Source organism: Myodes glareolus, chromosome 24 (genome assembly GCF_982192425.1).
Source record: "Myodes glareolus chromosome 24, mMyoGla1.1, whole genome shotgun sequence".
Lineage (NCBI taxonomy): Eukaryota > Metazoa > Chordata > Mammalia > Rodentia > Cricetidae > Myodes > Myodes glareolus.
In genome coordinates this window covers 41925562-41997057 of record NC_142049.1, presented here as the reverse complement: position 1 = coordinate 41997057, position 71496 = coordinate 41925562, and the positions used below count along the sequence as shown (strand labels likewise).

Sequence of the window (71496 nt, the reverse complement as noted above, 5' to 3'; positions counted from 1 at the left end):
GCAGAAGCCCATGTCTACCCTGTTTAGGATGCACAGCCCAGAGCAGTGTTTGGTGTGGGGCAGAGCACTTGAGGCAGGGTTTCTAGCAGCACCCCCACTCCCAGTTCTCAGGCAGCACCCCCTTACACTCCCAGCCAGCCCCTTGATTGCCAGCACTCCCCACTGTGTTGAACTCCAGGGAGCCTGGAACCTCTTCGGAAAGCAAATGGATGGATTCTCTCTCTGGTTCCCCTACTGCAGCCATCTCCACCACCCTGCAGTGCCCCCTTTCCACCCAGTACTCAGGAAAACGGATTCTGAACATAAACTCAAGTCACAGTAAGCAGGAGAACGTGTGGACAGTTGAGTCCCCCCCCCCCCCATTTCCCAGGCAGGCCATAAACACAGCTGCTAGTTCACCAGAAGTGTGTAGAAGTGCACTATGGTCCCTGCAGAAAGCCCCCGCTACTCAGAGACCTCAGGGAGACAGGAGGGAGAATGACGCGGGATCTGCGGACCCTCACGCAGTGTCAGCACTGTGCCTCCCAAGAGACGACTGCGGGAGACTGCTGGACCTGACTTACAGGTGAGGACCCAGCTGCAACCCTGGCTCGGGATTTCATGATTAGCATGTGGCAAACCGGAGCTCAGCCTCAGATAGTCCTGGTGCCGAGACCCTCGCTCTTTGTCCATTCCTGCTCTAACCCTTTGTCCTTAACTCAGCATAGAAACCTGTTCCGCGGGCTCAGAGGAACCAAGAACAGAAAACAAGGCCGATCAGGAGCCAGTCCCCACAGGGTGGTATTGACCCAGAGACCTCCCTGTACTTAGGCCAGAGGAGCCGTCCCGGGCCAGCACTGCCCAGGCATGAGCAGTCCGCACTTAGGTCCAGGGCCATGTGAGGACAGGTCTGTCCTTCCCATCACCGAGGACACTTGAGGTCAGCCTGGGTCCAGCTCTCTGGGTGCTGCCCAGGGAGCCTCCATCTGTTTACCTCCCAGATATCCCCTGCCCAGCTCACATTCTCTCCCAGGACCAAGTGTCCTCCAGGCAGAGCAAGGAAGAGTTTACAGGTATCTCTGCAACCTTGGTAGAGGGGTATGCTGGTGTCCAGGCATGCAAACATATTCAGCGTCCACAGAAAAGAGCGAGCCCTGGTTACTAGTAGGCAAGTAACTCATAGACATATACACACTCTCTCTCTCACACACACACTCTCTCACACACACATAGACACTTACAGATACACGCACGTATACTCACAGATACACATACACACACATATACTCTCACACACATACGCTTATACATATACAGACACACACACTCACACACATATACTTACACACAGACATGCACACAAACACAGACACATGCACACACACACACCACATGCATATACACACAATCATACAGCGAAAGTGGTTATCTTTGAGCAGTGATAAGAGGCGGGCCCACATTCAAATGAAAACATGAATTCGATACTAGGTACCCCAGGCTTCTGGACTCTGCTGGGACATTTGCCTAAGCGTGGAAATTCAATCCACAGGGCTGTATTTTGTGGAAAAAATGTAAAAAGAACAGAGTCAATATGCCAATTTTCTCACGCTGGGCTGCTTGTAAAAGTGCTTCAGGCTGAAGCGCTGAGGGAAACAGCACCCGGTCTCCAGGGTGAGGACTGGGGCAGAGGGCGAGGTCCTCAGTCGAGAGCAGAGACCGGTAGCTGGTTTGCGTGTCTGAGGGCCTTATAGCTTTCTCATGCAGAACACCTAAAGAGCCCATCCAATTGGCTGCCTCTGAACTAACTGTAGGGCCTGGCCAGCACACCACAGGCCCTCCATAAGCCAAAGGTAAAAATCAAGCTTCTAGCTCCACTCTTACCAAGAGGGCTCACACCACTGTCCTGCAACCCTAGCTGCCCCCTTTGAGGCTGATTCACTATGGCTCAGAAATGGTTTGCCAAGTACAGTCATGTGAAATGTGGGTAACAACAGCAGCCACAAACCAGAGCTCACCAGTACAGCTGTGCTATGCAGTGTGAGGGTTTGACACATCTGATTTCCACAATAACCATGTGTCCAGGGAGAGCATACCCATTATACAGGTGAGGACATAGAAGCCCAGTGGACCTACGCTTCCCTGAATCAGTTAGTGCATAATTAGTCAGTGGTGGAGTTTGAATATGAATGCAAAGCCACTTATTACATAATAATTATATACTTATTAAAGAAGTTATAGCAAACGCAACCAACATATAACATATTTATCACTTTTCCTTTTGCATGTGTTTGTGTGGTGTAGTGTATGTGTGTGTGTGTGTGTGTGTGTGTGTGTGTGTGATTGTATGCATCCATGTTCACATGCAGAAACTAGAAGAGGATGTGTCCTGCCTAGCTACTCTCCCGTTTATTCTTTTGAGACAGGGTCTCTCACCAAACCAGAAAAGGCTGGTAGCCAGCAAACCCCAGGGATCCTCCTGTCTCTTCCCCTACACTCGAGGCACTACAGCCATGCCTGGCTCATTATGTGGGTGCTGGGTCTAACTCAGATCCTCATGTTTGCAGAGAAAGCTCCCACCCACTGAGCCACCTCCCCAGCTGACATGTTTACAACTATCATGATGCTTGCGATTGAGTGAAGTCTGATGGGCTTGAGAGGGGCTGCTCCCTGGCAGTGTGTAGAAGGCCCCTGTGTTAGACAGTGTTTTCTCATTGCTCCGACAAAAAGCGAGCTAGGAGAGGAAGGGCTGATTTTAGCGCAAGGTGTGAAGGTGTGCTGTGGTCCATCTCAGCCAGAGGGCATGGCAGCAGGGCGTGAGGTGGCTTGTCGTGTTGCGTCTGTTGTCAGGAAGCAGGTAATGTTGGTGTGAAGCTTATTTTTCACTTTTCAGTTCAGTCCGTGACCTCGGTCTGTGGGACAGTGGTGCCCAGATTCAGGGTGCGTCTTCTGCGTGCAATTAAACCTCTTTGAAAATTCACAGACAAGCCTGGAGGTGTGTCTCCTAGATGACTCTAAATCCCTTCGAGTTGCCTCACCCTCATTTCGATCCTTCCTCATTCGACTTTCTTCTTCATACTCATCAGCATCTCATAGTAACTTCAACACTGTACGTTTCTTTAAATTGTTTTTGGAATAGAATCGTATTACAGGGGAAAAAAAGAGAAAATGTGAGTTGATCTAACGCATATAAAATAAGATTTATTTCAGGAACCCAGCCTAACCTCCAAACTCAAATATAACTCATCCTGGAGTTCTCACCCACAACCCTGTGGGCAGGACAGCCATCAGATGAAGGGCCGCCATGGTCTGCCATTCCTCGGCTCTCCAGGTGACAAAGCTTCAAGCAGCAGCTCTAGGGTCCAGGTTGGCTGCGCTGATGGGTACCCCCACCACCAGTCTTGGTACCCTCCCCCCTCTCTCTCACTGTGAAACAGACTTGGCTTATCCCTGACCTGCATCACTGTGGGGACAGTGGTGGGACTTCTGACTGCAGTAAGGGCTCATAATGGGCAAGCTGGTACCTCTGTTGACTTCATGCAGTCCTGGTTCAATGTTTACATCTCAGTGCTAGTGTTTTGTAGACAGACTCCCTTCCCTTGGATCATGGAGGGCAAGTCCCAGCAGACTCTTTGATAGCAGAGGTTCATGTGGCAGTGAAGAATCGGTTTTCTAAGAAATCGATTGTCCAACTGGCTCTAGACAATGAAAGCCAATGCCATCATGCTGAGGGCAGTGCTTAGATTCTGCAAAGCAGTGGAGTGCATGATATCAAGACATGCCTCTGCCCTCACAAACCAAGGATGTCAAGGAGGATGCCACCAGCAACCACCTATTGAGGCACCAGACAGATGACTGTAGGGTACCACCTCATTTATGTTGTGGGCTTATGATGACTGTAGGGAGGAGTAGGAGTGTTTTCTGTCTATATGTTACTTTCATTGGTCAAATAAAGAAACTGCCTTGGCCTTTAGATAGGACAGCAGCTTAGCTAGGCGGAGTAGATTGAACAGAATGCTGGGAGAAAGAAAGCAGAGTCAGGCAGACTCCATGGCTCTCCTTTCTGAGATTGATGCTGGTTAAATGCACACCAGTAAGCCACAGTCAAGTGGCGATACAGATTATTAGAAATGGGTTAAAAGAATATGTACGAGTTAGCCAATAAGAGGTTAGAACTAATGGGCCAGGCAGTGTTTAAATGAATACAATTTGTGTGTTGTTATTTCGGGGTATAAGCTAGCTAGCCAGGTGGCTGGGAGCCAGACTGCATGAAGTGGACTGCCGCTCCTTATCACAGTAAAGTACCACCTCATCCATGTTGTGGGCTAATGATGACTGTAGAGTACCACCTCATTCATGTTGCGGTCTTAGGATGACTGTAGGGTCCACCTCGTTCATGTTGCGGGCTAATGATGACCGTAGGGTACCATCTCATCCATGTTGTGGGCTAATGATGACCGTGGGGTACCACCTCATCCATGTTGCGGGCTTATGATGACTGTAGGTCCACCTCATTCATGTTGTAGGCTTGTGATGACCGTAGGGTACCACCTCATTCATGTTGCGGGCTTATGATGACCATAGGGTACTACCTCATTCATGTTGCAGGTTTATCCAATACTTCTCCAACAGCCCCCATCCCTTTCTTCACTCCCTCATTTCACCTGCTGTCTGCCTCTCTCCTTAATCTACAGATGCCTTCCCCTCTTGATCCTTTCTGAATTCACTCTCAAGTCTCAGCTTCAATCTTGTTTGAGTCTTTTTATTTAATTTTTTGGGTTACCTTTTAGAATTAAGGCAAAGAGCTAAAAGGTATGCCTGTGTCTACCTTCACTCAATGTGCCATGGTGTCCTCTTACTTTATAAAGGGCTTGGGATGATGTAATAGGAAAAATAATGCCATCCCTAGAAGTATATGTGACCTAATGGCCTAATCCCATCGAATAGGAGAATTTGCACGACAAAGGTAATCTTACTGATAAAATTAAGAACCTTCAGAGGAGAACAGGTTCTGAATCAACTGGTGGGCCCGATGTCATCACAATAGCCTTAAAGATGGAAGAGGGGAGCACACGAGTAAGAGAAAAAGAGGGGCTGAAGTCTCTGTGATGGGGCTGAGATCAGATCCCAGAGTTGGTAGGATGGACCGTGAGCCAAGGAATGCTAGAGGCCTGACATGTAGTGAAAGATGAGGAAACAGATCCTCCCAGAGCTTCTGGCTGGCTGCTCTGGGCTTTTAACTAGACGTTAGATGCCCAGAGCTACAGGACTGCACTTGTGTGTCTAGGGGGCATTTGTCCAGGCAGGACTGAAATGTGGGACAGTGACCAGGGAGGAATGATCTACCCTCTATATGCCCAGAGGCAACATCCAGAAAACAGGCTGCTGGCCTGAAGGAAGGATGGAAGGTGGAGGAAGGCATAGGAAGGTGGAACATCCTCATACCAGGGAGGAATGATCTACCCTCTATATGCACGGAGGCAACATCCAGAAAATAGGCTGCTGGCCTGAAGGAAGGATGGAAGACGGGGGAAGGCGTAGGAGGGTGGAACATCCTCATACACAGTGGCTGCTCTTCCCTAGTAGTTGTGGCATTGCAGTCATCATTGTCCCCTGACATTAGACTCCAGCTCCTTCCACCTTTTAATATGAACCCAACACCACTGAGTCTCCAGGGAAACCATTCTCCAGCATCACTCAGCTTTTCTAGAGTATGGATGGCCACTGTTGTGTAAGGTAGGCTAGAAAATGTCCTTCTGCAAGTGTGTGTGTATGTATGTGTGTGTGTGTGTGTGTGTGAGAGAGAGAGAGAGAGAGAGAGAGACAGAGACAGAGACAGAGACAGAGGACTGAGAAAGAGACGCAGTTTTCTTTTGGTTCTGTCCCTCTACCCAATACAAACCTTTAGGAGGAACATAGCCCTGCTAGCATCTTGACTTTGGACTCTGACCTCCAAAACATAATACATTTGCATGGTTCTCAGCCAGAGTTGGTGGCAATCTGTAACCATAGCAATAGGAAAATGGATACAGCAGGCTTTGGTGGGTGGGGAAGCAGGGGGAAAACCTTGGTTCTTACAGAGGACATTTTTCTAATGTGCATAAGGCTGGGCTTCCTGGGAGTGGATATGCATGCGAGGGCACGTGTGTTTATGAGTGTGTGTGTGTGGGTGGGGGGGGGACTTGCTTATATATGACATCTTAAGCATTTTTAAAGATTTATGTTATTTTATGTGTTTGAGTGTTTGACCTGCATGTATGTCTGTGTATCATATGCATGCTTGCTGCCAGTGAAGGTCAGAAGAGGCCATTGGATCCCTGGAACTGGAGTTAACGATGGTTGTGAGGCACTGCATAGATATCTGCTGGGAACTGAACCTGGGTCCTCTTCAAGAGCAACAAGTACTCTTTCTTAACTGACAAGTCAACTCGCCAGAATCAACACACATCTTTTGTCCTCCAGAGTAACGCTAACTCAGGATACATTTGCATGTGGACACTTGCATTTCTCTTGACCTCCTGCAGGGTGGGCTTGCTCTAAAAGGCCCTCCTTTGGGAGTATTGGGGCAGCACTGTGGCCATGTGCTTCTGAGCACCGCACTGCAGTGGGCTCTGCTTATCAAAGTGCCAGCTTTGTCAAGCATCTGGTACCCTGTGCAGGAGAGGGCATGCTGGGGAACGGAGAGGCAGAAGCAGTGGTCCCAAGGCATCCTCATACGGGGAACAGTTCAAGCATGAATTCTGTTCAAAGGACCCACGTTTTGATGAAACAGGGCTTTGAAGTATCCCAAACAGGTTGTTTGGGCATGGGGGTGGGAATGCATGTCCAGGGTTGACATACAGGATGGAACTTGCATGTCAGAGAAGAAAGACCTACCCTGAATGGGATGACAACATTCAACAAACGGGCTGGTGTCCAAGTGGAAGGAGGATGAAGGAAGGCACTGTCTATGGACTTAGGTTTAGCTTGAACTCTGACTCCTATTGACTGAGCAACTGTACTTGGGACTGCTTTCCTCTCCATCTGTCCAATGGGAGAATGCGCAGGTCTGGCTATAGGAGGGGTGTGTGTGTGTGTGTGTGTGTGTGTGTGTGTGTGTGTGTGTATACTTCTGGGATCAAAGGAAGCCAGTATCATGTGCTGGCTCCTGAGTTGGGTGAAAATGAGATTAACAGAGCTGGACTAGCGTGCTTGGTCAGTCTCCTGAAGGGTTTACAAAGGCGTGGAACATCTCCGTGGCTGTCACTGAATCTTTTCCAAGCCCTGATTAGACACCTGGAATAGAGCTTGCTTCTCGAATCCTGCTCCACGGTGCTGTTTTTCTTCTCTCCACAACAGCAGCTGTGAGACCAGCTCTAGCCATTTCACAGCCCCTTAGGCTGACAAGGAAGAGCTAAAGCTTAGAGTTCAGGCAGCCATCAAGAGGTACCTGAGGCACGCTTCTTCTGGGGCAGGAACACAGCCAGCAGATGGGTAGGGAGCCCCTACGCCCTGTTCAGCTTCTCACTGCCGCCTCAGATGACCCTGGGAACCAGGGTATCTCCCTACCATGGGCACAGTGTGGTACTGCCTCCCCAGAGCTCTGGATGGTGAGAGAACAGAATCGTCCCTAGGCCAGGCTGAGTAGGCTTAGGGAGGCTAGGGCCGGCCATGCTGTGTTTCTTCTGAGTCCGGAGGGCTCCTGAGTTAGGCAAAGAAGCCATCTGGGAAGTTAGGACTTGGCATTGCAGCCAGGCTCAGGTTCCAGACTTTGGAACTGAAAACACTTTGGGATTCCAGCGTTTGAGATAATGGCTACTCAACCTGCGTGACTCCCGGACCTCGGGGGTCAGAGGACGGTTAAAGGCAGCAGCACAAGTGATATTGTGGCAAGTTCCTGGCACACAGCCATATGTACTATCCAATATGTTTTCAAATGGAGAAAAAAATAACAAATAAGCTCCATCTACACAGGGGCTTGACAGCCAAACAAAGGAGTCTGGCTTGGGCTGCCAGGAAGCCCAGGCACAGATTGTTTCTAACTCTGCAATCAAGCAAGCTTCTCCCAGGGATCTCTGCTTTACTGCCTCCCGGCAACTCTGAGTTCCTCAATGGAACTCAGATAAAATTATAGTGTTCAAAATCAGCTCCGGATACAGACCTCTTGCTAGTTCACGTGAACCTTTTCCCTCAGTCCACACTGCTCTGCACCACAAGCCTCTGCACTTCCGGAACACGTGGCCCGCTCTGTCTACTGTTGGACCCCAAGAGGAGCTGCCCTGGACTGCACAGTAAGATCGCATTCAGGGTCCCCCTGAGTCAATAGGACCCCGCTTAAGTCTTGCCCGTGCCTCTGATACCCCAAATCTGAAGACACCAAGAAAGACACCTGTCTGAGGGGACCTTCACAGAAGCCTTAGAAAAGGCAGGTCCTCTTGAGAAGCAGCGGCAGAAGCAGGATGTCTGAGTTAACACCAGGACACCTTCTTTCCCCCATTCCCGCCCTCACATTCTCCCTCCCTCATTTAAGTAGAGCCTCAGCTAACTGCTCCGAGTCTTACGCAGCTATGCAGTACAAAGCGCATGATGGAGTTGCATAGGGCCGTAGTGCCCTGGGTTGACTAAGTATTTGCCTGAATTGCTGACAGGTGCATCTTGCCAGGTGACAGGGAGTGGGCCAGCATAATGCCTGAATGCTAACACACTCCCTCGAAGTGGTTGAGACAGGATCTTACACTGTAACCCAGGCTAGTTTTGAACTTGTAGCAATCCTCCTGCCGTAGCCTCCCAAGCACTGGGATTATACGCATGAGCTGCTGCATTCAGCAAATTGTTCTTTTTCTAAGATAATATTTTGAACAGATTTGGGGTCCAGAAATACAAATTTTCTTTCCCTGTCATATCCATGCTCTAAGGAGTTAGAAATAATGACTGAATCTCAGGCTCGCTGCAAGAATCTTCCTTGCCTGGCCTCGAGAGAGAGGCTTCCTTTGCTGGCCTTGATTTCTTAGCCTGTAAAACGGGTGCCTGCCTCAAAGGACTTCTAGGAATTGCAAAGAAGTTTCCCCTCAAAGCTCTTAGGACCACACTCCCACCCCAGATCCACAGCTCGTCTCTGGAAATCACAACCCACACTGTCTTCTCTAGGAGTCCCTTCTGATAGTCTCATAGTTAACACGCAAGCCATTCGCAAATCCTCTCAACTCAACATACAACACAATCTGAATCCAGCCACGTCTAACACCCCACACTACCCCAGCTAAAGTCACTGCCATTCTTTGTCCTAACCATGACAGTGGGCCCCTGCTACTTTCCCCTTGGGGACCCACATATCTTCAGTGCACAGGCAAGCGGAGTCCGATGAAGACAGTCAAGGCCTGTCAGGTTACCTTTCCTCTCTCCTTAAAATCCAGACGCTCTCCCCTCAACCTCCATCACTCTCAGAGTGAAACCAAGGTCTTACTCAGGCTTTCCAGAGCCCTGTTTGATGTGATCTGCCCTACTTCCCTTTTGACACGGCCTATTCAGGGCTTCTGCTCCTCAGTGTGTGTTCTCGGACCCTCACCTCCTGCAGCTACATGCTGGGGTAACATCTGTCCTGTGCTTATGCGTCTCCATTAGTGCAAGGTAACAGCATGGTGCTTGCTGAACTCCCAGCAGGTGCCAGCTACCGCCAGGTGCTGACCTGTTGAACATCAGAACCACCCCCCATAATAGTGTGCGCCGTTTGGCAGGAATGCAAGCTGAAACTCCGGGAGGCTAGGGAGTGTGGCCAGGTCACAAAGTTACCTGGGAATCCAGTGCTTCTGGCTACACACAGCTACAGTGTAGACGATGCCAGCAGCCTCCCTCGAAGACTTTGGGGGACAAGGAGGTTGCTCCCCATGGAGCTGGGGAGAGGGCTGAGTTAATACTGCTGCTGAGTATTTGGTCTTTTGCTGACATTGTTAGAGAAGTTGATCACCTTAGCAGATGATGTGACATGTGGTGTCTCCTACTGGCCTTACCCAGAGATCACACATTAGCAGTGACAGTGTCCTTTTGCCTGGGGACATAGTCACCAACATCCTCTTAGAGAGGGGATGCTCGTACAATCAAGCACACCACAACTGGGCCTTCTCCTGCCCAACCTCACTCTCCATTTCTTCTAAGTGTTTCCCATAGGTACTTCCCAACAAGCCACGCATACCCACATCCCTATGCTACAGTGTCACCATTAATTTTTACTGTGGATCTGGCAATTTAGGATCACCTAGGAAACCTCCATCTGGACTGGAGGAAAAGGGGGGCTAGCAGAGACCCAGTATTAGCCTCTCTGCTTTGGGACTGCAGACACAATGTAAACAGGCCATCGCTATGTCTCTCTACCAAGATGGACTTCTTAAACTTTGAGTCAAGATAAACCTTCCTCAACCGGCTTTTGTTGGGGGTGTTTTATTACAGCAATAGGGAAGGTAATTCCACTCAGAGTCTGAGTGGGAGAGCTCAAAACAGAGGTAGGAGACAGTCATTCTGGAGAATGTGGAAGGAAGGACAGAGCCTGGAGGCTTGAGGTGATGCTGGATAGACTGCCAGCGAGGAGCTGGGGGGAGACTGAGTGAACTAGCCTCGGGGGAGAGGACATGTCTGAGCAACTGGAGGGTCAGGTCAGATGTCCACACACTCTTCTCAGACAGCCCACATTTCACCTGACACTTCAAAAAGACTGGCCAGCAAGGGAGGCTAGCCAGTGCCCTGCAGCACATCCACGCAAGTGTCTGCAACTCTGGTCTTGAGTGCAGAAAAAACACAAAGACGATCCCCTTGTCTAACTCAGGGACAGTTCTACCAGACATGTTTCTGTTTATGCCCTGTTAGCTCCTCTCTCTCCTCAAAACCATGCTCATTTGCTAGTTTGTTTGTTTGCTTGCTTGTTTTTTTTAATCTCAAGCCCTTTGCTTCTTCAAAGGACCCTTCGTGTGGGGGATGAAGTCGGGCATTTTTGCATTGTGGATATGATTTTCCAAATGAACTTCCAAACACAGAGGAACTCGGCTTCAGAGGAGTAAGACGACATTGTGGTTTGGCCCATTGGAGGAAATGAACAGGAGGTAAAAAGGGAAACATGAGAAAGGATGGATTTTTGTCAGCAGGCTCCTCCAGCCAAGTGGTTTGTATTTCACTGGAAAGGATTCTCAGGGGAAAGAGACCAAAGACTATAGTGAGGGAAAAATAAAAGTCTTGGCTTAGCAGTAAGCAGTTCTTCCTTTAACAAGCTGTCATGAGGGGAGGGGGACGGGACACTGTGGAAGTACCAGGAGCTGGCTGGGAAGATGGAGAGGAACAGGGTGCTGTGGAGGACCAGGAGCTGCCTGGGATGATGGAGAGGAATAGGGCGCTGTGGAGGACCAGGAGCTGGCTGGGATGATGGAGGGAAACAGACACTGTGGAAGGAACAGGAGCTGTCTGGGATGATGGAGAGGAACAGACACTGTGGAGGACCAGAAGCTGGCAGGGATGATGGAGAGGAACAGGACACTGTGGGAGGACCAGGAGCTGGCTGGGATGATGGCAAAGAGGACTTTGTCCCCTCCAAATCAGGATACCCAGAATTAGAACCTCTAAACTAGACTCAAGTGCTTTCCTGCCACCCCATTCAATGCAGAATGGCTAATAACAGAAGCTGCCAGCTAGCGCCAACCAGCTGGCCCAAACAAGAGACGCTTTCTGAGAAGACAGTTGAGCAAAATAAAACTGACCAAAAAAAAATGTCATTCAGAACCACAGATCCACAGATGAAGTCAGGAGGCTGTGGTCAGACACGTCCCATGAGTGACAGGGTACCCCAGAGGACATGCCTAATTGTGGAGGGATGCTGGGAGTTGGGAGGGACATATTGAGCTCTTGACACCCACAGGCTAATTGGCCTTGATAAATTACTCGACTCTTCTGCATATTTGAATTTGTTTATATGCAAATAAGCATTTAAACAGTTGTAATAAATAAGAAAAAAAAGAGTAATAAGCCGGGTGGTGGTGGCACACACCTTTAATCCCAGAACTTGAGAGGTAGAGGTAGGTGGATCTCTGTGAGTTCGAGGCCAACTTGGTCTACAAAGCAAGTTCCAGGACAGCTAGGGCTACATAGAGAAACCCTGTCTCAAAATAACAGTGGCAGCAGCAGCAGCAGCAGCAATAATAATAAGTGTAAACTACCCTATAGTTGGTAATCAACACTTGTCAGCTCTAACGACTAATCAAATCAGTGGATAACTGGTCAAACCCACACCAGTCCCCACCAAGAACAGAATAGAGATCAAAAAAAGCAAACAAAGTTTCACAAAAGTGAGTCAAACTAAAGAGGTACTCCCTGGAGCTAGGACACCACTGCTACTTCCAACAAAAGCAGGCATCCGTCTTACCTGTGGGCAGCCTCTGAGTAACAAGGATGGTCTACAGGCTCAGCATGAACTCCAAGGCCCGAGCGTCATTCCAAAGCTACCTTTTCCTTAGAGAGAGTCCTCATGGAACCTTTAGTCAGAAGTGCAGCTGAGGCGGGGACTCTGTCCTGGCATGGGAGACTACACATGCTCTCCCCTCCCTCCAAAGCGGTTCTTGCATCCGGCTGTGCCTGGCATTGTCTGTGGGTGGTGACTCTGCCTTTTCATGGGTCAGTGACTGGGGCCTGGCCCAGTTTGTAGCTAGAGGCTGGCATCCTGTGACCTGCTGGTCAGTAGCATGCCTTCACTGCCAACTCAGGACAGAGACCAGGCTCTTTCCTGCAGAAATGTCTTCATGCATGAGAACAGCCACTGCCAGGCCTGCCTCATCTCAGGCTGACACACATGCCCCTGCTGAACCCACAGTCCCTGCAAACATTCCTCCTGGGCCCTGGAATTCCAGTTCTTTCCATTAAAGATGCCTGCTTGGGTAGACTTCTGGGGCTTGGGAATAAAACCGGAAAGAACACACACAAAGACAAAGGGCCACTATCAGTAATTATTTCTGAAGTAACAAGCGACTAATTGGGACTTACTGTTATTAAAAACCTCCACTGCAGGCAGTAATTAAACTGCAGTTAATGAGAAGTTCCACACAGGCTCTGCGGTCGACACAGGACTGTCCCCTCATCTCCTTCAGAGGGATCTGAGGCTGGAGGAAGGAGGCAGAAGGCGTCTTTGTGGCCTCAAAAGGTATCTGTCATGTTGGAGATTTCTGTGTGGAAGTCAGTGTGACTAGTGCTAGTTGGACAGCACAGTGCAAGAATCCCAGGGTAAGCGGGGCCTCTGCAGGAGAATCCCAGGGTACACGGGGTCTCTGCAGGAGAATCCCAGGGTAAGCGGGGCCTCTGCAGGAGAATCCCAGGGTACACGGGGTCTCTGCAGGAGAATCCCAGGGTACACAGGGGTCTCTGCATGAGAATCCCAGGGTACACAGGGTCTCTGCATGAGAATCCCAGGGTACACAGGGGTCTCTGCATGAGAATCCCAGGGTATACGGGGTCTCTGGATGAGAACCCCAGGGGTACACCAACCTCTGAACTGGTGGCCATTCCTCTTAGGATCCCGATATGACACCTGAGGGACACTGCCAGGTCCATGGGGAAAGAGCCCAACTGACTCTTAGGAATGGCTTCACTGCATACTCATTTAATCTTCTCTTCCTAGCTGCCCAGATGAGAAGGGTGTGACATCACCCACGGAGACTCACCTGAACTACTGAACCTAGCGAAGGAAGGCTTGGGGTCTTGCTCCTGCAAGCAGTAATAGCATGTGAGGTGAGCATTGGGTCCAGGAGCCACACTGGGGTGGCATTGCCTAGCTGCCTGAAGATCTTGTCCCAGAAACATTCCGTGCCTCCATGTCTGCATCCTGGAATGGAGTGCCCAGCAGCACCTAGTGAGTGTGCTGTCAGAGACTACATCCCCGGACAGCTCTCTTCATGATGTGTGGTGCGTAGTAAGTGCCTCTAAAGGTCACTTCTGGTTCTAGGTGCCATTCAGCTCAGCTCAGAGGTAGTCCTGAGGCCTGGACTTCACTGTATGATCATGGCCGAGATTTTACAATAGTAAAAACCACAGAGGTCTCAGCAAACAGTGTCTGTCAGCTTGTGTCCCTGGGGAAGGGGCAGACAAACCCAGCAGGCTGGCTCCATGCAGGGGCCGCTGCCCTGGTGTCCGGGGCAGTGGGAGACTGGCCAAGCTCCCAGACAGCCTGTCTCGGCTTGGAGCACAGAGCCATTGCCTCACCAGCTTGTAATGAGCCAAGTCTCCATCCTGATTAGGGGAACAATCCCCACACAGAAAGACTCTGAGGAAGGAAGTGACAGCATCGTGGGGACAGGGCATAACCTCACCTTCCAAAGAGGCACTGGCTTCTGAGGAGCTGGTGATGCGAAAGACATAGTTCAAGATGCTGCCTGTCCCCAGGGAGGAGGCAGAGTAGATCTCACTGGGGCAAATCTGGGTCACGATGGGAGACACAAGAGCCAGCCCAGGGCTCTGTGGGAGCCCAGGAGGCAGTGCCTGGGACCGCCAGTTTGCCAAGAAGTTCAAGCAAAGGAGATCAGCTTCTCTGGGCTCCTGCCAGGTCCCGGTCCCAATGCCAGCCCGGGACAACATCCCCACCATCAACATTGTCCTACGGGCAGTGCAAGAGCTTGCCTCTGCCCGCACCATGGCGTGTGTCCACGACTGGATCAGGGAAACAGCTGAGGGGGTGACTAATGCCACTTTAAAAATAGCATGGCTTCAAAATGAGGAAATGTCAGAGGGCATGGCACGTGGGGAGGGGGTGAGTATTGTTTTGTGGAAGTGTTAATTCCTTAATGTGTGTGCAACCGAGTTTAGGAGATGGATTTCAGTATCCAATGTATTTTTTTTTAACGGAGGATTATGGTTTAACAAAACTCTGGAAAGCCCTGAAGTAGAAGCCTAGACTCTCAAATGAGACTGACTGTGGAACCCTTTACCAGTGGTCAGGTTCTCTGAGCCTCAGTTTACTCGTCTGTAAGTTGGGGATAATGATGGTACCTGTTTGTGTATAGAGTAAACAACATTGTGACATGGAGATGCTGGCACCCATGTGTCCTGAGCCAGTTAAGCCCTGTGGACAGCTCAGGTTTTCTGTACCATCTTTCCTGAGTATGCAAATCCCCTCAGCTTACGTACAGGGTGAGGTCCAGGGGACAGTCAAATGCCATGTACCACTTCCTTCCTCAACTTCCTTATCTGCCAGACTGAGGTGATCCTAATTCAAATCCTCTGCATTTCTGGTTAGAAAAGAATATGCATAAATACTCGAACTGGGAAAGGACTCCTGTCTGGCACATAGAGAGGACTTCCGAACAGCTCATAAAAAGTATGACAAGCAATCCACTCGGAGGATAGGCAAAGACACAGAGACATTTCACCACAGACGATACATGGATGGCCACTAAGCAGAAAAATAGGTTCAGAAGCACAGCTACTAGGAAAATAAGACCACACTGTGGTGCCACTACACACGTATCAGAACGGCTAAGGTGAAAGCCAGTGACCACACCCAGTGCAGGCAAAGATTAGCTGAATGTTCCCGCACGGCTGACAAGAAGCACTACCCTCCCGCTGGGAGACAGGTTAACTTATTCTCCAGAAACTAAACCCACAGTCAGCATGTAAGCCGGCAATGCCCCCCCCCCAGGCATTCCTCCTCGTGAAACCAAGACTTATATTCTCATAAAGAATACGTACAAACGTTGATAGAAGCTTTACATATTATAGCTAAATGTAGAGACAAGCCAGATGACCGGCGGTGAAAGCATGTGGGTGGTCCAGAGTCCTTCCATGTCTGAAAGTCCCCACCTCCAGATTCAGCCAACTGTATGCTGAAAATGTTCAAGGGTGTGGGGGGAATGTTTATATTGTATGAGTTTTTCCTTGTCGTTATGCCTTAAATAGTACAGTATAACACTTCCTTGCTTAGCAATCATGTTATATTAATAAGGTATCATAAATCACGCAGAGATTATTTGAAGGATAAAGGAAATGGCAAGCAGTCTAGAGGCAGTTACTATACCGTTTTCTATAAGGGATTTGTTCTAATCTCATTTCTGTTGCTGTGGTACGATATTCTGACAGAAAGCACCTTAAAGGGGAAAGTGTTTATTCCTTTTATGATCCCAAGTTGCGGACCCTCATATATGGGTGTGAAGGGAGGGGACTCAAACCGTTAGTCACAGCACACCCTTGGTCAAAAGCAAAGAGAAATAAATGCATGCGAGCCTACTGAATTGCTTGATGGCACAATGCAGGATCCCTCTGCTTAGGGAATGGTGTCACACACGAGACATTCTCTCTCTCACACACATGCCCACGGGCCAGCCGGATCCACACAGTCCTTATTAAGGCTCTTTCTTGTGATTCTAAATTGTGTTAAGTTGACGGTAAACACTGATCAGCACAGAATTTGAACTTCTGCAGAGATTGATGTCTGAGAGTGATCCCGCTCCAATCCCTTGGGCTTTGATAGTGGGGGACGATAGTCTGTCTATGGATCAGTATTGAGCAGAAACAGAGGAGAACGGATTATTGATCGTCAACTTGAATGAATCTTGGGCATTCTGTTGAATGGGAAAGGTCAGTATTGAAAGGTCACACATTGACATTCTACTTAGTCAGGTGGAAAAGACCAGCGTTTTCAGATGGAAGGTATACTAGTGGTTGCCGGCAGCGGGAGAGGGGAAGGGAAGTGGGGTATGATACTAGACGGACGGCACAGGGCAGCCCTGTGGGGATGGAGGTGTTCTGTCACGTTGCTGTTGGCACAGTTCTAGTAGATGACAATATGACAGAGAAGTGTGCCCACATGCTAGACCACCATCAGTGTCCTGGTCTTACTATGGACTCCACTTCTGTGAGCTGTAACCAGTGGAGAACGCTGGGAGAAAGGCACATGAGATTTCTCTGAACTATTGTTTTCAGCCTCTTGCGCAATTAATCCCAACACTTCCAAAAGCATTCTGAATGAACTGTCTGGGAAGAGCTCAGAGCAGCGCTCATGTGAGCCCTGAGTCAATATCCTATTTCAGTTTCATTGCTACTTCATACAGGTCACAATACAGCTATAAGAAAGGGGGCTTGGTTTCCCTTTCTGGGGTGGGACACAGTCCTATTAGACAAACTACCAAGGTTCACATACCCAGGAAGGCTTAGGAATCAAAACACCATGTATTGTGCCGCAGAGACAAGAAACCTGGAAACCTTTGCCCTCTCTGAGCTTCCTGACACAAAATCTTTCTGACATAGCCTTATGAGCTTCGGGATAATATGAGATCCAGCTCAAATTCAAGGAGACTGTCACTTGTTCTGTGTGAGTTCCAAGAGAAGACAGGTCAAAACTTCTAACCCAGGAGATCAGGAAACTTCCCAGAAGAGAGAGGGTATTAACTGATCGGGAGAGCTTGTAGGAGTTTGGCAGCCCTGGACGGTGCCATTGCTGCAGGCACCAGGACCTTGACCAGGAAGGAGTGAAATGGAGACAGTGCCAAGGCCAAGGTGTCTGGGCAGGCAGCAGTGTGTGACGAGAGGAAGAAAGGCAGAGGTGGTTGGTGATGGGGGGTTGGCTATGCCAATGCTTCAATGTGTCTCCAAAGTTCATGTTCTAGAAACTTAGCTTTTGCGTGACAGTGTTGGGAGGTGGCACTGGAGGTGACTAGGTCAGAAGGACAGAGCCTGGGCTGAGAGTGTCTCAGGAGTGGGTTAGCTACTGTGAGAAGTCAGCCTGTTTCCCTCCCCACTCCTGTCTTCCCTTGCCCTTCAACCTCCTACCACACACAGCAGGACACTACTAGCTCTCACAGCTAGGCGCTTGAACTCCCCAGGATCATGTCTGTGTTTTTTAAAACTAAATCACTCAGCCTCCGGCACTGTGTTAAAGTAGTGGAACACAGGCCAGAACAGGCTTGCCCACTGTAGTCTCCGGTGCCTGCCTTGGGAGCTGAGCGGCCAGTATCTGAAATGTAGATGCAGTCAAGTTGCTGGGGTACAGCAAGAGGCTAGCTGTCTGTTGGGGTTGAAGAGCTAAGCAAAGCTCTGCGGTGGGTTCTGGGCCCTAGAAGCAAGAAGATCTTCCCTCTCAGGACCGTTAAGAACCTTTAAGCCATCTAAAGTTCCCCCAGCAGATTCTGAAGGCGAACATGGAGTTTTGTAGGTTTGAGAACATTGAACATCCATCTTTCAACCCTAGGTCCCAGTCTGTCAGACCTTATTTATTGATTGTGTAGATCAGGTCAAGGATCTGTCTGGGTCACTGTTGAATATAACTTGGAGTTGGCTACAGAGAGGAGCCAGATTCAACTCTGTCCCAGAGGCTGGGGGCAAAACAATAAGCACGGCCCCTCCTGCAGGGGAAGAGGTGAATTTGGTGGACAGCACACAGCACAATGGCAGAGTCCGCCCTTCTGGAGACAAGGGGAGAAGAAACCAGCCTGGGCTGTAGACAATCAATACATCTGCATGGCCTCTCTTGAAAACAGTCAAAGTGAAGCCTCATTCTGAAGGAGACCAGTCTCCAGTGGCCGTGTCCATTGGAACCCAGAGAACGCTTTGCCATAGCAAATGCACTGCAGTAGTGACTCTGAGACCCTTCATAGGTCTGTCTGGTCTATGAGTGAAAAATCCAACAATGGTACAACTTCATGACTTGGAATACATCGACAAAATAGCCAAATTTTCCTATAGTTCAACTTCTAGGGTCTTAAAGTGAATTATTTGAAGAAGCCAGAACCCAAGGACTCTAGGTGCATACTTCTGAAGTGCGGCACCGGTATCCCCAGGCAGAGGTGGAGAAGCCAGAGGGCAGCTAAGCCAAAGGGGAAATCTTGCAGGTGGCTATGAACACGGAATGGCTTCTTTGGGGAAGGGCAGCTATTCAGGTCAATCTCAATTCAGACTTTGGAGAAAGCATGTGGCTCCAATTGGCAGTGGAGGGAATCGCACCTCAGATAACTCCTTCAAGACTGGTGGACCCGAAAGAAGGCAGAGGTGGCACCTGATGGGTCCTGGCTCTCTGCTCTCTGGACTGCTCCGTGGGCAGTCCCTCACTGCAGCCACTTTGGATTGCTTCTGTCTGACTGTCCCCTCGGGCCTAGCTCAGCTGATGCTAGGAAAATGGATTTTGTCTTGAAAAGGAGCTTTTCCAGATATGCACTCAAGCTTTAGAGAGGAAGAATCGGATTAGAAAGAGCAACTGTCAGGGATATTGAAGACACTCTGAGATAACTGCTTGAAAGCCGAGCTTTCTGAATAAACTCTGAAGGTTCCCGCGTGCCCCCAGAGAAGGAATGCCCCCCTAAGCTTCTTCAACCCTACTCCCGTTTGGGCGTGAGATGTCCCCCACAGGTCACGTGTGTGAACACTTGGGCCACAGAGCTGGCGGCACTGTTTAGGGAGACTGTAGAGCCTTTGTGTGGCAGAGCCCAGCTGGAGGAAGAAGTTCGCTGGGGAGAAGCCTTGAGGTGTATAGCTGACTTGGTGTATGTATAGCTTGGTGTATAGCTGACTTGGGATCCTTTCTCTGTTTCGTGTTCTGCTGAGATGTGAGGAGTGGGGGGGGGGTCCTAGCCAGAAGTTCCCACTGCCAGAGAGTCCTGTGACAGGCGGTATGCCATCCTTCCTCAGCCTTGCCGGCAAGAAGAAAAGCAGCTAGCACCTCATCCAGCGCTACTTACAACAACAGAACACACTTTACCAGAAGCTTTGAGCCTTTGCTATGGGCCAGGTGGGTTAAAAGTGTTTCCCACAGTTTATCTTGTCTAATCCTCAAGCAGCTCCGAAAGGGAGGCACTGCGGTCCTCTCCATTCTACAGAGGAGGAAGCTGGACACAGGTGAAGGGAGCAGATCCTATGCACAATTGGATGGGTGGCGACGGAACCCAGCCTTGAACCCAGTCAGCCCCTAGCCTGTGGGATTTACTATACAGTACCAAGGAAACTTAGAGAACCACAGACTTGCCCAGCTCCCACAGTGGGGTCTGAGCCGGGTTCAGGCTGGCACCCAGCCTCTCTATTCTCCTACCCCCAGCTGCCTCTTCCTCATGATCTACCCCTCCCCTCACTCCTCCATCTTTCAATGTGCCTTCTGGAACCTAGTCACAGTGTCTTTAAATAGACAATCTGTGGTACCGAGCATCTGTGCTCCCACGCTGAGCGCAGCAGGAGACTGCTGTGAAGACTTCCCTGCTCAGGACTCTTGATCTCTATGGATCGGGGACACTCTTGGCCTGGAGCCGCATTTCCAAGTCCCAGCTATGGAAGTTGAGGCCCTCCAGTCTGTCCCTCCTGTCTCTCTAGCCCCACCTGTATGTACACTTGCTGATACAGATGAGGAAGATCATGCGCCTTTGTTTGTGCTATTCCCTGGACCGGGAATTCCTGCTTCATGGGCCTGGCACACTCCTCAGGGCCCCAACATCCCTAGCATCCCTTCTAAGGCAGAATCAGTCCCACCCTCCCTCCACAGCACAGCACAGCACAGATGGCTAACCACGGACTGACTCCAGTTCTCTGATTGGCATTCAGGTGCCCATCCCTTTTACTTTACAAAAATCAAGTATACTTTCTAAGTCAGGCTTCCGACTAATTTGGAAGTATTTCTCATTTCTGAAAATGCTGCTATTGAACTCATTGGGTATTTTAAATTCGTTTCCTCTCATGCCCAGGATGTATAGGCTCTTTCTCTCCCTCCCAACTGTGAGTCTGTGTGGATTGGAAGCCATGACCCCAAGCAAGCAGCACAGAGGAGGCCCAGAGATGGACCAGTTGAGAGGTGAGAGAGCCCTGGTACCTGAGGGTGGTACTCTTTGTGTCCAGGACTCCGTAGGAGGCACCGTAAAGGGATGGAGAGCCACCACCACCTATGGGTTCCCGCCTATCCCCATGACTGCAGGCCTCTCAGCCTGTCTTAGCTGACACAGCTGAACAGAAAGAAGACCAACCTGGGGGGATTCCAGCTCACATTCCCCTGTGCTCTGCCTCAACTGCTGGATTTCCCTCTCAGAAGTTGCTACAGCTGCTACAGTCTAGCTAGGTCTTTGTTCTCAGGAATCCTTTAACCCTAAGAGCATTTTCCAACACAGTTTGCCTTCCCCTGGCCTTTCTTATTCTGGCTCTGGCCAGACCCTTTGTCTACACTGGCTGTCACTTGCTAGGCTCCGTCCTTGGGCCTCATCCACAACTGCGGCCTATGAAGACACAAGATAACCTAGCATGTTCTGTGTGACTTTACTCAGCGTTTTCTGTCTCGTCCATGCAAACACTGCTAACCAAGCACAGCCTGCTTCCCTTTGGAAGCCAGCTCTGGGCTGCCATGATCAGGTGTCTTGGCTCATGGACTAGTTTCTTGTTTTGGTTTGATTTTTGCTACTGCAGATCTAGATGTTCTTTGAGGAGCTTCTCATAAGGAATCGTATGGAGGCTTGAATCCCAAACCCCTGTGTTACAAGGGCTTAGAGAGTCTCACATTTCATTCATTCTCTCACTCACTTATTCGTTCGTTCATCCATCCATTCGGTGTTTTAGGATCTCAGTAGCCTTAGGCTGTCCTCAGACTTGCCAAGAAGCTGACTCTGGTCTTCAACGCCTCAGCTTTCTGCTTCTACCTTCCAAGTGCCACCATATCCCACTTATAACATTTAAACTGCTTTTCAGTAAAAGCAACTTATTCAATGGACATGTAACTAAAAGGGCCTAGACAGAAGGTTGAGACTTGGACTCAGTTCAACAGGCACACTTTAGAACTGGCCTGGAATCTGAGGCAAGGGAATAGGACTGAGATGTTAGAGAGCCAGCCACTCAGTCTTTATATACATATTTACTGAACACCTACTGTGCGCTTAACATTATAGGCTGGAGGGGCACAGACAGAGGTATTGACAGCCTTTATATACAAGTACGTGCTAGGCCCGTTATCTGTCTACCACCCTGTTTAACCTCTATGGCATCTGTTTGGGTCCATTTGTTGTCCTACAGATAACAGTCCTTCAAGACCCCTGTTCTCCTTTCTTAGTATTGGAGTTTGGAACTGAAGGAGCCTGGATTTCTGAATCAGTGGGTGGTGGAGGCATCCCAACAAGAAAAGTCAGCCTTGGACTGCAGTGGGAATGAGAACTATGTTCCTTTGCACTGGAATCTGGATGGATTCTGGGCTTTCTGGGCTACAAGAGCTGCCCAATAACCTAACTAACACGCTATGTGACACCAGGCTTCTTGGCACACCTGTCTAGCACATCTTCGTGGCTCCATCGCCTGCCTTTAGAGAGAGCTCCTGCAGCCAGGGAGGTAGCTCTGTGAGTGAAGTACTTGCTGTGTGTTCTGTCCCCTCCCCCAACATTCATGTAGAAAGCTGGCTGTGCAGGTGTGTTCCTGAAGTCCCAGTGCTGGGGAGACAGAGACGGGTGGATTCGTGGAGCTCACTGGCTGGATGGTCTCGCCAAACCAATGAGGTCCAGGGTCAGTGAGACTGTCTCAAAAATATAGGTAGAGAGTGAGGGCAATTGAGCGAGAACCTTGTCATCAGCTCTGGTCTGTATATATGCATGCTCGTGTGTCCTTGCACCCACGTACCCACGCACTCTCATTCCCACTCTACGTCCTGGAACTTGAGTCCCCAAAGGAACTTTTTACCAACTGGGGGCAGCCCCACCTCTAAGTTAGAAGCTTCCAATTTCCTTTCTCAATTTTTGAGATAGGATCTCACATGCTTCTGGCTCATCTTGAACTCATTGTATAACTAAGAATGGCCATGAACCCTGCCCCTTCTGCTCCTACTTTCCACACGCATGGGCTCACAGGAGTGTACCATTATGCGCAGCTTCATGGAAACCTTTGCTAAGAAGAACCAAAACGGTGTAATAAAACCAATTTTCCAAGTCTGATAGAAAGCCAATATGTCTTCCAGATAAGCCCAAGCGTTGTCTCCTTCCCAGATCAGTCTAGGCATAGGACAATCCTCTAAGCAGCCAGAAGCCCTTCCCCGAGGGGTCAGTATGGAGCAGCCATAGATTTTTGTGCACGGTGGAGTAACATCCACTTCACAAGGAGAAATTAGCAAGTAGCAGAAACCCAGCTCCCAGTTGGGCCGACAGCACAAGTCGGTGTGACAAAGAAATGAACAAAGCCGGGTCCTAAATTCTCCAGCTCAAGAGCTTCCAAAGTCAGACCATCGCCATGATAACAGTAGACCACAGCTACCCAGTTAGAACCAGAGCCAGGAAAGCACAGGTGTCCGAAGACACGGGCACCCCCTCAAGCCAGGGCCTTTCTGGGCTTCATTAGGGCAGCAGAGCAGAAGTTCAGGGCTTCCTGTTCTCAAGGCAGAGACCACGGCCGGCCTGCAGTCAGCCAAAATGAACTATTCCCATGCAAACTTGGGAAACTGTACCCAAGGGAGGCCAGGTGGAGAGAACAACCTACACTGGCTGCCGTAGGTGCTCACCAAGATCTGCTCCTAAATACACAGTATTATATACACTGCTGCATTTAATCTTTGTCACTATCTATCAGGAAGCTCGGTCTCCCTCCCATCTTCCAGAGAAGGAAGTGAGGTGGGAACCCATACGCTCCAGGGTACATGGTTCAATGAGTAGCAGGGTCAAGGGTCAATTAAACTCAAGTCTTCTATTCTAACACCCCAACCTGTGTACAATGGGTCCAAGGATGCTCATCCTCACTCTGCAGCCATGCGAGCTGTTCTGGGATGGGCGAAGAGCTAGCGGTCCAACGGGATGGGTCACTGTCAGTAGGGACCAAAGAGGGGAGTCAGGTCTGGGAAAGAATCAGGTGTTTTCAAGGAGTCAAGGCCTGTTAGACACAACCGGGCTGGTGTACCTATGAACTCGGGGAGACTGAGGCAGCGGGTGCAGACTCGGCACAGGTCTGCACCAGATGGGGTCCTAGAACTGGGAGGGGAAGTGGACCCAGGCCTCATCTCTAACTTAAAGCTGTCTCCAACTGATTGTCACTTGCAAATGAGAAATTCATTTTCTCCCAGGGTATCTCACTGGGGAATCACACCAGCAGTAGCCGGCCAGCACAAAATGAACTCAGGCTTCTTTGGAGATTCTTTGTCTCATAATGTTAAGTTAGGGCATTTTTTCCCCCATAGACCTTTGGTGTATATATTATGACTTCCAGTTTTGTGTTCTTATGGGATTCCTATGTGTGTGCAAGTGTGTCCTTGTGTCCCTGTCTTTTGTTACTGTTGTTTGTTTGTTTGTTGTACTTTTTCCCTGGCTCTGTTTTCATTTGGCTGTTTATGATACGTTACTCTGAATTGCTTGGTTGAATTTCATCTTATTTTATTAATACTCTTTACATACCTGCCATTTTCTAAGGAGAGACAGAAAGGGTGTGGATCTGGATGAGAGGGGACGTGGGGAGGAGAAAGGGAAGGAAGAACCATAATCAGAATATATCGTATGAAAGAAATCTATCTTCAATAAAAGAACATGGTGTTTTAATTATGCTAAATCCTTGGACTTGGCACACTCAGTTATTATACCCATTTGACAGATGAGATGACTGTGGCTCACAGGTAGGAGGTGGTGGCTCTGCCTCCACAGTCCTTGGGCAGAAACTCACTGGACAGCTTGCACATCTACATAAACATCTGCTTTTCTTCTCAGGATAAATTTCTAATTTGCCAAAATCTTACTTTCTGGGTACACATCTTATTGTTTCTGAGGTTTAAGCCACGGGCTGAGTGATCTTGACAATGCCCCTGAGCCTCGCAGAGGGGCCTTGGTTTCTGTTCTCACTGGACTTGCTAGCCAGGATGGGGTTAGCAGTCTTGTTCCATAGAGGGCCAGTCAGTAGAGATTTCAGATTTGGCAGCCATTTAGACTCTGCTTGGTAACTACACCTGCCAAGGAACCAAAGCAGCCACAGACAGTGTGAGAAGCAACCCAATGGGCCAGATGTGACCCTATAGTCTCATGGCCCTGGCTCCAGTTCTACAGGGACCAAAATATTACATTCCATGTGAAAATGTTGCAAAGAGAGCAAGCAGGGTCATGGGACCGAGGCTGTAAACCCAGGGGTGAGATTCTAAGTTCAGGCTTCCCGATCTGTCTGGACTCAATCCCCAGCTCCACTCCTTGGGCAGTTCATGAGCTTCCTGGAAGCTCAGTGATGACCCGCCACACTCTGAGAGCAGCCCTGACTCTCTGCAGTGGCCTGGGGCAACCTCCAGGGCAGGGAGACTTCTAGCAGCATGGTGCTGGGTCCTTCTCTCAGTAAGGTTGGCATCAGCAGAGTCTTCTGAAACGGGGCTGTTAGGACAGCTGCAGCAGCCCTTGCAGCGTTCGCTGATGAAAATCCCAGCCCGTGAGCGCTAATTGCACTGCAGATTGGGAGCCTACACCGCGCGGAGATGAGACCGCTGCTGCGCTGCTGCGAGCATCTCTCGCAGCCACAAAAGGAAATGCTGGCGAGGAGTCGGGAGCAGAGCTGGCTGGCAGGGAAGGGCATGCGGCTGGATTTAACAGCAGGGGGAATGAAGCATTCGTTTTATTGTAAAATAGATGTGTATTTGGGAGCAGAAATGCCCTCCCCTGCGGGCATGAAAAGCCTCGAGCTAAACAAAATGCTGCTGATTTCGAGTCTATTTTGGACGCCTGTCGCTAATTGTGTGTTTCCGAGGCCCGTGCACACGCTGTGTGCTCAAAGAACAGCGCCAACAATGGAAATGGAACGAAGGAACATCCCCTGCTGCCATTATCAGAGTCCCCAAGGCCATTCAGGCCCAAGACTGCTCCACTCTTCCCTCCCTAGGTGCCCGCACCCTCCCTGTCCCCATGGTACTCGGTAGGACTGAGTAAGGCTGCCTACTCTGTGCCAGGAAGCTATTTACAAAGGAAATAACTCTGATAAAAGGGATAAAAATAGCTGGCGAGGATGGAAAACATTTTGTTGAGCGATCCGTTGACACGAGGGGAAACGGAGCTGTGAACAAGATAGGTGGTGACAGACACAGAGGGAGAAGGAGCCAGGCCACGGCAGGGCAGGAGTAACTGGGACAGGCAGGTAGCAAGAATGGCTCTCGTGGATGTTGAGCCCTAACCTCGGCTGCCTCTAGCTCCTTCTTTCTCTCTGGCCCCAGAAATGTGAAGGAGTGCAGCTGCGGCCCCCTTCCCCTCGGATCCACGTCTGCGGAAGGCAGCATGCGGCATGCAGGAGGAAACCAGGTAGAAGCTGGGCTTCGGGAATTCAAGGCTGCCAATGGACGAGCTATCACTCTGTAACCTCGTGACCTTGGACTAGCTGCTGGGGCTTCTCTGAGTCTCTGCTCCTGCAGGCAGTATAAGGGCAGTATCACAGCGGCATCATGGGGCTGTGGGGATGACAATACGAGCGCGCTGTTTGCCAGCACGATGTCAGGCAAGTCATCTGGTCTCTTACAAATCTGCACGGGGGCTTCCTGGGTGCAGGGCCCCTCTGTGATGAAGAACACAGTCTGTTCCAAGATACTGTCACTTTTCTTAGGGAGAAACAGAGAAGGGAGACACATGCTTAACTGTGTAAGTAGCAGCACACTCCAGTCTCAGCCTTGCTGCTCCGGAAGCAGCCTTGCTGCTCGGGAAGAGGTCTCGTTATGGAATCCACAGAAAACCTCCAAGGCTTGGCCAGAGCTGTTGGACACCACTCCCTGCAAGGTAAACACGGATTTGCAACCAATGCAGGATGGAGAAGGGGAGGGGCAGGGGTGCAGCCCTTACTAGGCTCTTGGCCTGTGGCCTCTGAGCAGAGCCTCTTAACAGTGAACAGTTTCAGCACACACGGGTGTTGATTTTGTACCCAGGCTAAGTGGTTTGCTTGATTCTCCTACCTCTCTGCAGGAGGTAAGTGGTTACTGCTGACATCCCAGCGTTCAGGAACATTCTCAATCTCACTCAATTAGTGGCCAGGCCAAGACTAGGACGAAAGACCTTCCAATCCTGTCCCACATTCCCCTCTGATGAAAGCTACCTCTCAGGCTGTCCCAAGGATAACCTGGTCTCGCCTCCGGCCCCGTCCCCAGGGAGTTGGTGGACTGAGCCCCGCTGCCTGCCCAAATTGTTCAGACGGTCTGGGCACATCCACCAGCGGCTTGGCCGTTAATTAGCCTGCCACCCCCGGGCGCTGAAAGCAGGGCAAGCGCCTGACTTGGGCCCTTGCCAAGAACCACCCCCACAGGAGGGCAAGTGAAGAGCGATGGGCCTTCCAGCCCCACATGAGACCTGCTCAGAAACCACCCAGGGAGGCTCCTTGACAGGCTGGGGGAGGGGAGGACAAAGGTGTGGCTTTCTGTCTTTAGGCTCTGCCACCTGTAGGCTGGTGACAGTGAGCCTCCTCACCCCTCCGAGCTAAAGCACGGGGCGGATAGAAATGATACAGCAAGCACCAACCAGCGCGGGCTGGAGGGACAGCTTTGTACAGGTCGGTGCGCCTACTGAGGTTACCCGCAGCAGGTAACTTCTAAAACCCAGGGCCATCAGCGAATCCTCTCTCTCACGTGTTACACAACCATTGAGACCTACTGTGTGCCTGGGGGGTGGAGGTCAGACGTGTCTACCATCATTAAGAAACCTTCTAGAAAGGGAGGGGTAGGCAACCAAAGAAATAAATGAAAATGTGAGCGTCCCCTGAGGAGCTAAGAAGATTCAAGAACTGGGGTCTTGAAGGGAGTGCGCTATGCCCTGAATTCGAAACAGCCCCTGCAAGTTAGAGTTCTAAATGCTTGGCCTCCCTTCAGGGGATGTCTGAGAAGACACCATTGCTCCTGGGGCACAGTGGGGTAGCACAGATGGCCAAAGGCAGCCTACCCACTGGACTGACCCCCATCAAGGTTAGCTCCCAGAACCAGCAAACCATGGAGCCGACAGAGAACAACTGCCCACAGATGCATCGGGCCAGGACGTCACCTCCTCATGGCCTTGTTTGTGGCATGCCTTGTCTCTGAGCTTTCTTGAGGATGCTGTCCTGCTCTAGGGTTCTGTGTGTGAACGTGTTCTTTCCTTTGCCTGGGAGGTAGCCCTCACCATTTGCTGGCATCTGGGCAGCAGCCTCCCTCACTTCTCTCTCGGGCATCACCTCTGTGAGTCCATCCCTGTGTACCCACATTAGTTGCTGTGGCGTTGTTGGGGTCAGGTTACCCATGGAAACAACTTAAAGCAGGAAGACTCCTTTAGGCTCAGAGTTTCAGAGGGCTCAGCCCCTGCTCCCTTAGCCTCATGTGTTTGGGTAACACAAGAGTATGGTGAAAGCTGTTCTTCTCATCAGGAGGTGGCCCCAGGATTTTGTACCCCAAGGATCCTTCAGCTAGGTCCTACCTCCTAAGGTTTCTAAGTCACACTGGGAGCCTCTCACACCATGAAAGGAGCAAGTCTTGGTACGAGAGGATGGCTCAACACAGCCCCTGTCCCATCTTCATCCCTTAGTACCTGTTATCACTCGCTCTCTGAGCATGCAAGGAAAATCCTTGCACCTGTGTGGCTACTCTCCCACAGGATGCTCCTGATGCAGTCAGGGAGACCAAACTGAAGCCGTGTCCCTTCTCCCCACAACTTTTACAGAAGGCCCATTTCCAGCGGGGAGGTCACACAACAGAACGGATGATGGGAAGCCACACTGTTGTGGTTTGGATGTGAAATGATGCCTGTGTTCGAGCACTTGGTTTGCAGCTCTTTGTGGAGCTGTTTAAGGGGCCTTGGGAGGTGGAACATCAGTGGAGGAAGGGGGCTTGAAGGAGAGACCCTGAAGGCTCTGGAACGAGGCCCTACTTTATGTCCATTCTCTGCCTCCTGAGTATGGATGCAATGTGACTGAGCCAGCCTCCTGTACCTGCCACCACATCTTCCTGGCCAGGATAGACTATCTCTCTGTGTTTGTAAGTCCCCGCAAAACCCCTTTCTCTTAAGTAGCTTTTTTTTTTTAAATTTATGATTTATTTATCTTTTTATTTTATGTGCATTGGTGTGAAGGTGGGTCCCCTGGAACTGGATTTTCAGACAGTTGTGAGCTGCCATGTGGGTGCTGGGAATTGAACCTGGGTCCTCTGGAAGAGCAATCAGTACTCTTAACCGCTGAGCCATTTCTCCAGCCCCTTAAGTAGCTTTTGTCAGGGTCCTTGGCTATAGAAATGATAAAAAAATCTATGGAATACACCTTTCCAGCTGCCGCCTCTGTACTATGCTGCTTTTATACATTGAGATAATGTTCATGCTGCAGAAAACTAGCCATTGTAGGATGTTGAGAACATCCACAACGTTGTCCACGAACCACTTTATCTAGTTCAGGGACTTGCACAAGCTAGGGAAGTGCTCTGTGGGGCCATATCGCCAGTCTCTTAAACATTTTTTACGTTCCAAAAGGAACCTTGCTACCTATGAAGGAATCAGTTCCCGTCTCTGCATCTTAACTTACTTGCCCATCCTGGACACGTCATAGAAACAGGCCCACATGGTATGCTATCCCCTATGTCTGGCTTCTCCCCCCCCCCCCCGCCCCAGCACAATGCTTCTGAGATTCACGCATGTTGCAGCATTTATCAGTACTTTGCCTCTGTTATGCTGGAGTACCATTCCATTGAATAGATAAATATACTACATTTTGCTCATCCCCTCATTTATTGAGGGACATTTGGGTAGTCTCCAGCTCTTAATTACTATGAGTAGTACTTACTTACATGCACATTCATGTTCAATTTTTAAAATATTCAGATATTTTTGGTGTATTGTTAAGATTAAGTTGCTGGACAATATTTTTTCTATATTTAATTATTTATTTATTATGTATGCAGTATTCTATGTGTGTGCACGCCTGCAGGCCAGAAGAGGGCACTAGACCTCATTGCAGATGGTTGTGAACCACCATGTGGTTGCTGGGAATTGAACCCAGGACCTTTGGAAGAGCAGGCAATGCTCTTAACTGTTGAGCCATCTCTCCAGCCCTGCTGGACAATATTATATGTAATTATGTATCATAGTTTTGAGGTACCCTAAGACTCTTCCACAGCAGCTGAACCCCTGTAAGTTCCCACCAGCATTGTATGAAGGCTTATGTTTCTCCAAATCCTCACCAACATTTGTAATTTTCAGTTTAGAAGCCACAACCATCCCATTGTACAGTGGCTTCTCATTATGGTCAGGCTTGTTTTTCTCAACTGACTGAGGGCATCATCCGCCACTGCACAGACTCCTTGGCGATCGGCATTTCTACTTCAGAAATACAATTTCTTCTGCGAGCAGGCTTCCCACTCTCTCCGTACCGGTGCCAGCATGCTGGCATTGCTGCCCCCTTCCTTCTTGATGATGCCCATCCTCACTGGGTCTAGACCATTTTTCCTGTGGTTTGGATTTGCATTTGATGAGTGATTTTGAACATTAGAAAGGTGTCTAGTACAAATTCTTGACTCACTTTCGGATTGGTTATTTATTATTTTAGCTTGGCCTTTTTGTCATTGAGATTTTTCATATACTGAGACTCTTTATATACTGTAGATACTAGACCCTTACCATAGATAGGATTTTCAAATACCTTCCTTGTTTGGTGAGTAGCCTTTTGGGGTTCAAAGGTGTTAATCATAGTCTTACTGCAACTTGACAGGCCATGTTTTGTTGATACTCATGGGAGACCTGCCATTTCCTGAACAGAGATGGAGGGGGAGTGGAGTTGGGGGATGGGAAAGGAGGGGAGAGATGGGAGGGAGGGACTGGGAGGAAAAACTGCAGCCAGGATGTAAAATACATGAATAAATAAGTTTGTTTTACAAAACAACAACGACAACAACAAAAGCCAAAGCATTGCCATCAGCCGGAAAAGTGCAAGCTGCACAAACCTGCCCGCCCACTCTCAATTTTATAACCTAAGATTTTTAACTTCCTTTTCTTTTTTCCCACATAGGGCAAGCTTTGTTTATCATAGCATGTTCTGTCAAATATTTCAAATAGTAGGAAATGTCTCATTTTTCTTCCTATGTATGTGGCACAAACTGGAGACACTCGAGAAGGAGGGAATCTGCCAGCTGGGCCATGGAGATGTCTGGAAGGCATTTTCATGATTAATGATTGATGTGGGAAGGCCCAGCCTACTGTGGGAAGTACCACGCCTGGGCAAGGTGGGCCTGAGGTATAGAAAAAAATGAGCAGACGAGCAGAGTCAGCCATGGGAAGTAAACCAATGTGTAGCTTTCTCTGTGGACTCTACTTCGATTCCTGCCTTCAGGTTCCTGCTTCTGGCTCCTGCCCTGACTCCCCTCAATGATGAATTGTCACCCAGAGGTTGCAGGGTAAAATAAATTCTTTCCCCACGAAGTGTTCATTGCTGATGAAATCCAATGTGTGTATTCTTTCTGTAAATTTTGCCACTCTTGCTTTTGATGTCACGTTTCACAATCCCCTATTGAATTCTGTGTTCCTGGAAATGATAGCATTTCAGGTAGCAATTCACTTTATGCCTGAATGCCATTTCACGCTTACAGAAACCACTTTCCTTATCTATCCAGTAGAAACTGAGGTTGCGTCTACAGGAGGCTAAGTAAGCCGTGCCATAGTCAGCTCTCAAGTTTAAAAATGTCTCCTTAACGCACAAATTCCATTTCTTGGCTATACCCAGCGGCAGGATGGCTCGGGTTTACATGTCTCCCACTCTTCCTGGACCTGTGCCACCATGGCAGCATTGCCGTTTTCTTCCTTTTCCACAATACCCATTTTTGCTGGGGCTAGACCATTTCTCCTGTGGTTTTCATTTGAATTTGATGAGTGATTTTGAGCATATCTGCTGTATATCCTCTTTTGAGAAATATCTATTTAGGTCATTCTCTCATTTTTAAATCAGATTAATTTTAGGCTGTTGAGTTCTTTAAGAACCTCATAAATCCTGGGTATTAACCCCTTACCAGACACACAGTTCACAAGTGCCTCCTCCTAGTTCCTCTCTGGCCTGTTGACTGGTTCCGTTGTTATGAAGCCTTCTGATTTGACAGAATCCATCCATCTGCTTTTGCTTTCGTTACCAGCAGTAAGAGCATCCTATCCCCAAATTACTGCCTAGATCCGTGTCCTAAAGTATCTTTCCTTTGTTTCTGCCTAGTAGTTAAGAGCTTGGGATCTTATATTTAAACCTTTGGAGTTGATTTGCATATGGCTAGAGACTGGGGTCTTGACTCCTTTTTTGCATACGGGTTGTCCATTTTCCTGACGCCACTTATTGAAATGGCTTCTTTGATGGTCTAAATAGAATTGGTCCCCATAAGCTCATAAAAAGGCACTACCAGGAGGTGCAGCCTTGTTGGAGGAACTGTGTTGCTGTGGGGGCAGGTTTTGAGGTCTCTTTTGGTTCAAGCTTCCCTCAGTGTGATTTTCAGAGCATTCCCTGTGGCCTGCAGGTTGCAGGAGTCTCAGCTGCTTCTCCAGCACCATGTCTGCCTGCACATGGCCATGTTCCCCACCACGATGATAATGGCTTGAACCTATGAACTGTAAACAAGCCACCCCAACTAAATGGTGTCTCTTCATAGTCACAGAAACCCTAAGACAGCTTCCCTTGAGAAGCAGGCACCCTTGCTATCTCTATAGAATGGTCAGGATTTGAAGAGAATACACAGTGTCAAACACCGGCAGGGCTTGCTCCTAGGCACTAACCTTGGGGCCAGAGATGTTTGTCCTCCTGCTGCCCAGGTCCAGCCTCCTTCTGTCCCCCAGTTCCCTCATTGTCCACAGCATGGCTATTTCTCAAAGGGCCAGCCTATTGCAGTGCATAGATTCCAGGTGACATTTGCAAGGGTAATCCTGGTGTGTGGGGGTGGGGTGGGGGGCAGACTGTTAGGTGACAACAGTAGCCTAGCCGGCAGGCTCATCCCAAGGGAAAACTGCCTTGGCCTTCTGCTCAACCTGCAGTCAACTTGCATTCTTGCCACTTTCTACCATAAATAAGCACGGCAGCGGGGTAAGCTCTGGAAGCCTCTTTATTATTTCCCAGATTTCCAGTGGAACTTGGGAGACACCCCCCTACACCCCCCCCCCCCCCCCCCCCCCCCCGCCGCACGAGGCCTGGCGGGCATTAAAATCAGCAGTCCCTGTCCTCCCAGCTCTCACCTCAGAGAAGCAGTGAGCTGCTAGCTGTGCGCTCTGAGCTAAAGGGAATCTGAGCCTTTGCCCTCAGGCTTGTAAACAAAGGCTCACAGCCTGAAGCCTGTTGTGGGCTGTGGGCTGTAGAAATAAGCCCTGGGAACAGCTCCCAAGCCATTAGAGACCAAAGGGAGAGACAGTTGCCGAAAGGGACCAAAAGGGACACTAAGATGCCAAAGAGGAATGCACCTGGAATTACTAAAAAAGTATCTAGAGTAGCTGGCCCGTATGGTAATTTGGAGAGAAAATGTCCCCTGCATGCTTATGTATTTGGATACTTGGTCCCTAGTTGGTGGTGGTGTGTGGGGAGGTTATAAACCTTTCGGACGTGGAGTCTTCCAGAGGAAGTACATCACTAGAGGTGGACTTTACAGCCTCTTCCTACTTCCTGTTCTCGCTCTCTGCTTCCTGCACATAGATAGAAATGTGATCAGCTCGCTTGCTGATCCTGAGAGGGTGTCATACCGTTTCCACCCAGAAAACTCTATCCCTCTGGAACCATAGCCCAAATACCTCCTTCATTAAGTTGCCTTTTGGTCATGGCATTTTGTCACAGCAAGGGAACAATGCACCCAGTCAGAACAGTACTTGCCTTGCAAGTCTGAGACTCTTTCTAGTCCCTAGAACCTATGTCAAAAAAAGCCAGGTATGGCCCATGCACCTGTAATCCAGGGCTCAGGAGACTGAGACAGGAGGATCCATGGGGCTCAGGAGCCAATTCAACTGGACAGCAGCTCCAAGTTCCTCAAGAAACCCTATCTCAAAAATCAGGTAGAGAGCAGCCGAGGAAGCTATCTCTGGCCCCCACTCCAAGCCGTGCACTCCACCCCAGGCGCTCCCTCCACCCCCAGCCAAGACCCTCCTACCCCCAATCGCGCCCCCACCCCCAGCCATGCCCCCCCACTGCAAGTCACAGCCCTCACCCCCAGGTGCGCCCTCCACCCCCCAGCTGTGCACCCCACCCCAAGCCACAGCCCCCACTCTGAGCCATGCCCCCACCCCCAGTCGCGTGTCCCACTTGCACGGGTCTTAAAGTGAAGGTAGTGAGCAGGTAGCAAGTCCCTCGCCCTCCTTGGGTTCTCATTCAGGGACACGATGGACCAGGAATGTGCTTAGAATCAGAGTTGGCACCAGAGCTACAACTGCAAAGTAGGGAAGATGTCAGTGCGCAGAGAAGGAAGAGAAGAACATTCCAGAACAAGAGCCAGGAAAAGGACCGATCATCTCTAGGTGCCTTACAGGCTACTTCCTTCCTTACTCCCATTAAAACAAACAAAACAAACATATACTTCATTCTTGAAGATTTTTTAAGGTGCAGAAACAAAAGAAATCACCTCTAATTTCATGAGTAGGTAGAAGCTGAGTCATTTGACTTTCCTGAGCTGCAGCTCCACCAAACCTCACTCAGCATGTGGAAGGCAGAGGTTCGTTCTCCTCCACCAAGGCCGCTGAGAGGGTGTCCAGAGGACCCACGGCTGTTCAAAGTGAAAATCAATGACTCTGGCTCAGCTCCCCACTCCCGTGTAGACAAAGAAAGGACTTCGGTTTGAGCAGGACTGGGGTCAGGGAAACCATGTCTCCCCACAGACTTGGGTTCGGAGCCCTAGGCTGGCCTGACAAAACCTGGGACTTCGGGATTTTGGGGAAACGGCCCTTCCTGCTTGACCTCTCGTACCATCACTGGGTGACTTAGGAACAGTGACCGGGCTCTACAAAGAGGTGTTTCCATGAGAAGTCAGTGCGGCCAAGCTTGTGGCATGCTCAGCTCACAGACACACAGGCAGCATTTGATGACAGGTCCTACTGTGTGCTGAACCTCTGCCCAAGCTCACCACTGTCTGGCCCTTGCCTGTGACCTGGCAGCCAAGATTCAAACCCTCCTCAGCCCGACCTTCCTGCTCCCTACCCAGCTCCACTCTAGACCCTTCCCTCGCGGCCTCTCCAGTCTGACTCAGGCCTACAGCTGTTCTCCTGGGACCTCAAACTGCGGCTTATACTAACACTCCCCGTTACGGGGCATCCTTGGCTTAAACTTAAAGCCCCTTGAGTCCCTTGGCCTCCTGGCCTTCAGACAGGAGTTGGTCTGCCGAGGTTTGGTGGAGGGTGTGAGAGACCAAGTGACACACGGGGGGCAATTCATCCTTCCCAGCCCCAGTTTTAAGCGCTGAACATTTAGTGAGCACACCCTGCGAACCAGGCCCTGACCAAGATGCTGTTCTGAAGCACCTGCTCTCCGAGGATGCAGCTGGGGGGCGGGGTGGGCACAGAAAGCAAAATGAACACCAAGATGTAGGCCAGTGTGCTCCGTGGGAGCAGGAGGTGTCTGGGGTGACGAGGCGGAGCGTATGCTGGGGTGGGTGGTGAGGTCAGCGATGGGGCAGCCAATGGCAGAGGGGATCTTCTGTGAGCAGGACCCTAGAGGGAAGGAGGGAGGGAGGGAAGAAGGGAGAGAGGGAGGGAGGGAGGGAGAGAGACAGGGAGAGATCACAGATGGCAGAAACAGCCCGTGCAAAGTCTAAAGACAAGGAAGAGCCTCTACATTGAAAGGCCTAAAATAAACTCCATGGGTAATGAATGACAGGCCATAGAAGGATGCCTTAGGGCCGCAGCTGAGGACAAAGTCTGACCTGGTTCCTAGAGGGCGGTCCCGCCATAGAGCTGTAGCTTGTCCCAAGGACCAGAATGCAGAGAGTGTGGGACCCACGCCCCTCTCAGTGCTTACTAGTTCAACCCAGGCATGTTATCCACCCCTCTGAGCAGCTGCTGATGGGGAGAAAGGAACCAACCGTAAGGGAAACATGGGAGTGGATCTGCAGGCTGACTCCAGGGAGCAGCTACATTGCTCTAAATCCGTGTGTGGGAAGCCCCAGTTTGCTCTCTGGGGTTGGGTGTTCCCCTAGGATCATACTCAGAGCTTCCTGTCCCTTCCCAGCCCTGGCTGCACCCTCCTAGGCAGGTCACTTGGCAGCCTCTTCTCCAGCTGCAAGAAACCCAGTGAAAATGAAAAAGAACCAGTTGCCCGGTCACCCTGTTCCCTGCCCCTGGAGTGACTGGAGGTTCAGAAGGGACCGGGAAGCTGTCAGTGGGGACAGTCTGGGTCTGGACGGAGGTGGAAATATTTATTTTGCAGGGATAAATATTACAGAAAAAACTTTCCGTTCTCCAGGCTCTGGTCTGAGGTAGATTTTCCTTACCAGGAAGCCATCCTCGGTGCTGAAGAAAGGACGGCAAGAGAGTTCGAAGCTGTCTTCTCACGAACTAAATAATCAGTGCACCTGCTGGAGCCCAAAGGTCCCCCACAGTGTGTTCGAACACTTAGTCCTCCAGCTCTGGACCTCTTTTGGAAGCTTGTGGAAACTCTAGGAGGTGGAGCCTTGCTGGAGGAAGTGAGACCCTAGGGGGCGGGACTAAAGGTTTCGGAGCCTGGCCTCACTTCCTGTCCATTCTGTTTCCTGACTGTGGATGCAATGTGACCAGCTACCTCAGGCTTCTGCGGCCAGGCATGGACTCCCTGCTGTAACAGACTGTGTCCCCTGATACTGGGAGCCACAATAAGGCCCTCTTCCCTCAAGCTGCTTCTTGCCGTGTGTTTGGTCACACAAACGGGGCAGCCAGGATTATCCCTAAAGGTGACGACGACCAGCTTCCTTTTTCAGACCTGTCCCTGGCTCCATGAGGGACCTTAGACACGCTGCCCAGGATAATGTTTTCACGGTTCATCGGAGTGGATTTTTTTTTTTCCTTGCCATTTCTCCCTTCCACCAGCTGAACTTCCGCGTGGCTGGGAGTTCCCAAACATTTCACTCTGTCTACCACGCCCAGGCGGTGGCTGCCAAGGCAACAGAAAGAATCTCAGCAATGGAGTCCTCACAGAACTCCCAGCTTATGGACAGACCCGAAGGTGAAGATGGAATCCAGTCACAGCTAGATTTTATCACAGGAAGATCTTTATGGGCCAGAGTTCCCTTTCCCACCCAAAACGAGTGTCCGTTTAAATGATGCTTGGTTAGCCTGACAGAATGGCCATGCCTCACCCACAGGCCACTTAGGAGAGAACTCTGCAGTGCCAGCAGGACAGACCCAGTTTCCAGGGGAGGGAAAGCAAGCCACAGGTGTTCTTCCTCCTCTGTCACCGTTGGACACCAGGCCACCTGCAGTATTTCTTCAGGAGAGGGAGACAAAGTGGCATGTCTGCATGGTGTCCTGTGTACTGCATAACAGGGCAGGGCAAGCATTTGCGTGTACAGCGAAGGGTCCTTACAGTGGCGTCTGGGGCAAGGGGTGGGTGACAGCACTGTGCTGGCCCCGCTTTCTGTGGGAGAAAAAGAGAAGGACATCACCTCATTCCTTTTGGACACTGCACTTTTGGGAGTCCCAGATAACCAGGTGAGATGGGTGAGCAGCGTGTCCCCCTCCTCACCGTCCCACTGCTGGACCGCTCAGGGCGGAGCCTAGCAAGGCGTCCGGATCTTCAGCACTGGTGGTTATCAGCAGAAAAGTGCGCAAGCCGTGGCCGCGGCTCTCACCAGGGTGCGACTGGGTGAGGAAGGAGACTTTCAGTGTGCGGTTAATGGGCGTTTTAGTACTTTAGAAGGTGGGGGAACGGGAGACAGCACTTCCCAGGTTTGGGCAGTGTGGGGCAGAAGGAAGGCATAGGCTACAGGACAGGCAGAAGGGCTTATTGAACTCATAGATAAGATCAATTAAACATGGATTGATCACCTTTGAGCCCACAGACATGCTAGGCTCCCAATGGGTGATAAATGCCACCATCATCATCTTGATTGGTCCCTAGCTGTGTGGCTCTGGGTAAGTCACCTGACCTCCCTGAGCCTTCAGGGTTTACCTCTATAGAAGGTTAATGAAGTCGTGGGTGTCGGGGTGAGTGGCACGGGCTCCCTTATCAGAGCATCATCTGAGTCCACCCTAACACCCCACCCATTCTCACCCTTCCAACTCCTCAGGGAGGGAAGTTTGCTGAGAGCCCTGGGTGACGCGCCTTCTCCAGCTCTGCCTCAAACAGAACAGGCGGCCCCACTCTGGAGCTCTGCCAAGAGCCTCCCTAGAAAGGCGATGCAGCCAGCACTCTGCCCACGGCCTGCCAGGGCCAGACTGGGTGGCGAAAATAAAATCAACAGCTAACGAGGTGCTTTCTGAGCCCTCCGGGAAGACACAGGCGTGCAGCTGGCTCAGGGCAGCTTCTGGGCAACCCGAAGAAAACACTTTCTGCCTGGTGAACCTCCCCGGATGTTACTTCTACAAGTAAGTGTGTGTGTGTGTGTGTGTGTGTGTGTGTGTGTGTAGATGTGTGGAGGGGGTTTTCTAGAACAAATGCTGATCCCAGCCTAATTCTACCCCACAGAGCCTCTCACCCTCAGCATTCCCAACAAATTCGGCTCTGAAACTTATGTTTATGTTGCCCTCTGCTGGTGATAATTGTTACTGCACCTACCCAATGTCTGCAATCCTGGAGGAGCCAGACTTGTACCCACGCTTGCTCAACTACTTTTTTTTTTTTTTTTTGGTTTTTCGAGACAGGGTTTCTCTGTAGCTTTTTGGAGCCTTTCCTGGAACTAGCTCTTGTAGACCAGGCTGGCCTTGACGAACTCACAGAGATCTGCCTGCCTCTGCTGGGATTAAAGGCGTGCGCCACCACCTTGCAGGGGTAGACGTTGGGGTGGAAGGTGGACTCCTGGGCTCTGCATTTGCAGTGACTTGTTGGCCTCCATGCAGACAGTTAAGAGCGGAGAATGACTCCAAATAATATCATTGTACCAGCTTAGTCTTTATTTGCTTAGTAGTTCAGGATTGGCAACCATATATGCTTAATTTATTTGTTTATCTGCTTCTCTTTATTTACTTAATATTCATGGGCAAAGTTCATTTTCCCCATGTCAAAGAGTTGTCTTGACTGGTCTTCCTCAACTCTCTCATAAGCCTGCGAGCTGGTTTCACTTTCGCCGCAGCAGTGTGGAACACAGCGCTGAAGTCTTCTGGAAGCTACACATCGACAATGGCCAGGGCTGGGGTGTGAGACCAGGCGAGCCAGACTCTAGGGCCTCTTTGCCATTTCACTGGTGGCTCTGTGACTTCAGAGAGCTTATGATGCTTGTTAAAATGCAGGATCCAGGGTCTAGATAGTCCGGGTCCCCAGTGAGCCTGGAAATCTGCATTATAACATGCACAGAGGTGACGTCACCCTGGAAGTAGTGGTTCAGACCAAAGATGGTGCTTCATGGAGTATCTGACTGGATCCACCGATAGATGTGGTGTGCACAGAGGGACAGGCGGTAATTGACTCTGACTTAGGAGGGTCCCCCTGGGATGTGGTATGCACAGAGGGACGGGCTGTAATCAACTCTGGTCTAAGAGGGTCCCCCTGGGATGAGGTGTGCACAGAGGGACAGGCAGGTGGTAATCGAATCTGGCCTAGGATGGTCCCTCTGTGTCTAAATTCTCCTCCCCTGCCTTAGAGCTCTTCCAGCATCTCCGCTGTCTTCCTACTGTGCCCAGATGCCAGGTGACTGTCACCTCTATGTATGTAAAGCACCTTAGCAGGCCTTCACCCTAATCTTCAACAGGACAGCATCTGGGGACCCAGGCTGATGAATCCTTGCCACCTTGGGCCCCTTGCTGCTTCCCTTACGGATGTGATACAGGGCTGACCTTTGCATGGCCCCTTGTTTCTGAATCCCGGGTCTCCTCAGGTCAGCCTTCCCTGGTTGGCCCCTCCTTTGATCACGAGTTAGCATCCTATGCTGGTTTATTAGCCAAGCTCTACAGCCACGGAAACTTGAGGTTGATGAAGAAGAAAAGTATTAAGTGACAATGGAAGAGGTCTTACGAAGTCCAGCAGCGCTCTCAGAATCGGAGACTGTGCTAAGACTGCTCTGTCCTCAAGACAGGCAGCCCCTAGGAATGTCCTAATGTTTATAAGAAGTCCTCAGGAGTGACTCTGATAGCCAACGAGATTTCCCACCATTCTAAAGGGGGGCTGTTATGATTTGTCCCATAAGAGGGTGCTGTGGGGTTTCCTCGGGACTGATGCCGTGAGGATGGATAGTCAGTAGAGATGGTCTTGGCACAGGCTCTTACCTGTCACTTGAGAGAGGGTTTGCTACTTTTTACTAGCTAACTTCCACACAGAAATCTGTAAAATGGGTACAAAAATTGCGCTGTCAAGGAAAGGGTTGGAAGAGCAAGCGAAAGCAGTGGCTTTTGCTGGACCCCACATATGTTACACCAAGGTTGGGTTCAGTGAACAAGAGCCAGGGCAGTTTCCTGACCTTCCCTAAATAACAGAGGGGCCGGTCATTGTCTTCTTTCCCGACGTCCTGCCTAGCGACACTCCGGCCATGCTGGGATATCCACACCCAGATTTGACTAGGTCATGCCACGAATCACATAGAATCAGACACAACTGTGTATGTCAACAACGAAGAGAGAGAACTCCATGTTCTTTGTATCTATCTGACACACACCCCTGACTGACCTCAGAAACTGAAGGTCAGGCCGGGAAGGTGGGTGAGATGCTGCCCCAGAATTGGCCAGTTACATCCAGTGGAAAGAGTCGGTGGTCGGGGATGTTTGCAGAAGCCCACGCGGACGGCCCCTCCTGCCTGCTGATACATCCCTGCAGCAGCACCTTTTAAAGGCCCTAAGAAGTCTAAACAGAAGGCTTCTATTCTGTTTAACCCAGCGTTTCAGTTACTTTCTCATTCCTGTGACCAAAATACCCAACAAAATCAACCTGATGGAGGAAGAAGCTATTCCGAGTCAGGGTTACGGTCCAGGAGGGCAATTCAGTCCCCAGCGGTAGCAGCAGTCACCCAAGGCAGAGGCTGCTCACATCAGAATGGAAAGGGAAGCAGAGTGTGTGATAGACAGTGTGGCCCTAGTATAATCTTCACAGGTCCCCCGTGACGGTCCCACAGCCTCTGGGCTGACAATGGCTCAGGAGTTAAGAGCACTCACTTCTCTTCCAGAGAACCCAAGGTCAGCCGGGCGGCGGTGGCACAAGCCTTTAATCCCAGCACTGGGGAGGCAGAGGCAGGTGGATCTCTGAGTTCTGGGCCAACCTGTTCTACAAAGTAAGTTCCAGGACAGCAGGACTACACAGAGAAACCCTGTCTGAACAAGGAAAACAACAACAACAACAAAAACAAAGAACCCAAGGTCAGTTCCTGGCACCCATATTGATGATTCACAATTGTAACTTTTACTCCAGGGTATCTGGAGCCCCCTTCTGGCTTCTAGTAGCACAGAAATACCTGAGGTACATGCACACATGCAGACACACACACACACACACACACACACACACACACACGCACGAACATGCAAATAACAATATAAAGTACTACCACAAGCAATTTTCTAAATAAATTTCCAACAGGACATTTCTACATCACAGATTCAAACTGTGGCACCCAAAGCATCCCAAACTCATTTACCGTGGGAACCCCTTCCCAGCGGAGGTCCATCCATCGCAAGGATCAGTGTGACCACGCCTTCCGGCAGGCTCACTTCTCTCATTTTCAGCCTGCTCCTGCTTCCTGGTGGTAGCTGAACGTGCAAGCCCAGACACGGTGACTGACCCAAGGTCATGTGCTAGCATTCTTAGCAGAACGAAACTGGTATTTATGTGGTAGCAGGCTCGCTCTGCACACATTTGTTTTCCCAGAGCGTCATTTGCCCGTCACAACCAGTACACTGTGGAGGATGTGCCCTGGAAGCTGCTTGGGCCTGGGTGTCCACAGGTACTCTTTCCCAGCTGAGCTACGCAGGCCACCTTTCAGGTTTACACTTGGCTGGCTCATCATAGAGATGTAGGCATCGAGGCTCAGAAAATCTTTGATGTGAACCAGGTGTGCCCTCAGAGCCCAGCCTCACCCACTCTAGCTCAAAAGTCGCATTTTCCTGAAGCTGGGGACAGGTGTCGTGGCTGTAGAACTGGTACCATGGGACCTTCCAATGTCTGTGAGCAGTTCTCGGACTTTTCAGGAACACATCCTGGCTTTTTTTTTCTCTGCCTGACTTGAGGGTTGGAGAGCAAAGGAAGTCAACACAGCAAGAACACAGAGGTGATTTTACTATAGGATATTCTTTGTCACCGCCAAATCTGAGCAAAGCCACAAAACCAGCTTCAACAGAGAGCTAATCAGGAAGGCACCAGACGCGGTTCTGATGAGGAACAAATTCAATAAAGACACAGATTCTGTTAGTACCAGGACAGAACATGAGTGAGGATTGCCGAGGAAGAGCCAGTTGGGGAATAGAGATTCCAGGGGTGACAGGCAGCTTCCAGTGGCCTGGCCCCTGCCCTCCAGGGACAGGATTCTGGCACCATGTGACTCACCAGGTAGATAGTCTGGGAAAGGGAGAGGGAGGGCTGGAGTCTCCTCTGTGTAACCAGGCCCCTGGGAGCTAAGGCCCTGTCATGCACGCCTATTAATGACTGCTACTGAAAGGCTTGCTGGTGGGTGGGGCCCCAGGTCCCTCCTGATGCTCCCTCAGTTACCCTAGCTGACTGGCTGGAGCCAAGAGAGGTAAACACAGATGCACATCCTTGCAGTAAGAGACAGTTCCATATGAACGAGGCTCAACTGATAGCTTCCAACTAACTTGTACTTCTGCAAGGCACACGGGCTAAGATGCCCTTCTCGGACTCCCCTGGGGCTGTTTGGAGGCTCTAGCAGAGAGTGCAGCTATTTCTATAGTGTTAAGTGAGGGGTCGTCCTGTCCTAGTCAGGAAAGCTGTCTTCTTCCAGGCCATAGCTTCAGAGTGGATGCACACACAACAACAAGGGCGGAAGGGGACATCCGCCCTAGCCAGATCAGCGGACTCAGTCCTGGTGGTCACGGGGAGACTGTGCAGACAGCTCTCCCACATGTCCACCATGGTGTTTCCCCACTGGCATCTGTAGTGTTTCCATATCGTCTCCATGACGACTGCTGCTATCACAGGAGCAATGGCGGCGGGGGGGGGGGGTTCTGAGACAGGTTCAGTGCCTTGGCCAAGAGCTCATGGCTGGTAATGCGGTGTGATAAGTGAATGGCTTTTGACTTTTGAGATTTTGGACTTAAATAACAACCCCATCCCTTCCTATTCATGTGATCTTGGGTCAGAGGTCTCTTGGTCTCTACAGCTATGATGTTGGGTACACAGATGGAACCCTGAGTGCCAGGCTCGGCTCTGATCGGCTCCAGGAGCCTGGTTGCAGCACCGTTCCCTACAATACCTGCCGTTGCTGGTAAAGGGGGTCCCATCTCTCTCGGCCTCCAGCCTGGTCTGACTGTGGAGCTTGCTTTGACTTGGAGAATGGTGAAAGCTGAACCCGCTTCCAACCCAGGAGCGAAAGGCCGGCTCCTGCCTCTGCTCTCTCAGAGCTCAGAACCATAGGCAAGTCATCCCGCCACCCTGCTGGGGAGACCGCCACCAGGGCCCCCGAGCTGAAGACTTCAACCTGAGGTTGGCCTCCTGGTCACCCACCCAATCTGACCCCCCAGCTAGGCTCCACTAAAGACTAAGTTGCCACACCCTGGTCCCTATCCAAATGGCAGAATCATGAGTTGAAAGGACATCTTTTGAGGGTGCTTGTGCAGCAGTAAATGACATGTTAATTAAACTGCGCTTTGTATCATTACTAGGGGGAAACTGAGGCCCAGAAAGTTTGAGTCACACAACAAATGTTGTATGGGTTTTAAATAGTAGGCTAACTCCAGGGTGCATACTCACAAGCTTGTTATAAGACCCTTTGTCAAGGGCCAGCCACCCTCAGAGTCCCCCCCCCCCCCCCCAACAATGTCCCGTCGGCCCAACCCCTCAGTGTCAGGCAGACTACAGCTCCTTAGTCACACTGACCCAGTGCTGCCCCCGTGTGGACAGTAAGTACCCCCACTCTCTTGAATTGGTTCATCTGGGCTGCAGGATTCCCATTTGCCTTCAAGAGGACTTAAGTGTAATACAGGTTGGAGAGCCACCCAGACCCCCGAAGGACACAGCCTCCTCCCCACTCACTGGTGTTCTCGTCTCTCCCCACAATTGGCCTGACTGAAGGGGCCTTCTCACCTCGGGTGATGTGGAATATGCCAAAGCAGCCCCTCTGTTAAGCAGAGGATACCGGGCATCTCCATCCCGTTCTACACTGCCAGATACCAGTTACAAATGCACCACAGCCCACCCTCTCCTGCTTCTCTGTGTCACTGGCTAACCCTTCATAGGTGGTGCCAATGTCCTGTGTGCGAATCTCTATCGCAGAAGCCATTTCTTGGGAAATTCGACTCCAAACAACCATGTATCGTTGAAAAGGACATAATAGCGAAATACCTTAAGACATGCACAGGCTAGGGCTTTCCGACAGGACTCCGGATGCTTGGGACATAATGCCAACAATTGGCAGACAGGACCTCCCAGTGTGAGAGGACTTCTATACAGCATAACATGCTAAAGAGACAGCTTTCAGAATACCCTTGCAAGTTGCACATCCAACAGAGGAGAATTAGCTAGAATATGCAAAATCCTCCAGAAACTAAACAAGGATCAGATAAGCCAACAGGAAAGGGGCTAGGGGAGAGACCAGAGCTCTCCAAAGATGAAGCACACATTTGCACTAGACATTTGGAAGAGTGCTCAGCCTCGCTCACCATCAGAGAAACGCAGATGAAAACGACATGGAGACCCAATCAGGTGGCAGATGTCGAGAGAGCAAATGCTAGCAACAGCACACGCTGACGAGGGCATGAAATAGGGGGACCCCTCAGACACTGCCGGTGGGAGTGTAAACCAGGCCAGCTTCTGCGGGAATCAGTGTGGAAATTCTTTTAAAACCAAAATTAGGGGCTAGGGAGATGGCTCGGTGAATAAAGGTGTGTAGTTGCTGTGCTCAGGACCTAAGTTCTGTCCCCGGCATCCACATTGGGCTGCTCACAGCTGCCTGCGGCTCCAGTTCCAGGGGATCTGACGCCCTCTTCGGGACTCTGCAGGGGCCTGCACTCCACATAGATACAACACTTTAGTAAGTAAAAAATCTTTAAGGAAACTAAAAGCAGATCTGCCACGTGACGCAGCCACAAAACTCCTGGGTAGTTATCCAAAGGATCCAAACTGACTCGCCCCATAGATAGTTCCACAGCAATGCCACCCCTTGCACAAGCATGCAGCTATGCAACCAGCCTAGGTGTCCAACAGCAGGGCGATGGCTAAGGGAAGTGGGGCTTGTATACACAACGGAAGTTATAAGTTATTCCAGCCATAGAGAAGAGCAGTCTTGTCCTTTGCAGGACAGCTGAATACAACTGGAGGCCATTATAATAGATGAATTGAGCCGGTCTCAGAAAGACAGTGTTTTCTTTCTTACAAGATTCCTAGATTTAATATAGATAAGTAAAGTCATGCATGTAGATAACCAAAGTAAAAGTGCGACTGTATAGGGAACGAGGGGACCTGCCTCGAGGAGCGAAAGGATGAAGGTGGGGTGTGGGATGAATATGCTCCATGCATAATTACGTTTGGATATGAAAAATGTCCCTATGGAACAAGCACAGGGTGCAAGGAATAGACATAATGAAAACATTTAAAAAACAATAAAAGTAGCTCAGCATGAAAACAAAATTTAGCAATTCTCTGAAAAAAAAAAACCCAACTCGTCGAATTAGAATTTACGGCAAACCAATTCATGTTTATTACAGGCATAGTAAGTCTGCTACAAGTAGACTTTACAACAGCCTCGTTTCTCACTGGTGCCCCAACAATTATCTCCTGACCTTGAAGGACAAGTTTCTTCGAGACAGGGTTTCTCTGTAGCGAAGGGCAAGGTTTTAAAATGAGAAAGAACTCTCGGAGGTTTTCAGTATGAAACTCTCCACCCTCTTTCCTCATTGCCCAAAACCAGAAACCTTTGGACTCAGGCCTTCCGTTTTTCATCTGCTGGGCTCAGCCTGCACCTGCCAGCAGAGGGCAGCACCACTCTGCGGAATCCCCTCAGGGCTTTGCCGCTCTGGGGGCATGGGATAATTTCCCATTGGCTGGCACCACAGTCAGGCTGGCGCTGGTTTCAAGCTCCTGCCTGGGAGCACAGGAGTTGTGTTTGCCCTCAGAAGGGGCATGGCTGACCAGCAGGCTAGGCTCAATTTGCAGTGCCCAAGTGCACCGGAAATGCTCTCAGGCTGGAGACTGAAGCCACTGCATCTCCATCTCAGCATCTGCTGGACACTGTGGTGTGCTGGAAGACATTGTTCTTCCTCTTCCACAGTGCTGTGGGGAGCCAATGTGTGTCCTCAGCCTGACTGTCCACGCCTGGGAAGGGGGATTCGGTGGATCAGGGTGTTCTGTCCACCATTTTCCCTTGCGCAAGGATTGGTCCAAATTCCAGGGGCTGACTGCTCTGATCTCCCCTGACAGCTAAGTTCTTTCCAAGCAGTGAAATAAACAAATGAGGTCTCTCAGTTCGGGTGCATGTGTGGGAAAGGGTTGTTGGCCTCTTGTGTCTCAGACCCTAGGTGCGTGGGTTGAGCTTTCTGGGGCAGACTCTAAGAGGAGAGTCATGTACTGGACAGGAGCTGGCCATGCACGGGACAGGTGGCACGGGACAGGTGGACAGGGTCCCTGACAGTCATTCATTCAGTGGGCAAGGACAGCCTTTTTTTTTTCTTCTTCTTTTTTTTAACCAAGGGGCATGTCCTTGCATAAATCTGTCCATGAAGAGAGCAAGTGACAGTCACAATGAATACACGGACCTGAAAACCTAGGACTCTTTCTCTTTGCTTCTTTTTCTCTCTCCCCTCCCATCCTTTCCTCTCCCCCTCCTATCTTTTCTCTCCCCTCCCTTTCTTATCCCCTCTCCTCCCTGTTCTTGCCTTGGACATGATAAACAATAGGAGAGAGTTCTCCCTCTACGTTCATTTCACTGTCATAGGCGGAGTGGTCTCGACACCGATATCCCTTCCCTGCCCCCCGCCTCCCCCACTCCGCAGCGTTCACACTACAGAGCTGGGAAATTCCTCTGTGGGCAGAGCTGTGGCCCGGGAAACAGCCCTTCAGAGACAGCCGTTTTCAGGGGAAGCCTCGCGGCACGCTACCGGCCAATGAATGCGCTTCAGCTCTTTCAAACAGGGCTGAAATCGGCTATGTTTTATCTTCCCATTTCTCTTCCAAACACCAATAATATATATGTATGTACGCATATATGAGCCTGAAAAACACTGTGTTCTGCTTATCCTTTATGGCATGAAGCGGTTCCTTCTCAGCCTTGTGATGAACAGATCTTTGGTCCAAATGGGATTCAGGCTCTGCAAGCCAGGGTGGCCCTAGCAGAGGATGAGGAGGAGGAGGAAGAAAGCCGAGGAGAAAGAGGGAAGCGGAGGAGGAGGAGGGAGGCTGAGGAAGAGGAGGAGGGAGGCTGAGGAAGAAGAGGAGGGAGGTTGAGGATGAGGGAGGCCGAAGAAGAGGAGGAGGAGCAGGAGGAAAGCTGAGGAGGAAGAGGGAGGCTGAGGAGGAGGAGGGAGGCTGAGGAAGAGGAGGGAGGCTGAGGAGGAGGAGGGAGGCTGAGGAGGAGGAGGGAGGTTGAGGATGAGGGAGGCCGAAGAAGAGGAGGAGGAGCAGGAGGAAAGCAGAGGAGGAAGAGGGAGGCTGAGGAGGAGGAGGGAGGCTGAGGAAGAGGAGGGAGGCTGAGGAGGAGGAGGGAGGCTGAGGAGGAGGAGGGAGGTTGAGGATGAGGGAGGCCGAAGAAGAGGAGGAGGAGCAGGAGGAAAGCTGAGGAGGAAGAGGGAGGCTGAGGAGGAGGAGGGAGGCTGAGGAGGAGGAGGGAGGCTGAGGAGGAGGAGGGAGGCTGAGGAGGAGGAGGGAGGTTGAGGATGAGGGAGGCTGAAGAGGAGGAGGAGGAAAGTTGAGGGGAGGAGGAAGGCTGAGGGGGAAGAGGCAAGCCAAGGCAGAGGACTGGTTGAAAGTCTCAGCCCCCGGCCCACTGAGGCAGGTGTTGGGCCCTTAGCGCCCCCAGGCAGGTTGGCACTGCTCCAGTTTTCTAGAGGTTGGGTCAAAGAGAGGCCAAGGGAGGGCCTGAGCCCTCAGTGACTATGAACTGTGAACTCCCAGGGGGCACCTTGCACCCTCCGGTGGCTCCATCTGCTCCGGGATTTCTGTCACTCTGACTCTTGCCCTATTCAGCCCCAGGGAGTGGCAAATGGCCACCCAGCCTTTCTCCAACCCCTTTCCTGCCACCTGCTCTCCACAGGGTTCTGCTCTATGCTGTCTTTATCGCGATCTGGGCTACTCTAGCTCAGCCACAGGAGCATGGCCCCTCATCAGTAATTCACTTTTCTTAGTCCACAGACAGAGGGTAAAGGACCTAGGGGACTCAGGAGATCCCCGAATGTGGGGCAGTAGAATCCTGCATCACCATCCTCAGTGGAGGAGAGGAGGGAGAGGAGAGGAGGGGGAAGGAGAGGGGTGGGGAGGGGAGGAAATGAGGGGAGAGGAGAGGAGAAGGGAGAAGAAGAGAGGAGAGGGGAGGAGAAGAGAAGAGAAGAGGGGGAAGGAGAGGGGTAGGGAAGGGAAGAAATGAGGGGAGAGGAGAGGAGAGGAGAGGAGAGGAAGGGAAAGGAGAGGGGTGGGGAGGGGAGGAAATGAGGGGAGAAGAGAGGAGAGGGGAAGGCAGGAGAGGAGAGGAGAGAGAGAAAGCAGAGAGGAGAGGGACAAGAGTAAGGAGGACAATAACTCGAGCCCAGAATAGTTCTGGAAGTTCAGCGTGCTTCAAGAGAGGAAGGCTGGGTGTTTTCCCACCCGCTGCCTTCCTGCAGAAACGGGAAGCAGGACCTGGCTGGCTTCACAGACTACTTCACAGCTTCTCGCTCTGTTTTGACAAGGCGGCTGCTCAAGCTGCTATTCTTAAACCCTGTGTGCAACCTCTTGAGCTCCAGTAGCAGACAACATGGGAAGCTGAGAAAGTGCACACCTGGTGGGTGCTGAGGCGGGGGGTGGGTGGGTGCGGTGAGGTGGGGTGGATGAGGAGATAGGGGAACTGCGAACTTGATGGATACCGAGACCAGGAGGGGAGTGGATGAAGAGATGGCGGAGTGTGGATGCACTTGGCTGGCCAGGGACAGCCACCGGGGGGGCCGCAACACAGCAAAGGGGACTTGCGTGACTCAGGCATGTCCCTGCATAGTAAGGCTAGCTTGGCCTTCAGACACTGCCTTCTAGAGTCTGTTTTCTGGGACCTCCAAGAAGGCCCCTATGGTTCCTCCCCTACGGCGCTCACAGTCTGGTTTACATGGGTAGAGAACAAGACTGCAAATAAGCCTGTAGCCCCTCCCTGCATCGTGTGCTTAAGAGACTCGTGGCAAGAAGAGTGATAGGAGCGGGGGATGCTAATCTCTGAGAAGCCATGGGTCATGTGGGAAGAAAAAAGGAGCTTTCTTTGGAGGTGCTTGAAGATGGGGTGCTTGAATATGGGGTGGCTGCAGACGACGGTGAATATAGTCTCAGTCTCCGAGCAGTCAGGGCTGCGTACCAAAGTCTCTGTTCTAGAACTTACTATGCACCCACTACCTTGGCCCAGTCATTGACCTCCAGGGGTCTCTCTGCTCCATCATTGGGGAGGAAGTGGCCAGGACTGCATGAGATTACCAGAAGGAACGAGTGAGGCTTGAATACCAGGCTCTAGCCCAGCCTGCACACAGTTAGGTGTGTGCCCCTTTGTGTGTGTGTCCATCCCGCTTAGACAACAGAGAGTCCGGAGAGAACGGGGATTTCTCAGCCACCGGTTTCCTTCCCAAGGCCAGTTTCATGAAATGCATACTGGAAATAGCGGTGTTCTTCCTTTAGGAAGCATTGTGTGAATTCCCCTTACTTGTTTCTAGACAGGATCTCTTGTAGGGCCTGGGTTTTCTTGGTTGGATTCAGGTCTGAGAACAATCTGACTTGGGGATGGGATAAAAGTCCAGTTCCGTCTAACCTTAAACTCAGAGCTCCTGTCCAACCTTGTGAGTTGCCTGGGCGGCTGCAAGCTGCCATCTGCGGTAAACCAGAAGGCTGGCCTGATGTCTTGCTGTGCCTCCTTCTTTTGTTGTTCTGAGCAGAAGGTGGGGGGGGGATACAGACAGTGGATTCAGAGAAGGGTAGACTTCACAGGCATAACAGTATTCTTACTTGATGGGTTTCTGGTGCCCCCTGCGAGGCCGCTGGTTTCAGGCTTGAGGAGCAGGTTGGGTACTTGGGTACCTACAGTGTACCTTTTGGGGTGAAGAAAAGGTTGCGGGATAACCTTTCGCTCCGCTGGGTTGCTGCCTGCATGGCTTGCACGCATGTCTGTATCTAGAGAGCCCTTGGCTTGTCTGAAAGCCTCCAAGATGAGTCACCCCCAGTTGGCTCAGCTTGGTCACCAGTCACTGTTACTTTCTGTCCGCACTCTGGCAGATCACTCCCATGGTGCCTGCTTACTTTACTCTAGAGTTAGAAGTGGCCACATCTGTCAAGGATCTTCATTAGGCAACCCCCAAACTCTGTCAATGCCAGGAGATAGTTCAAGCTGAGGGAGGAATGTTAGATATTTCCAAGGGTCCAGCAAATACTCAACCAGGAGTAAGCGGGAACAGCGCCCAGAGTCTTACACTGTAACCCTTATGGCCTCAAGGCCAAGATCCTCCTGCAGAAGTCTCTCAACAGCTGGGATTTCAGATGCACGGTACTGCTCCTGGTTAGACATCTAGTTTAACCAAGTGTACTTCTCAAACACATCACACCCATTCCCGAGGTCTCCCTTCTCTCTCGGCTGTTCCAGAACATCTGCGCACCTCCCTTCTCACAAAGCCGCCCCTGCAGGCAGGAGCCTGGCTGGCTTTCGCCACCTCTCAGCCAGTCTGATGAGGGTAGCCCAGCCCACGTTTTTAGAAGGTAAATATTCATCCTCAGCTTCGGGAACTCAGCCCACATTTTTCAGAAGATAAGAAATGCCCCTCCTGGTGCCATTTAGAAACAAGACGGTGACTCTTGGTGGTAAAAGCGAGACCTTTCTTGCTCTGGGAAGCAACAATTTAAAGAGAGGTAGACGATCTTTCTTATCTATGGCCCCCAGATCAGATGCAGGAAAGGAGGAGAAAGCTACCTTAATCCAAAACAGTATCTTGGAGGAGTGTAGACAAACTGGAATGTTTAGCTTGGAGTCATCACACACACACCCGTGATCCAGCACTCAAGAGGCTGAGCTCATAAATTTGAGGTCACCTTGGGCTAAAAATGCAAAATTCTGGAACCTGTCTTAAAACAACCAACCGCACAGCACAAGCCAGCAACAACAAACCCACAAGCAAAAAAGGAGATTGTCTGGAACGGTTTTGACTTTAGTACCTGTGATATATATTATTGTGTGATAGTAAGGGCATACACAGTCTGGCCATGAAGAGAAACTGGGGCCCAGAATGATGGGATTCACTGGTTTTGTTCGTTTGCAAAGGAATCTTGACATACAGCTCTGACTGACCTCAAATTTGCTTTGTAACTCAGGTTGGTCTTGAACTTGCACTGATTCTCCTGCCTTTGCCTCTTAAGCACTGATATTACAGGCATGGGCCTCTCTGCGTGGCTTCTCATGGTTCATAAAGTCCTATTCCTGCAGTGGTGGCCTAGACCAGAACAAGTGATAGTCTACCTCTTGGCCACAGGGATGGTACCTACAGGATGGAAATGGACCTTTCTCTCTCGCAGCATGTAGTTTGGCCTCCTGGGATGAGGCCGGGCACAGAGCAGGGCTCACAGGAGTGTTTGCTGTTGGAGACGAAGGGCAGCGACCGCGTCCTCCAGCCGTCTCCTTTCCCTTGGATAAGGGATGAACCTGTCAGGCAGCATACACCGTTGCTAAGTGCACTCTGTGAACTGAGATACCTAGAGGACAAACAGGCGTCGGAGAGCCAGGTCCTGAGACTGAGTCCAAAGCCAAGGTCCCCTTGACTAACTGCCTCTGCTACCACAAATGGGCCACTTGCAGCAGGTGGCAGGCACTTGAGGGCTGAATGTTCCCGTCTCTTACTCAATCAGAGACGACTGACACCCTTGCTGACTACCCTTCTCCATACCCACAATTTCCTTGTACACCTACCAAGCTCCAGGCACTGCAGCTTGTATCATTCAGAATACCATTGCTTTGCTTAAAGTGCATGGGCCTGGTGCTCAGAAATACCTCAAAAGCCAGTCCCTTCCATGTATATAAGTCCATTTGCAGCCTAACACCATCACCAAACCCACCATCACCACCACCATCACCACCACCACCACCGCAACCACCATCATCCTTTAAGGATATTTTATTCTTCTCCAAAAGTGAAAATATTGGAGCTAATAAAAATGTACAGGATCTAGGGGTGTGCTTCAGTGGTAGAACACTTGCCTGGTATCCACAAGGCCCTGAGTTTGAATTGAATAAATCAAATGTCGATAAAAACCTGTGTTTGAACTGAACAAATCAAATACAGATTAAAAAAGAATGGGTGGAATCTTACTTCTTCCCTGGCTCTCAGTCTTGCCCATTGCTTCCTTAATAAAGGATGCTAAGGACGGGCAACATGGATGAAAGCTTGGAAAGCCAGGAAGTAGCAAAGACAGAAAGCAGCTGGAAACCCCATGCCTCCCACCCTGCACCTGAGTGCCCAGTATGCAGTGTGAGAACTGTTTTAGACACCTGCAACCAAGGAAAGACCTAGAAGAGCAGCATGAGGGTGAGAAAAAGAGAGGCTGGCTTCAAAGGATGAATCCAGAGTCTTCAACTAGACAACCCAGGAAGAAGCCGTTTCTTGTCAGCAGCTCTGAATGTCGTGGTCAGGCCTGGCTTTGGTGTGACAGACACTACCATCCATTTGGGGGTGGACACACGAGGACGACAAACATCCCAGCATCTTCCAGGTTCTGTTTCCATGGATCTGCTTCTGGCTTCCATGGGTCTCTGCAACTGCCTTGTAACCTTGTCATCCTGGGTGGCCGTGGGTCTCAGCTAACCTGGAGAGGTGACCAGAGTGATGGGTGGGATCCTAAACTGTCCTCGCTGAATGCAGGGCAGGAGAAGCTGCTGTAGGGATCAGCTACGCTAAGGCTAATGTCAACTGAAAGGCAATAGGATGTCTTCCACAGGTACTTGCCTCTGACTCTACGCCTCCCACTCCAAAAACCCAAGCTTTTAGAACCTAAGTGTCAGTTATGGCCTGCCTCAGTTAGTCCCCCAGATCCTGAGCTAAGGGTGAGATAGAAGGTCTCCTGATAGAAGCATCTAGAGTCTTCATTTATTTGTGAGTAAAGGATAGTGCCTGGAATTTCAGAAAGTAAGCTGTATTTAAGTCGTAGCTACTTATGCTAGACAGAGAGAGATGGAGGACAAGAGAAAGGAGAGACCAAAACAGTGGAGATGGTTAAAGTAACTTTCAGCAGAGAAAGAAAGGGAGAAGAGAAAGAGAGACAGAAAGAGAACATTCACCTTCTCAAGGCAATTTCAACAACAGAGTCCCCTTCCAAAGACCTGGGGTGATTAGCTTTAGACACCAGAGTTGGTTTCCAGGGCAACCATCCCCTCCCTCCCTTTCCTCAAAGTTACTGCCCTCCAGGTGGCTGTGGAGGGCTGGGCTACGCAGAGGAGCTGTGTTGCCCCACAGTCAGCACAGCTACACAGCTCCTGCCTCGTGGCTCAACCCCTACCACTGTGCTCCACACTGAAGGTGCCAGGATTGCCTTTCAGGGGACCCCCTACTACGGAAGGAGCTGGACCCCAGCAGCGAGTTTTACCCTCTGTAGGGTCTCAGTGACCCTGACTCTGACTGAGTTGGGAGGACCCACACGGAAGTCTTTATGGCAGCTCACTTCCAGTTCTGCCCACTTCCAAAGCGGGGTGGGGGGGTTCCCTCATCTAACTGCCTCTGCTTTTCTGCCTCCATCTCCAGGTGGGCCAGGTGGCAGAGTGCAGTCAGGGGTGAGGAATAGGATGAGGATTCACAGGTTCCCCAAGTGCACCAGGGTTCAGTAGCGCCTGAGCAAGCCTGGTCTGGCCTTAATTTTCTCTGTCTAGGGAGACAGAACACAGCTCAGGTCTTGGTTCCTGCTTGTAACACTAGCGCAGGAATTGTAAGCATCTGGTACTTGAGATTTGAACGTGACCTGTATGGGCACAGCTCTCTACACTGCTACCCCTGAACCTGCCTTATGTCCTGTGCAGAGGCGTGTGTGCTGCACGCGCACACACACACATGCACACGCACACGCACACGCACACGCACACACACACACACACACACACACGATGAATAATGAATAAAACTGTAATGGCATTTTTAAAGGTAAAGGGTATTTAAGGAAGACACCGGATGTCTGCCTTTGGCCTCCGCACACACGTTCATGGCCACATGTGCACACACAACCAACAGCAACAGCGCAGTGTAGTATCATAGACAGTAGTGACGGTGTAATGTTAGTTGGCACTAGCAGCTCCAGACATGGTTCCTTGTTCCTGAGATCCAGGGACTAAGGGTGGGAACATGTGGTTCTCAACCTTTCTAATGCTGCGACCCTTTAATACAGTCCTCATGTTGTGGTGACCCTCAACCATAAAATTATTTCATTGCTACTTCATAACTGTAATTTTACTACCATTATGAATCATAATGTAAATATCTGCTATGCAGGATGTCTGATATGTCACCCCCAACGAGGTGACGACCCACGAACCGAGGATCACTGGTCTAGAAGGAAGCACAAAGTTCTGGGAGGAGACCGTCTTTCTCTGGCCAATCTTGGTCAACGAAAGGGAGCACTTACTAAAGAGGGATGACTTCCCGTCATGTCAGAGAGGTTGTCCCAGGTGTTGGGGGAGCACAGAGTGAACAGAAGAGCAAAGAGGATCTCAGGGTCTGAGCTGGGCACCCCCTGGCAGAGCCACTTCCAGGGCACAGAGGACCATGACCTGAAGTCCTGATTCTCAGGCTGTTGTCTGGTCCTTGTCTCTAAAGTGGCTCTAATGAGTATTTCAGAAAGCAGGCAGAATCTGTAGAACACCCAGCAAAGTTTGCCTCTCAGGGAATAGCCCAGAGGTGATTGCCCCTCTTAAACAAGACCCAGGGCAAGAACTTGGGCCCCAGAATAACATTTGTTACAATAGTGTATTGCCTATAGGGCTATGGATGTATCCTTTTACTCTTCGTGGCTTGTTTTTCTCCATCTATAAAATGGGTGCAGTCACAATTCCTCCCTTGGAGGGCACCCATGTGGTAAAATGCTAAGAACGGTATGTGGTAGATGGACTGTGTCCCTTAAAGTGCAGGTATTAGTACTTCCATGTGGGGATGGACTTGCTAAGAGCTGGACATTAGCACATTAGCTACAGTGTGACAGAGGCTGAGACCACACGTCAAGGCTAGGTTGTAAGGATTCCCACACTAAACCCATCTTGAGGCTTGCGGGCTTCTGAGGCCCCACCTGTCTTTTCCATGCTGTGTCTCTCTAAATTAATGAGGACCCATCCTATAGCAAATCCAGAGTGGAGAAATGACTTCCTAGCTTCATTTTAAAAATCAAAGCCCTTTTCCAGCCAGAGGCAATTACAGACTGACCCTTAGGACCGCAGAGTATATTTCAATTGGAACATGGCATTTTCCTAGCCATTGCCATATGGAGCCTGGACACCAGCTGGCCCGGGGATGAGACCAATCACAGGGTCCAATTGGAACTAAATAAAAAGACCCCCTGGGGAAAATAGCTCCATCGAGGCCCACAAATCCCCATGACGTGTCATTTTAGCATGTCCTGTGTCAGTCTGGACCTTACATTCAGCCTGATGCCTGAGGCCTCAGTCCTTTCTCCAATGGGACAAGAAGATCTGGGGCCTCAGCTGTGAGACCATCACTCAACAGGGGAAGGAGCCCAAGGGCACAGCTGAGGAGTCTTGGCCTCAGTCTGCTGCTATCGATAGCCCCAAGGACATCCAGCTTGCCAAGAAGATCCTGATATCAGCTCCCCGTGCTCCCCAAAGCTGGACCACATGACTGGAACCCAAATCTATGTTCCAACCCCCATCCCTGCATCTCGGCCCCACCGCTGGGCAGTACTGCACACAGCCATTCCGTCTCCCCTTCCCAGTCTTCTGGAACAGTTTGACTTTGGCCATGCTATGGAAACTCAGGTCACATTTTTTGGGGGTACAGAATATGATATAGTAGATGACAGAGGTGGCATCTATCAGGCCCTGAAGACTACTTAGCTCTGATATCCTACCAGTCACCCTGAGCCCAAAGCTACAGTCCATGTGTCTGCCTCCTGGGACACAGTCCTTGTGCCCAGATGTTGTAGCTCACCAGATGTATTTATCACCTGCCGCTTGACCAGTTTTGCTTTATCTCATGGGGGTGACAGCAGTGGCCTTGCAGACTTCATGGCAGAATGCACAAGCATATTCAAAGATGCTTACTGCCCAGAAGCAACGAGTGCCCAGTAGGTGGTTGTAACTCGTATTGCTGGGACTGCTGGGAGTTCTTTGTGAAGATTGAACAACCTGGCTTCTCCCCCGCCATGGAAACGCAGGTCGCAGTTTCTGCACACGGGACCTTGGCTTATCTCTAGAAGAAGCAAGGGGTGAGAGGCCAGTCTTGGTGGGACTTTGGGAGAATTGTGCTCAGGGAAGGTGGGTGGCAGCCACGCAGTAAGGCAAGGCAGGCTGAGTCCCCCATTCTGCAAGCTGACAAAGAAAAGGGCTGAGGGTTCAGCAAGGCCTTCATGGATGGTGGCTGGGAATAGCCAATCGTGTTAACTCCCTCAGTTGCTGGGAACAGTGTCCCTTTCTGTGGGCCTATTGTCTCTAGTGAGGCAGGCACATACCTCCCATTGGCGCTGATGGGATTATGCGCTCCTATCAGAAGGGCAACAGTGGGTTCCCCACGGTGGTGGTGGCTGCCTCAATGTGGCCAGTGGGTTGATTATCAGCTGAACACAGGGAGACCTCTTTCAAGAGAACCATTCAGGCCTGAGCGTTTGTAGCCTGTCTGCTTCCTGATAAGTTTTCAGGGGGAGACACTGATTGCATCACGTTCAGATGGAGTGAAAAGCCTTCAAATGTCCATGACATTTGATCTGGAATCAAAATGGCAGCAGATAATGGCTTTCCACATGGCTGCATGTCTCTGTGGGCTTCAATCCCTTTGCTGCCTTCCCCCAGAGAAGAATGCAGGACACGGTTGGAACTCTAAGCGTCTTTTAAACTCGGTAGCTAAAGGTTGTCACCAGATGGGTGCAGAAGTTATGTCAATGGATGTAGAAGAGAATACACAGTTTATAAAATGAAACAAAATCAAGATTAAATATAATTAGAATAAAGATTCCGTGTGACGGGGGAGAAGAATGTTTGAGCTGAATTGACTAAAGTATACCAAACTGGAGAGAGAACACAAGAAAAATTGATCCATGGATTTTGTTCAGTGTGGCTTGAAAAAAAATACTGAAAAAATGTTTCAAAAGCCTTGAGGGGAATCAGGTTTTCCCCAATGTACTGTTTCTTCTGGACCATATTCTGACCCACCCCCCAACACAAGCCTGTGGACTTGAAAGTTTTGTCTGTTACTGGAATTGACACGAGGTAAAAGCCCGAAGCGCCCTGTGTCTGAAGTTTCCCAGGACACTGGGAAGTTCCTAGGACACTCCCTCGGAACCAGTGTTCCCTTCAGACCCTTTGGCACTGTGGCAGTCTGGAACTCCTGAGCAAATCATCCAGCAAGATTCAGGATGGAGGAGGGTCTGCTTTCTTTCCCGCAGAAGGTCCCCTGGAAGCCCCTCTTGGGTCAGATAATTTTGGAAAAGAGTAGAAAACGAAGCTTCTTTTTATTTACACACATCTCCTGCACATAGCTGTGCATCCTGAGACTGCAGAGCACTGCTCTCCCTGACCTTAGGGAGACCGCTCTGCCTGACCTTAGGGAGACCGCTCTGCCTGACCTTAGGGAGACTGCTCTGCCTGACCTGAGGGAGACCGCTCTGCCTGACCTTAGGGAGACCGCTCTGCCTGACCTTAGGGAGACCGCTCTGCCTGACCTTAGGGAGACTGCTCTGCCTGACCTTAGGGAGACTGTGCTCACAAGGCTAGCACTGTGGCTTGGCAGAGTATCAGGTTACTGAACACCACAGACACAAAACATAGGGGAGACAATGAAAATAGCAGAACTCCTGATTTGTTTTTATTCATATTTCTATATTCATCTGTTAGTTTATTTATTAATTTTTACCTTTTTTTTCCAGGCAGGGCCTCACTATATATCCACCAAGCATTTATTATTAAACATCCACAGTATGTCAAGCCTAATTCTAAATTTTTAGAATATTATATTAAGCAAGCTAAAGGCATTGATTCTAGAGTCTTTAAATACTAATAGAATTTAATTTAAAAAATAAAAAAATGCATGATACTCTGCCCATATGCACAAAGCTGATGTGTGGGCACACACATGTAACCCCAGAGTTGGAGGGGCCAGAGATCAGTATATCCAGGGCTTATTGGCCAGTCCTATGCTCTGCCAGTCAAGTCTAACCAAATGAGCCCAGGCCAGTGAGAGACCCTTTCTCTAAAAATAAAATGTAAGCCGGGCAGTGATAGCACACACCTTTAATCTCAGTTCTTGGGTGGCAGAGGCAGGCAGATCTTTGAGAGTTCAAGGCCTGCGTGGTCTACAGAATGAGTTCCAAAAATGATACATACATACATACATACATATAAATAAAACAAATGTATAGCACCAGAGGAATGAAGCTAACTTCTGGCCATATAGCATGCACACAAATAGCATGCACAGCACACACACACACACACACACACACACACACACACACTTTGGCTAGACAGGCTGTGCCTGTGATCTGCGCTCAGCACTAAGGAGGGCCAGCCTGGAGACAGACAATAAGACAGCTCTGTCTCAAATTCACCAAACAGAAAGACGAGACAAAGTCCACTTGGCAGCTGCCGAGAGTTAGCCAGTTCCAAAACCTGTCACTGAGATGGCTCAGCCAAATGGACAACAGACAACAGACAGGATCTGGGTAGTAAGAGGGATGGGGCTGTGGAAAGGAAGGGGCTATGGAGGCTTGACTGGAATCCAGCCCCGGCCGTTACTTAAGCAGAAAGCTTAGGGCAAAGCTTTGCACTTCTCCTCAGTGTTAAGAGGGGGTGACAGCAACAGGCCACCCTCCGGAGGTGGCGTGAGGTCAGCTTAGACCACACAGAGTGGGCAGTTTATCCTGCTGGCTACTGTCACCAGCATCACATCCTTGTCAGCTGGTGCTGTTGGAACCACAGGGCTGCCGAGGACCACAGGAAACGCCACGTGGGGCATCAGTCGCCTCTCATGGTTTCTGGTCTCTCTCTCTCTCTCTCAGAGATAAGGAGCCATTCCAGATCAGGGACCCTTTAAAAATTTTCAGTTTCACTTTGTTTTTATTTATGTCGTGTGTGTGTGTGTGTGTGTGTGTGTGTGTGTGTGTGTGTGCATTCAGGCACACTGTAGACAGTATCAGAATCCTGGGGCTGGAGTCACAGGCATTTGTGTGCCACCTGACATGGGTGCTGGGAACTCAACACTCTGAACTGGTGAGATCTCTTAGCCCCAGAGACCTGTTTTACAATCCCCTTCATCCTATGGACCTCATCATTTGAAAGTCATTGTCCTAAACAAGTTCAATATCTGAAGGGGACTTGATGCATAGCTCTGTTTCTGTCATTGTCCTTTGTTTTAGTTCATCAAAGGCTCATGTGATTGCTAATCCAACCCTCCACTGTCCTAAATAACCAACTACACTCTGGGCCTGTTATAAGTCTTGATAAAGGCAAGATCTGTGTGCCCAAGGCCATGTCCTACTGTGTGCTAACGATAAAGCTAAAGATATTTGCTGGACATTAAGGGATTCCTTTTTTTTTTTAAAAAAAGATTTATCTATTTATTTTATGTATATGCATGCCCTTATGTATATGCATATTCTATCGCCTTTATTCCAGAAGAGGGCATCAGATCCCACTATAGATTGTTGTGAACCACCTTGTGGTTACTGGGGATTGAACTCAGGACCTCTAGAAGAACAGCAAGTCCTCTTAATCACTGAGACATCTCTCCAGACCTGACATTAAGGGATTCTAAGAATAGCTGCTGACTCCCTTATAATCTTCCCGAAGTCCAAAGAACATCAACATAGGGAATAAAGTAGAATCTTAGGCTTCAGCGTTTGGAATCTGATTCATGGCCAAGGATTCAGATCATGTCTGCATCCTGCCCTCTGCTAAGACATATGCCAGCAGTTGCGGACCCAAAGTCAGATCTCCAGTTTGTTTTGCAAGCTTTAGTAGGTGTTGGCACATCCTGGGATCTTGTTCAAGTGTAGGGCCTGAATTGTGAGTCTGTAGTGGGGTCTAGGTTCTGCATTTTAGCATGGACTCGTGGGTGGGTGCTGCTGGTCCTTGGTGCACACTCTCTGAGCAGAAAGGATCTCATGTTCCCTCCAAATGTGTTTTAGTAGGGAGAGAGCAGTTCAAATACAGTCAACAAATGGAACGGAGGGCTTTGAAGTCCACAGCCTGTGACCTAAACACCAGCTGGGTTTTTTAACAGCTGGGGAGCAGTAAGAAGGCTGACAGATCTCACTTCGGCTGGTTTTCTCTTCTGTGGGTGGGAGGAAAGCCATCTCTACTTTCTTAGCTGGCTTAGAACGTTGGTGGAGACCTGACATGTAAGCCCCCAGGGGGAGGTACACGACAGATGCCAGTCTTCTATGGTTCTCTGGCTCTCACTGGTTTGTTCTGTGACCCTGAAGGAGTAACCGAGCTTCCTTGACTGTGGGTCAAAGGCCACCAGCTGGCACCCAGGCTCCTTGGCATCCAGCTTCTGAGGCCAGGTCCTGATGGATCGATCTGTGGTCACTGTTTTGGGTCTATCTGTCAGATGTTTTTATAAAGGTGCCATCCTCAACCTAAGGAGGTACACATGATGGCTGCTGGACCTGGATGGCAAGAAAACTGTGTCCATGTTGCTGGGAGTTTACTAAAAATCCTAATTCTCAGACCCCAAATCAGGTCTGCTTGGGCCCACTGGTCCCTGAATGTCAATGAGGAACAGAAGTTGGCTGGTGAGTGATGAGATCCCGAGATCAAAGGAGGCAGAAGAAACTGACTGGATATCATTTATTAATAAGGGATAAATAGAATGCTAATTAAGGCAGAGCCTGCAAGAAGGCAAATTCCCCCAGTAAAACTTTAGGGAATGCTCCAATGATTACGGTTTTAATTAAAAATGCATCACTCAGTACAAATGATGGGACACTCCTTTCCAGCACGAGAGCTGTCTGAGATGCAGAGCAGGCTCCATCTTCCAAGTGTGCAGAGGCAGTGAGCTGGCAGAGGAACCCATGCCAAGGGGGGGGACTGTGTCTGCCCCTAGTCCTTGCTCTAGTTGCTATTTCCTGACAGTCCTGGGACTCCTCTGACCTCTTGTCCCCTTACTCGTTGGGGTAAAGTGTGACTGTGCCTCTCCTGATCGAGTTTCTCTGAGTCTGAGTTTTCCTGACTATTCCAGCAGTTTTGTAACTGTTCTCATTGCTCTTGTCTCACCTGCTTCCCCCATGGTCCACAGCTTGACTGAGGGACCTACCTTAAGTCCAGCCTATCCCTTCCCCCATGTCCTCTGCAGGCCCCTTATAAGCCACACCCATGATGAAAGTCTCAATTTTTCAGCGTTCATTAGCAAATGTTGATCTGCTTCCACAATGAGGAAACTGAGGCTCAGGGACACAGAATTTCCTGGGCCAGTTGTGTGATGCATAAATAGCAGAGTGAAGGGGCTGGAAAGATGGCCCAGGGGTGAAGAGCACTGGCTACTCTTCCAGAGGACTCAGGTTCAGTTCCCAGGATCCACATGGCAGCTCATAGCCGTCTTTAACTCCAGTTCCAGGGGATCTAATCCCCCTTTACCCTCCAAGCACATGATGCACAATCATACATGTAGGCAAACACTCATACACATAAAGTAAACAAATGAATAAAATGTATTATAAAGAAGCAGCAGAGTGAGCATTCGATGCAGGCCTGAGGGTCACTCTGGAGCCTACTTCCTCCACCACTACCTGGACTGTCTGTCTCCATGACTTCTTCTCTATAGGGAGGAGGATGTCTAGGTTCTTGCTGTGGGGCAGTGTTCTCAGAGATGGCCTCTTCTACTCTCCCCTCATGTCCCAGGCTCTAGAAACTGTTCCAGAGCCTCTGCAGCTCTTAGCTTTGTATCCTTGTGTCTTCCCACCACCCCAGAGTGTCCATCAGGTGCTGCACTTCCCTTCTCTGCTGCACATCTGCCCTTCACCTCCCACTCCACCCGAGCTTTCTCCACAGCCTTCCTTCCTGGCTCCCATCTTTGAACTTCTTTCCTTCTCTGCCTCCACCCCTGAGACATGAGGCTCCCAGGGTGCACGGGCTGTGCCTTCAAACCTTGACATGCTTGTCTCTCATATAGCGACTGACCTGCAGTGGGAGCTTAAAACAAGCTCACCCAAGTCACCTGACCAACACTTATCCATACACGGAAGTCTGCACTCTTGCAGGGCTGGACTGAATTCCTGATCTCAGGGAATGTGCACTTGACTGGGGGAGTCAATCGAGACTCACACAGGCAAACAAATGAAGGTGATGCCAGAAGGGGGCCAGGACGTCTGGACCCCAAACAGAAGGACAATGAGAGAGTGGCAGGACATGCAAGCCAAGGAACCCATAGCTGGCATCATGTGAATAAGAGTCCCAGATGGAATGAGGACAGCTATATAGATGAGGGCCTGGCAGATAAAAGTCCTGAGATGGGGACATAGTTCGTATGTTCAAGGAGAAAAAGTAGCTGCCCAGAGGGGGCAGAGTGTGGCAAAGTAAACATGTGTCTCTCAGAGAGTTTAGCAGGAGGCGGTTACAGGAAGGTCCTGTCTCCAGAGGGGCCCAGCTCTCCCTTAACACCCAGAGCAGCTGCTGCCCAGAGCAGAATTCTCAGGAACACCCAGCCTGATGCATAGGACAGCCGGAGGAACTGTTTACACAGTGAGTGCCCACCTTGTACCTGGAGCACGTGGCAAAGGGGCGAAGGCATTTTAGGTTGCCTTAAGGGGAGCTGAGTGGTGCAGGTATGATGGACACTCAGTGGGTGAGTGCTAGGGAGGCTTCACAACATCTCCTGATGTTCCAGTCAATCGCAGCATTCCCCTGGTGCTAAGGATAGCACTGAACACAGAGGCACTAACCAATGATCCTTCAGATTGGGTGTGGGCTCTCTGACACCCTGATGCCATTGTTTTCCTTTCTCATGATCTTTCTAGGGGGCACCCAGTCCTATAAAAGTATGTCAGCCCTCAAGAAAAACTCCCCTGCGTGCCTATGTGGGCTGACCCTCAAAGTTAGCTACCTTGTGTCATGAGAAGAAGTGCCCTTGGGCCCTGGCCACAATGTTACTAAATGTACTTCATGGATCCTTGTAGGGAGTTCTGGGCTGGCAGCATTCAGAGCCTATGTCCTTTAACATCCGAGTTTGCTGTCCAGTGTGAGTGGCCTGCACTTGCCTGGCCCCGGTTGCCTCATTGTGAACTGGGGATGCCAGCGGTCTATATGTTTGTCTATAATTAGGACTCACACGGTGGATGCTGGAGCTAGTGCTGTGAGGTTAATTGTTGGAGTGCCTGAGCAGCAAGGGAGTTTGGAGCTCAGCCCGACAGTCTCTTCACTTCACAGGTGCACACACCGAGGCCTGGAGAAATGAACACGTTGGCTGTTTTCTGGAATTTAAGGACAGTAAAGCGGACATTGTGTATATTTCCTACTTTGGCTGGGTGTGGCTCTCGGCAAGCCTGAAAGCCTGGCTTTTATAGAGCGTGCTGGGTGACGTCGTATTACAACACAGTTGGCCGTTGGTGAGACTCACATCCTTGCTGCAGTGCCACAGGTCAGAACCATCACGGCATTTCCAGGGAAGAATGCTAGTGCCCACTACTGTGGGCTGGGACTAGGCCATCGGTGTTGGTCTGAGAATGCCAATCCTAGAACCCAGTGATTATTCCTCAACTCCCTCCTCCCCTCCCTCTTCCCCTCCCTCCCTCCTTCCTTCCTTGCTTTCCTCCTCCCTCCCTCCTTTCTTTCCTCCCCCCTCCCTCCTGTTCTCCTTTCTCTCCATCTTCCACCCTCTACTTTAGTGGCAGTCCAGGTATCACAACCTCCAACAATCTGGAATCGCTGGCACAAAGTGGCAAGCCCCAACAAAGGAGCATTACAGTAAACGACCTTACTCTCAGGGGGCCTGGCTACAAAATGGTGGTTTCCAGATATGGACTCCCTGTAAGAGAAAGACTCGTTCTGGAGTAGCGATGAGATCTCTATGGAAGGAAAGGCATGAGCATGGGGTTCCTCAAGATGGCACTGGAGCATCTTGAGGGCCCTGAGGAGGGTAAAGGGAGGGCCGACAGCCGCAGGAGAGTCCTGCACTGTGGGGGCTTGGGAGAGTGAAATCCCTCCCGCAGAGCCAGGTCCTATGGTCTGACACTCCCAGGGAATAGACACCCAGTCCAGGGAGAGCTTGCCCATCCTTCTTTTCACTTCTTCCAGGTCTCATCCTGGGGTCCATGGACAGGAAGTCAAATGAAAGATGCATAGAGAAAGAGAAGACATGTCATGCCTCTCTACTGAAAGCCTGGCACTGAGCTGGCCTCAGAAGGGGAAGGGGAAAAGGCTCAACTCTAAATCAGACACAACATTGGGAAGAACACACACAGCTGGGCCTTCTGTCACAGTGAAACTGTTCATGATGTCAAGGACGTTAGACACCTCGTGAGAGAGTTCGAGAGTCCCCAGACCCCTTTGGAGCTCCGTCCATCCAGATCTGTGCTTGGCTCAAGTGGACTAGGAGTTGGAGGGGCACTTCCCATGTCTGGCAGTAGGGGCAGAAAGCATGCCAGGGCACTGGGGCAGGAGTGGGGCATCCTCAGCACACTGGCGCTGTGGCTCAGCTCTGAGTTCCCACCAGCTCCTAATCGGCTCTTAAGCCCTCAGCATCTCACCTGGCCGAAGGGCTTTCTGTTTTGTGTAATCAGATCTTTGGCAGATACAGTCTTCTTCCTCTGCTCCTTCTGATCCAGGCAACAAAGTCATACTCAAGTCCTCTGCACCCCAGCAATGATCCAGACACCTCCCTTGCCTGTGTCCAGCGGGAAACTCTGGGGCACTTCTTTACCCAGATGGGAACATGTGCTCAGGTGACTCTGACCTGAGTCTCACCTCTGATCGCTTGGGATTGTACAGTGCTGTGAATGTGGGCTCTGAAGACGTCTGAGGTCACACCCTGGCTCTTCAGCAGCTTGCTAAGGGGCATGGGAAAAGGGACTGATTCATCTGCAAATGGACACAGGGATGTTCTGAAGATCAGAGAGAAGACTGGAAGGTCTGAGGACATTCCCTGGTTCATGGTAATAATCCTCACCATTAAGAGTAAGAATGGCAGCAGCAATGCCACAGTGTGAGTGTGGCAGTCAGAGGAGCTAGGCCTGTCCTTCCAGCATGTGGGTTCAGGGACCAAACTCAGGCCATCAACCTTGGTGCAAGCACCTTCACTTGCTATGACATCCCTCTACTCCGGGACATCTGGTTATTATTGCCAACTTAACTGAATTAGAAAATGCCTAGGGCATTGGTGAACCATGCCTTTGGACATAGTGATGATATCATATCCAGAGACAATTAACTGAGAGGGAAGAACCCCTCCTCAGTGTGTGTGCTACTATCCTATGAGCTAGGGCCTCAGCATGAATACAAAGAGAAAAAGGGAGGAAGACATCTGAGCACCAGCATCCATCTTTCTCTGCTTCTAGGACAACCCCAATGTGAGCAAGCAGCCTCGCATGCCTGTCGGCATGCCTTCTCCACAGTGATGGACTATGTCCTCAAACCAGGAGTCAAAACTTGCCCTGAGTAATTAGTCACAGTCATAAGACAAGTAGCTGACATGCCTGGCATGGAATGGAACTAGGAATACAGGCTGAGATGTCTCAGTCCAAAACTCCAAAACTGAAATCTGGATTGTTCCCAGGTCTGAGAAGTTCTGAACATTCACATGACACAGTGGAAAATTCCACACACAAATCATTAAAAACACTGTATAAAATTACCATCAAACTATGTGTGTGTGTGTACATATATATATATATATATAATCTTTTAAAAATACAAACTAATCTCAGGTCCTATTCATCAGCTATTTCATTGTGCACATGTAAATATTCCAAAATTTTGTAAAAATATATGTGAAAAAATTTAACCCTGCTTAACCATCTTGATGAGGCTACTGAGTTTTAGAAATGGAAACATCTACAAACTGTTGGAGAGAAAACACGCTTTCTTCTTAAATAAAATATTTACTCTATGCCTCATATTAGTCATATTAGTAGAACATTCTTAAGTTTTACAAATAGAAACCAGGACGTTATATTTACAGCAGGTGTAAGAAGGATGTGAGATGTGTGCTTGTATGTGCTAGGAGGTGAGTCACAGTCAGGAGATGGGCTCCCAGGGGGATAGGACCCTGCCATCCGTATGTCTCAGTGACAGCTGTCTTGAAAGAGGAAATGGGCAGTCATGCCTTTCTTCATGAAATCTGATCATGTTTTTATCTCCTAAGAGAGAATGGATGCCTGAACTCTCCGTCAGCTATCACGGCCATGTGGTAACTAAGGACAGAAAGGACAGACATTCCATGGGTTCCATCTGTGTGGGAATAGGGTCATGCGTGGACACTGTCATCAGGATGCTGGGAGAGAATGCTGTTTTGTGATGCCCACTATTCTCTCTCTATACCTGATGGCAGGAGGAGATGTCAACATCAGAAAACCTGTCTCAGCTCTCAAATGCTCACCTGGCTGTCCTTATAACCGCTAGTGTCCCGGCAGCAGCCTCAAAAAGTCATTGGATGCAGGCCAGGGCTATGTGTCAGTGAGAGAGAAGAAGAAAGAGGGCATCTCCAGCAAGGGCAGGGCAGGGATGCTCCCAAAGAAGCCTCTTCACCCACTGCTGGATGAGAAGAGCAGATGAGGATAGGCTGTTCCCTGATGCCATGGGAATCTCCAAAGCAATTAATTCCAAGGGAGCAAGACCCTCCTCCTAGTCTGTCTGCCTCCAGGAGTACCACTGATGTGGTCCATGCTGAGCCCGTCTTCCCCACCTGAGGGACTTCCCAGCCTTGGCTTCAGCATGGCTCCCTGTGTACACAGACTTGCCAGCACTTCCTTAAACAAGATGTATGGCTTCCACATCACTAGCAACAGACAGCAGGATTCACCTGCGGGTCTGCCCCCCTCTCTTCTCTTTACTAGGATGAGACTTCTCAGCTGATAGCTGAGAAGGAACCAGCCCAGCACTGCTCAGAGAAGGTATGCCGGAGTGGCTGGGGTGGGAACAGGGCAGAGCCGCCTACACATTTTGAATGGTCTGAAACATTCAGAGGGAAGCAAGGCCACTGGAGACCAGTATGTAACTTTAGCCTGGCTGCTAGCCTGCTGTATGCCCCAGGGCATGCCAACAGCCCATTGGGGTTTCCCTGTATGGCTAGGGTAGGATCTAGCACTGATGGACTCAATGCTGTGGCATCCTTGCTGGTTCTGGGCACTGTACTTTGCCTTAAATTTATGGCCCAGGCAGCAAAGTGGATGCTAATTTGGTATTTCTTTTATAGAAAAGCCACTGTCATCCACAGAGTGATAACCAGCTAGCCAGTTCACACCAGGGGCTATCAGGAAGTGGGGGAAGGGAGCACTATAGTCTCTCTCACAGAATCGTGTCAAGCAACACTGATCTTACATAACTCCAGACAGGAAACCCTCAGTGTAATAACTGTGAAAAACCCAGAAGCATCTGTGGAACTGTCAGGACTCCATTGCCTGGAGGACATCCTTAATGTTGAAAAAACTTTGGAGGTATGATTCTGGAACATCCTACCCTAAATTTCAGGTTAAAATAAAATTAAACTATAAAACACAACATAACTCAAAAGTCCCCATATTAGAATAGAGATGAGCTACTTTGCCCAGTCATCCCAGGAGATTTTGATATGACCTGGCCCTTTTAGGCCCAGCCCCCACTGTTGGCACTGATGTCATCTGCCTGGCTCCACAGCAGCAGCCTTAAAGCTGGACTCTACACCAAGGAAAGCAACCACCATGCCAGACATGTCTGCCCTACTCCAGGCCTGCTGCGGAGCCAGGGTTCAGGCTCAGTGACAGACCATCTGTCATTTGGTGCTGTTGTTAATTGCTGTGCTGATGAGCAAAGTTTGAGCTTGAAGCAGAAAATGCACATGCAAACGTAGACACAGTCCTGCACCACTGTCTCCCATCCCCTTACAGCCAGCACAACATCTAGGACACAAAGGTAACAGTGGCCAAGTCACCCCCAGGTTATAGAAGGTGCTCGCCCCAGTGGGCAGATGCTCCAAAGAGCAAACGCCAAGGAGGTATCCATCCAGAGGTGGCCTAATCCTGGAGTCACAGGCAAACGGGGAATGGGGGAGGTAGATGGGTGGGGTGGGCAAGTATGACAAGGGCAGTGAAGTGGGCTCTGGGTAAGAAGGCAATCCCGATCTTGCGAAGACATGGGGTGGGGATGTGGCCAGTCTGGGGCAGCTAAACACCTTCCTGGGGAACACAGAGGCTTGAGTTAAATGGTAAATGGTATAGGAAGGGCAGAAGTTCTCCAGGGAAAGAGCAGAACAGGGTGGCGTGGGCAGAGAGATCCAAAGAGAGAGAACACTGACTGCTGGGAGGCCCAGAGCGGTGAGGTTGGTAGGCTGAGAAGGAAGTGGGGAGACACAGTGCGGAGAGTAGAGAGGACGTAGGAGGCAGGTGAGGCTGGGAGCCCTGAACAGAAACCATTCCATAAATTGGGGCTAAACTCTTGCTAAGCACAAGATATAGCATTAGGTCAGTGCAGGGTCCTTGCCTTAAGTGACATAAGAGGTGGCTCAGAGAGTGACCGAAGTGTTAACCACCAGGTTAGAGAAGACTTTCTTCAGATGGAGCCAGAGCAGGGTCTCCAACTCCAGGCAGAGCACGGCCAGGGCTCAGAATCATCAAGCAGCAAGACCCTGGCATCTCTCCACTTTCTGGGGAAGAGGTGGGACAGGCAGAGCTCAGCTTCAGCTCCCTGACTCAGCCTGTGGCGCAGTGGTCACGGGAGGCTGCCTCCCACAGCCTTCTCGGTAGAGGGAACAGACAGCATGGATGAGGAAGGAGATGTTGGAAAGAATGGGAGGGCAGGCGTGGGATGGTTTCCACTGGACAGGAGTATGTGTGGGCTCCCAGAGGATGGGAACCTCAGGTGCAAGCTCAGCAGCCTCTAGACAAGTGGCTGACCCTCTCAGGTTCCAGTTTTTCCTATTATCTTTCTGTAAATGGTTTTACATTCATAAAGATAATATGAGTCAGTGCTTGGGAGCATGGCTGTACCTTTGCGGTCCTCACACCCGGAGGGTAAACGGTGAGACTCCACAGGTCAGTCGGTTGAACCGACTTACATGGAGATGGCTAAGTAGCTGGAACCTACTTAACATGTGATCTTGACTTTGGCTGGCCTGGTGCTCATGTGTCCCAGACTAGCCTTAAATTTATGGCAGCCCTCTTGTCTCAGCCTCCTGTGTGTTGGCATTAGAAGCATGCACCACCATGGTCAGCTATAACACTGATCTTGTCACCAGAGAATCACTGTGGACGTTTTTCTGCAGAGTCCTGATGTAACGCTGAGATAAACATTCTAACTTTTTCAAAAACAAACAAACACATAACTCCTTCAGATGTTTTATGTTTTTTCTCCTATTCAGGGACATTGCCTTGAAGATATTTTTTAGTGACTGCAAATGATGGCCACAGGTGCTAATGGGGTGACAGTGGTTATCAGAGGCTCGGCATACACCACAGGAAGCTGAGGGCTTCAAGGGCTTCTGCCAGGGCCAGGGAAGCTAGGGATGCCCCAACTGTGAGGAAGGCAGGATACTGAGCCACCGCTGTGGCCGGCCCCTTCCTGACGATCCCTGTCAACTTCGTGAGAGAGGAAGCTGCATCCTCTCCATCATTCATCAGTCAATTAGAAGTCTCTGGAAGCTATGCTCCTTTAACCATAGGAACAGGAGCATTCTGAGCCAGTCCTCTCCTTATTGCCAGGATGAGGTGTGTGTGTGGAGACTGCAGGGGGAGGACAGGCCTTTGTGAGGATCTGCTATGGCTTCACCAGTAGCCTCAGTGCCTTCTTGGCCTCTGTAGACTGCTATGTAGCTGTGCCTGAACCACACTGTTCTCCTGTGTGTTCCCAAGTCCCAGCGCACTCTCAAGATCCTTTCTTCTCTCATGACTTCTCTGTAAAGAAGACCTCACCACCAGACCAGGGAACTGGGGGCCCGAGAGGGCCCATGGATATCCAAGCCACTCAGGGAGGAGGCTACTGCATGAACCTGGATCCCCAGCTTTATCCTTGCCCAAGTTTGCCTCACATAGTAGGGGTGAGAGAGGTGATAATTGGCCAGGGCTTTTTGCAAAAGTAGCCAGATGGTGGTGGAGGAAGAGAAAGGAAGGCTTGAGGTGACCCCTGAGGCACAAAGCTGAACAGAACAGCTTCAGGTTTGCATCTTTGCTAGAGCATCGTCAGGTAGGCTCCCATCCCCGGTCCCTGCCCCTGCTCACTCTGCAGGGCCTTCATGCAGGGAGAGAGAGAGAGAGACAGAGAGGAGAGAGAGAGAGAGAGACAGAGAGAGAGAGAGAGACAGAGAGAGAATATGGAGCCCAGCCATCATCAAGAACTCATTGCTCTAAACATTGCTTCTTATCATTATGGCAGAGCTGTGCCCACCAGCACATAAAAGGCAAGGATGGACAAGAGCAAGACAGGTAAGGGAGCCCTTAGGAATGGGTGCTGAGAAGCGGCCTCCACGAGAAGCACTTAGATGCAGCTTAATTTCTTTGTCCTACTCCACAGAGGGGTAATTATTATTCTCCAACATTGCAGGTGAGGAAGTAGAGACCCTGAGACCAATTGACCATAACTCATGAGCCAGCTCCTTCTTTTCCATAGATTCAGGACTTTGGTGACCTGGGCAGGGCCCTGGGAACCCAACCCCAGAAGAAAGTATGTACCAGTCATAGAGTTGGTTAAGCGACTAAGTCATCATTGTGGCCCATGGGCTCCCTGACACCCATAGTGAATCAAACCGAAAATGTTACTAGGGAACGGAGAAAGAAAGACTCAGTGTGGATTCCAGACTTCCCTCCCTTCACCAACGATATGGCTGTGGTATCCAGAGTTACATAGAGGGTCTAACGCACTAGCCAGGCAGATTTTGAAGGGACTCCAAGGCTGCGCCACAACCCCGTCTTCTGAGGTGC

General features: G+C 50.2%; 1 long non-coding RNA gene across 4 annotated transcripts; it reads left to right on the top strand.

Moving 5' to 3' along the window:
- Nucleotides 1-25813: 25813 nt before the first annotated feature.
- On the top strand, nt 25814-66492 carry LOC146889947 (uncharacterized). Of its 4 annotated transcripts, none has more exons than XR_015736331.1 (5): nt 25814-26621; nt 36241-37460; nt 38039-38336; nt 41060-41249; nt 43203-43702. It is a non-coding gene; the product is annotated as an uncharacterized LOC146889947 (long non-coding RNA). The 4 variants fall into 4 exon arrangements; XR_014999472.2 differs by lacking the exon at nt 43203-43702 and adding an exon at nt 64688-66492 and having other exon boundaries at nt 25815-26621; XR_015736330.1 differs by having other exon boundaries at nt 25815-26621; nt 43223-43702.
- Nucleotides 66493-71496: the final 5004 nt, after the last annotated feature.